This window comes from Gadus macrocephalus, chromosome 6, assembly GCF_031168955.1.
Source record: "Gadus macrocephalus chromosome 6, ASM3116895v1".
Classification (NCBI taxonomy): domain Eukaryota; kingdom Metazoa; phylum Chordata; class Actinopteri; order Gadiformes; family Gadidae; genus Gadus; species Gadus macrocephalus.
The window spans coordinates 26,981,607-27,033,625 of NC_082387.1; the positions used below are offsets into that span (position 1 = coordinate 26,981,607).

Below are 52,019 nucleotides of genomic sequence, written 5' to 3' on the forward strand. Positions count from 1 at the left end.
GCCGAGCTGGACCTGGCGGGCCAGCTCCGGGGTCTGCCCCACAGGGCCACCGAGGTCCTGGTGGACCTGCAGGAGCTCACCATGGTCCTGCTGCAGTTCCTCATCAACTCCAGCCCCCTGTACGCCATGGTGAGTCCATCCTCGCCCCCGTGTTACTGCCGCCTGAACACTGTTACAGACCCAAAGCCTTAACGCTGTTACAGTCCCAAAGCTTTAACACTGTCTGTTACCCTCTCAAAGCCTTAACACTGTTACAGTCTCAGCCTTAACACTGTTACAGTCCCAAAGCCTTAACGCTGTTACAGACCCAAAGCCTTAACGCTGTTACAGTCCAAAAGCCTTAACGCTGTTACAGTCCCAAAGCCTTAACACTGTTACAGTCTCAAAGCCTTAACACTGTTACCCTCTCAAAGCCTTAACGCTGTTACAGTCTCAAAGCCTTAACACTGTTACAGTCTCAAAGCCTGAACACTGTTACCCTCTCAAAGCCTTAACACTGTTACAGTCTCAAAGCCTTAACACTGTTACCCTCTCAAAGCCTTAACACTGTTACAGTCTCAAAGCCTTAACACTGTTACCCTCTCAAAGCCTTAACACTGTTACCCTCTCAAAGCCTTAACGCTGTTACAGTCCCAAAGCCCTTAATCACTGTTACACTCTCAAAGCCTTAACACTGTTACAGTACCAAAGCCTTAACACTGTTACACTCTCAAAGCCCTTAACACTGTTACCCTCTCAAAGCCTTAACACTGTTACAGTCCCAAAGCCTTAACACTGTTACAGTCCCAAAGCCTTAACGCTGTTACAGTCCCAAAGCCTTAACACTGTTATAGTCTCAAAGCCTTAACACTGTTACAGTCCCAAAGCCTTAACACTGTTGCCCTCTCAAAGCCTTAACACTGTTACAGTCCCAAAGCCTTAACACTGTTACCCTCTCAAAGCCTTAACACTGTTACCCTCTCAAAGCCTTGACACTGTTACCCTCTCAAAGCCTTAACACGGTCTCAAAGCCCTTAACACTGTTACAGTCTCAAAGCCCTTAACACTGTTACCCTCTCAAAGCCTTAACACTGTTACCCTCTCAAAGCCTTAACACGGTCTCAAAGCCCTTAACACTGTTACCCTCTCAAAGCCTTAACACTGTTACCCTCTCAAAGCCTTAACACGGTCTCAAAGCCCTTAACACTGTTACCCTCTCAAAGCCCTTCACACTGTTACAGTCTCAAAGCCCTTAACACTGTTACCCTCTCAAAGCCTTAACACGGTCTCAAAGCCCTTGAGTCCTGACCCCTGCTCTGTCTCTGTCTCAGCTGCAGCAGCCTAGCGACCAAGACGTGGACCTTTGAACCATCTTACACTCCTGAATATAGCTTTGCATATAAATGTACTATAGGGATGTTTTCAGTAAATACAGATATGATCCTTTCAGTTCATCAGGTCATGTGATGTTTCTAGCAGAAGCAGCCAGAGGATGTGTTAGTGAGGGGATAAGAATGGAGGCTTATTGACGGCAGTAGCTCACTGATGCCAACTGTGGCTTGTTTCAGAGTGTATGTATTTAAAAATAAAAGTGCAATAGTAACCCCATCCATGTTTTACTGACGTTATTTGAATAATGAACCACAGATGCAACAGCCTCAAAGCCCTTAACACAGTTTCCGTCTCAACGCCCTTAACAACGCAACAGTCTCAAAGCCTTACCAGTCCCAGTCTCAAAGCCTTAACAGTCCCAGTCTCAAAGCCTTAACAGTCCCAGTCTCAAAGCCTTAACAGTCCCAGTCTCAAAGCCTTACCAGTCCCAGTCTCAAAGCCTTAACCGTCCCAGTCTCAAAGCCTTAACCGTCCCAGTCTCAAAGCCTTAACAGTCCCAGTCTCAAAGCCTTAACCGTCCCAGTCTCAAAGCCTTAACCGTCCCAGTCTCAAAGCCTTACCAGTCCCAGTCTCAAAGCCTTACCAGTCCCAGTCTCAAAGCCTTACCAGTCCCAGTCTCAAAGCCTTACCAGTCCCAGTCTCAAAGCCTTAACCGTCCCAGTCTCAAAGCCTTACCAGTCCCAGTCTCAAAGCCTTAACCGTCCCAGTCTCAAAGCCTTAACAGTCCCAGTCTCAAAGCCTTACCAGTCCCAGTCTCAAAGCCTTAACCGTCCCAGTCTCAAAGCCTTAACAGTCCCAGTCTCAAAGCCTTACCAGTCCCAGTCTCAAAGCCTTACCAGTCCCAGTCTCAAAGCCTTAACCGTCCCAGTCTCAAAGCCTTAACCGTCCCAGTCTCAAAGCCTTACCAGTCCCAGTCTCAAAGCCTTAACCGTCCCAGTCTCAAAGCCTTAACCGTCCCAGTCTCAAAGCCTTACCAGTCCCAGTCTCAAAGCCTTAACAGTCCCAGTCTCGTAGCCTTAACAGTCCCAGTCTCAAAGCCTTAACCGTCCCAGTCTCAAAGCCTTACCAGTCCCAGTCTCAAAGCCTTAACCGTCCCAGTCTCAAAGCCTTACCAGTCCCAGTCTCAAAGCCTTACCAGTAACAGTCTCAAAGCCTTACCAGTCCCAGTCTCAAAGCCTTACCAGTCCCAGTATCAAAGCCTTACCAGTCCCAGTCTCAAAGCCTTAACAGTCCCAGTCTCAAAGCCTTACCAGTCCCAGTCTCAAAGCCTTAACCGTCCCAGTCTCAAAGCCTTACCAGTCCCAGTCTCAAAGCCTTAACAGTCCCAGTCTCAAAGCCTTACCAGTCCCAGTCTCAAAGCCTTACCAGTAACAGTCTCAGAGCCTTACCAGTAACAGTCTCGTAGCCTTACCAGGAACAGTCTCAGAGCCTTACCAGTAACAGTCTCGTAGCCTTACCAGTAACAGTCTCGTAGCCTTACCAGTAACAGTCTCGTAGCCTTACCAAGAACAGTCTCAGAGCCTTACCAGTAACAGTCTCGTAGCCTTACCAGTAACAGTCTCGTAGCCTTACCAGTAACAGTCTCGTAGCCTTACCAGGAACAGTCTCAGAGCCTTACCAGTAACAGTCTCGTAGCCTTACCAGGAACAGTCTCAGAGCCTTACCAGTAACCGTCTCGTAGCCTTACCAGCCCCAGTCTCAAAGCCTTACCAGGAACAGTCTCAGAGCCTTACCAGTAACCGTCTCGTAGCCTTACCAGTAACAGTCTCGTAGCCTTACCAGTAACAGTCTCAGAGCCTTACCAGTAACCGTCTCGTAGCCTTACCAGGAACAGTCTCAGAGCCTTACCAGTAACAGTCTCGTAGCCTTACCATTAACAGTCTCAGAGCCTTACCAGTAACAGTCTCGTAGCCTTACCAGGAACAGTCTCGTAGCCTTACCAGTAACCGTCTCGTAGCCTTACCAGTAACCGTCTCGTAGCCTTACCAGCCCCAGTCTCAAAGCCTTCCCTCCTCACGCCTCCCCAGCTGCAGCAGCCTAGCGACCAGGACGTGGAGGACTTCCTGAACCAGGAGCGCTTCACCACCCAGATCGCCCCGCGCCGCGACTCCACCAGCAGCCTGTTCCTCAAGGCCATGGACGGCCGGCCACGCCGCCGCAAGAGCCTGTACTCCCGGGCGCGGCTGGGCTCCGGCAGCGCCGCCAACCCCCAGGGGGCCGCCGCGGCCACGCCCGGCATGCCCAACGGTGGGGGCCCGGAGCCCGGGAAGTGCCCCCCCGTCACCCCTCAGCGCAGGCCCTCTGCCACCGAGCTGCTGCTCAGCCCCATCCTACAGTTCGTGTCCCAGGGCCAGAAGGCCTTCGACTACCTGAGCCCCACCGGCCCGGCGGACCAGGGCGGGGCCGGGGCCCTGGTCCCCGAGGCCGAGGGGGCCGGGGTGGCGGAGGAGAAGGAGGTGGAGGAGCTGAAGGAGGAGGCTGAGGAGGAGTGCCCTCCGGTTACCGCCCAGCGGAGACCGTCCGCCATCGAGGTGCTGCTCAGCCCCATCCTACAGTACCTGAGCCCCGCCCTGCCCGCAGAGCAGGACAAGGAGGAGGAGGAGGAGGAGGAGGAGCAGCTGGAGGAGGAGGAGGAGGAGGAGGAGGGGGCCAGGCTGGCCGAGGAGGAGGAGGTGGAGGAGGACCTGAAGGAGGAGGTGGAGGAGGAGGATGAGGAGGCTGAGGAGGATCGCCCTCCCGTTACTGCCCAGCGGAGGCCGTCCGCCATCGATGTGCTGCTCAGCCCCCTCCTACAGTACCTGAGCCCCGCCCTGCCCGCGGAGCAGGACAAGGAGGAGGAGGAGGAGGAGGAGGACGAAGACTGAGGAGGCCGGAGACTGAGGGGCCCACTGCGGTGGGGCCCCCCACCTCCACAGCAGGATGTGCAAGTGCTGGGAGGGGAGGAAGAGGATAAGGAAGAGGAGGAGGGAGAGGAGGTGGTGCCTTTGTCAACAGGCATATGGGTCGATTAGCTTAGAGCCTCAACCAGTCGTTGGGGCTCAGTGTCGTGTTGTCCGTGGTGACGGGGTAGGAACACAACACTGTGAGCCTCAACACGCATCCAGAGCTCCACCTTTGAACCACCTTAAACTCCTGAATACAACTATTTACTATAGGGATGTTTTCAGTAAATACAGATATGATACTTTCAGTTCATCAGGTCATGTGATGTTTCTAGCAGAAGCAGCCAGAGGATGTGTTAGTGAGGGGATAAGAATGGAGGCTTATTGACGGCAGTAGCTCACTGATGTCAACTGTGGCTTGTTTCAGAGTGTATGTATTTAAAAATAAAATTGCAATATTAACCGTTTCCATGTTTTACTGCCTTTAATTGAATAATGAACCGCAGAAAAAATGTTCTACTCACAGACAGCACTTTTAAAAGCCTGGTTAATGTCAAACGGACAAATTTTAGTCTTCACTTCTACCCAAGATGTACTTTTGTGACGTGCGCACACAATCTGTACACTTTGATTATGGAGATAAGAAGGTTAGGGTGGTTTTGCCTTCCGTCATTAATAATCCATCAAATGCCCAACATTACATGAAGACATTCACAATCTAACGGCGCTGAACTCGGACTCTTTCTGGAATCTCTGGAAGTCACAGAGAAAGAAAACGCTTGAAGAGACAACGATTCAAGATGAGGATGAATGGACCAACGAGCTCACAGCAGCAGAGACCAATAGAGTATCAGTAATGTTTGTTTGTTTATGTAAATGCATACATACTGCAAGAGTATATACATACGTGCATACATACATGCAGTCATACATTGATATGAAGTACATACATCTACAAATGAAACATTGGTGCCTAGTCCGTTCGACCTTCCTCTGATGTCGTATTTATGCATCATCAACATCTGACATCATATAAGTTCTTCTTCTTCGTTCGCGGCCATCAGCCAACGTCCATACAGTAGTGTTTCCCATAGCGCGCCTCATCCATAATTCATCCCCATCGTACGGAGGTCGCTGTAATCAGAGCCCAAGAGATGACCTTACATCATCAAGATAATCGTCACGGTTACAGCAGCTGTGGGTTAACAGTCAGGTACAGGACGATGGTTTAAGGACCAACAATACTTTACCTCCTCTCCACCCGAGGTCCAACGTACTTGACACAAGTCCCAGGTACTTCGCTTAGGTACAGAATTGAGATGTAATTCATTCAAAGTAATTAGCATGCCAGAAATCAATGACACCATATTCCATCGTAGCCTTAACCTATTAAAACACCACATATACTGTTTTTTTGTGAGGCGTAATTTCCTGTGTGATACCGCTAGCCATCAAGTGACCATTACAGCATCAAAGTAGTATTAGTTTTGATACATGAGAACCATTATAAAATACTTGTATTTTATCAATGAATCATCAGCATGGTTCCCACCCACGTCTATTGAACATTGTTCCAGACCTGAAGAGGATCTCATCCTGGAGATGATGGATGAGATGGTGATCAACGCGTCATCTCAAACTTCGAGGAAGGTCTGCGGTCTTTCGAAGAAGAGTTTTGAGAAGTGGCTCAGCCCTCAACCCGGAGGGGCGAGCACGCTCGTTAAAACACACTTCCTAGAACACATGAGCGTTCACAAGACCTCGTGTTTTAATTATGACACATTGCAAATATGAAGAGATTCTGAATTGAACAACAAGAGATAATGATACTCAACTGTTAGCCTACTGGTGCTCGGCTATAGAAAGGGAGACCAGTGTTTCCCAAGCTGTTGGTCCGATCCCTTCATCCCCACCAACACTTCCTCTGAACTAGTCTGATATTAGTGATCAAAGCCTAGTGGCCTTGGAGCTAGGGTTATACTATTATCACTGAGCATCATTATGTATATGGGGGTAGACTAGAATCTAATATTATACTATTATCATATAGTAGCATTATTACTATTGACGTAGACTAGAATCTAATATTATACTATTAATATTGAAATAGCCTAATATTGAGTGACCAGAGAAAGGAGAAACATAAGGACAGGGAGGGAAGCAATCAACGAAGGGGGTGAGATGAGACAGATGGTCTGTTGGTAGCAGCTCAGAGCTCCATAGGACGGCCCGTAGCAGAGCAGCTAGACATGGGGTCCCCCTGCCTCTGGCTATCTCCCACACTATCTGAAGACATCCACTGTATTATGTTTCAGAGGACTGTGGTGGAACCCAAATTGAAAAAATTAGATAACAAGCACAAAAAATGAAATGTCCACATTTCGTTTGGTAAAGAGTGTAAAGTCGTACAGACCACATTAAGGAGTACGTCAAACCTGAAACACTTCTACAGCACCAATAGAAGCTCTACGCTTCCTAGAACTAGGAAAAATCTACAGTACTGTAAGCCACTCAAACACTGCAAGAAGACCATCAAACCCGAGAAGAACAGACACATTCACATCCAGACTTTCTGGAATCTCTTAAGTCACAGAGAAAGAAAAAGCCTGAAGAGACAACGATTCAAGATGAGGACGAATGGACCAACAAGTTCACAGCAGCAGAGACAAATAGAGCAGTAGTAGAGACCCTTAGAGTATCAGTAATGTTTGTATGTGTATGTAAATACATACTGCAAGAGTACATACATACATGCATAAATACATACAGACAGATACACGTACATGCAGACATAGACATACATACATGTATACAAACAGGCCTGGTAATGTATTGCTTATTTGACTGCATACATGCTATGGTGGGTCCAGGGGTCAAAGGAACATCCACATGGGTCACGTCATGAAAGTACTGAGAACCCCATCTCTGCTCTTTAACCAGATGAACAGGAACTAAGGTCAGAACTTGAAATGAAAGACTCCTAACACCAAATATGAACGGGTATGTCTTTGCTGTCCTGAGTAGAAGGAAGAACTTTTTTGTAAGTGGATTTTAATATATTTATACATGAATGCAGTCGAGTCAGTCCTGTTGTCTCAGCTCACCAAACTGACGGTTACCCTGCTACTCTACTGCCCCCTGCTGGCCGTGGATAGCAACTGCCCTTTAGTCCACGGGTCAAAGTGTGGTACCCCGATGGTACTCTGATGGTACCTTGGTTGTACCTGGTCTCCGATGGTACCCTGAAGGAGTCTTCCTTGCTCCTTTAGGGGAGAGTTGTCATGTAGGCCACTGTGAATTAGTACAATACAAATAAAAGGGATGTCATCTGCAATGTAACCTGGTCACTGCGATAAACTACATGAATGTAGTAGATCTGTGAAACCATGTGCTTTAGTCTGCCGGAAGAGGGCACACTGTATTTTATATCAAAAGTTAAATAATGAGAAACATCAGATTTGGTCTGAAAATATATATTTATTTGTGTGAAAACAGTCGTCGATAACGGATCAGTTCCCTGAGCGTTTAGCCGGACGAACAAAACCAGGATCCACCGTTGACCCACTTCAGGACTTCGCCCAGATCTCTGGGCTCAGGTCTCGGGCCTCTGCCCATCGTAAACAATAGAATGCCGGCACAAATACAATCAGCCGAGGTGCCAGGAGGAGTGTGAACGGGTCCTTCACAGGGCAGACCAGCGCTCACACCCAGCACCAGGGTTCAAGTTCAGAGTCACAGGGACAAGGGATCGAAAGGATCGGTCCAATCGAGGTAGTACCGGCTGGTCCTCAGGCTCCTGCAGGGGCCCCATGTCCTCTAGGGGCCCCCAGACCCTCCTGGGGCCCCTGGTCCTCTAGAGGCCCCCAGGTCCTCCAGGGGCCCCTCTACCTCCTCCTCCTCTTGCTGGGCTTTGAGCCGTCGGCCCTCAGGTCCCTCCCCGTGACCCTCGACCTCTTCGTCGGGCGGCCCCCGCCATGCGCCGCCCTCTCCTCCCGGTCGGCGTCCCGGCCGGGCCCCGGGTCCCCGGGGGGGCTGGCTGGCTGCTGGGGGTCCCTCAGGGAGGGGTCGGGGTCGACGCCCAGCAGAGCAGTCAGCCGGAGCCCCTCCCACAGGCTGGGCTCTTCGTCCTAGAGGGGGAGACATGGCGGTGAGGGGGAGACACAGCCGGGAGCTGTGAGGGGGAGACACAGCAGGGAGGGAGGGGAGGACTGGAGGGAGGGAGGGGGGTTGGGGGGTACCTCTGTGGGGGAGTGGGGGGGGGGGAGGGAAGGGGGTACCTCTGGGGGGGAGGGAGGGAGGGAGGGAGGTACCTCTGTGGGGGAGGGAGGGAGGGAGGTACCTCTGTGGGGGAGGGAGGGGGTGAGGGGGTTACCTCTGTGGGGGAGGGAGGGAGGGAGGGAGGGGGGTACCTCTGTGGGGGAGGGAGGGGGTGAGGGGGTTACCTCTGTGGGGGAGGGAGGGAGGGGGTGAGGGGGTTACCTCTGAGGGGGAGGGAGGGGGTGAGGGGGTTACCTCTGTGGGGGAGGGAGGGGGTGAGGGGGTTACCTCTGAGGGGGAGGGAGGGGGTGAGGGGGTTACCTCTGAGGGGGAGGGAGGGGGTTACCTCTGTGGGGGAGGGAGGGGGGGTGAGGGGGTTACCTCTGTGGGGGAGGGAGGGGGGGTGAGGGGGTTACCTCTGAGGGGGAGGGAGGGGGGGTTACCTCTGAGGGGGAGGGAGGGGGGGTTACCTCTGTGGGGGAGGGAGGGAGGGGGTGAGGGGGTTACCTCTGTGGGGGAGGGAGGGAGGGGGTGAGGGGGTTACCTCTGAGGGGGAGGGAGGGGGTGAGGGGGGTTACCTCTGAGGGGGAGGGAGGGGGTGAGGGGGTTACCTCTGAGGGGGAGGGAGGGGGTGAGGGGTTACCTCTGAGGGGGAGGGAGGGGGTGAGGGGGTTACCTCTGAGGGGGAGGGAGGGGGTGAGGGGGTTACCTCTGAGGGGGAGGGAGGGGGTGAGGGGTTACCTCTGAGGGGGAGGGAGGGGGTGAGGGGGGTTACCTCTGAGGGGGAGGGAGGGGGTGAGGGGGTTACCTCTGAGGGGGAGGGAGGGGGTGAGGGGGTTACCTCTGAGGGGGAGGGAGGGGGTGAGGGGGGTTACCTCTGAGGGGGAGGGAGGGGGTGAGGGGGGTTACCTCTGAGGGGGAGGGAGGGGGTGAGGGGGGTTACCTCTGAGGGGGAGGGAGGGGGTGAGGGGGTTACCTCTGAGGGGGAGGGAGGGGGTGAGGGGGGTTACCTCTGAGGGGGAGGGAGGGGGTGAGGGGGTTACCTCTGAGGGGGAGGGAGGGGGTGAGGGGTTACCTCTGAGGGGGAGGGAGGGGGTGAGGGGTTACCTCTGAGGGGGAGGGAGGGGGTGAGGGGGTTACCTCTGAGGGGGAGGGAGGGGGTGAGGGGGTTACCTCTGAGGGGGAGGGAGGGGGTGAGGGGGGTTACCTCTGAGGGGGAGGGAGGGGGTGAGGGGGGTTACCTCTGAGGGGGAGGGAGGGGGTGAGGGGGGTTACCTCAGGGGGAGGGAGGGGGTGAGGGGGTTACCTCTGAGGGGGAGGGAGGGGGTGAGGGGTTACCTCTGAGGGGGAGGGAGGGGGTGAGGGGGTTACCTCTGAGGGGGAGTGGAGGTCCACAGCCAGCTGGAGGTCGGTGATGAGCTCTAAGGAGGTTCTGTAGGGGGGGTTCTTCAGGTGACAGAGCCGCTTCTGGACCAGAGCCAGAGCCTGAGGAACAGAACACCTTTACCCTCCGCCCCACCGCCCCGTGGTCACACACTACCGGCGCTCGGCAGCCATGGATCTCATCTAATTAGGGTGATCCATTAAGCACTTTATCAAGTACCAATAATCATTATTTTGCCTAGTGTTGCAGTTAACCGATCATTATAAAACGAAGGGTTTAAGTTTTCTTGGCTGCTGGTCAGATAAAGAAGGTCCATCAAAGAGCTGACTGTTGGAATACCTCTGTGGGGTCTCCCAGCTGGCACAGCAGGGACAGCAGCACGCACTCACACTTCTGTTGGGAGAGGAGCAACGTCAGCCTCACGTCTACACAACGTCGTCGACACAACGTCAGCATCACGTCAACACAACGTCGGTCTCACGTCTACACACCGCCGGCATCACGTCTACACACCGCCGGCCTCACGTCTACACAACGTCAGCCTCACGTCTACACAACGTCAGCCTCAACTCTACACAGCGTCAGCCTCACGTCTACATCAGAGGACCAGAGCTGGTGTGTGTTCTAGGTTCTGGTGTGTGTTCTAGGTCCAGGGTGCGTGTTCTAGGTTCTGGTGTGTGTTCTAGGTCCAGAGTGTGTGTTCTAGGAGCAGAGTGTGTGGTTCTAGGTTCTGGTGTGTGTTCTAGGTTCTGGTGTGTGGTTCTAGGTCCAGGTGTGTGGTTCTAGGTCCAGAGTGTGTGTTCTAGGTCCAGAGTGTGTGTTCTAGGTTCTGGTGTGTGTACTAGGTCCAGAGTGTGGTTCGAGGTTCTGGTGTGTGGTTCTAGGTTCTGGTGTGTGTTCTAGGTCCAGAGTGTGTGGTTCTAGGTCCAGAGTGTGTGGTTCTAGGTTCTGGTTCTAGGTTCTGGTGTGTGTTCTAGGTCCAGAGTGTGTGGTTCTAGGTCCAGAGTGTGGTTCTAGGTTCTGGTGCGTGTTCTAGGTCCACAGTGTGTGTTCTAGGTACTGGTGTGTGGTTCTAGGTTCTGGTGTGTGGTTCTAGGTCCAGAGTGTGTGTTCTAGGTTCTGATGTGTGGTTCTAGGCTCTGGTGTGTGGTTCTAGGTTCTGGTGTGTGTTCTAGGTTCTGGTGTGTGGTTCTAGATTCTGGTGTGTGTTCTAGGTCCAGAGTGTGTGTTCTAGGTCCAGAGTGTGTGGTTCTAGGTTCTGGTGTGTGGTTCTAGGTTCTGGTGTGTGGTTCTAGGTTATGGTGTGTGGTTCTAGGTTCTGGTGTGTGTTCTAGGTTCTGGTGTGTGTTCTAGGTTCTGGTGTGTGGTTCTAGGTTCTGGTGTGTGGTTCTAGGTTCTGGTGTGTGTTCTAGGTTCTGGTGTGTGTTCTAGGTCCAGAGTGTGTGTTATAGGTTCTGGTGTGTGGTTCTAGGTTCTGGTGTGTGTTCTAGGTTCTGATGTGTGTTCTAGGTTCTGGTGTGTGTTCTAGGTCCAGAGCAGGGATGGGCAACTTTCATGATAAAGAGGGCCACATTTTTCATCATAACCATCGGAGGGCCACATGACTGCACACTTCAACTAAACGTGACCTGAGAGAAGCTACACAATTTTGAATTTGGTAGATATGATTTCCTGTATTCTGGTGCATTTTGGGGATGGCCACTACCTAAAAAATCATCCAGAATCATAACCTATGTACGGTATGTTAATTGAACCAACATACATTCATTTCATGTTTTCCACGCTCAAACAGCCACATGAATGGTCAGTATTTTTATCAGTGCAAAGGGCTCACATACATCATCATTCAATGAAGTAAAAAAACTGAAAAACAGTGGCCCAACATTAAGTGAACAACTCAATGAACTCAAACCCAACAAGCAGTTGTAGTAGTTGTAGTGGCGACTTAAGTGGATATCTTTAATGACTGATATCGCTTCTAAGCAAACTAGACGCATGAGTTTGCCTTCGAATTCTATGAATTCGAAGGCAGTGTGCGGTTCTAGGTTCTGGTTCTAGGTCCAGAGTGTGTGTGTTCTAGGTTCTGGTGTGTGGTTCTAGGTTCTGGTGTGTGGTTCTAGGTTCTGGTGTGTGGTTCTAGGTTCTGGTGTGTGGTTCTAGGTTCTGGTGTGTGGTTCTAGGTTCTGGTGTGAGGTTCTAGGTCCAGAGTGTGTGGTTCTAGGTCCAGAGTGTGTGGTTCTAGGTTCTGGTGTGTGGTTCTAGGTTCCGGTGTGTGTTCTAGGTTCTGGTGTGTGGTTCTAGGTTCTGGTGTGTGTTCTAGGTTCTGGTGTGTGTTCTAGGTTCTGGTGTGTGGTTCTAGGTTCTGGTGTGTGGTTCTAGGTTCTGGTGTGTGGTTCTAGGTTCCGGTGTGTGTTCTAGGTTCTGGTGTGTGGTTCTAGGTTCTGGTGTGTGTTCTAGGTTCTGGTGTGTGTTCTAGGTTCTGGTGTGTGGTTCTAGGTTCTGGTGTGTGGTTCTAGGTTCTGGTGTGTGGTTCTAGGTTCTGGTGTGGGGCGGTGCCTCGTACCCGCTGCTCCAGCAGGCTCAGGCAGGGCGTGTAGCGCCTCTCTGAGGCGTAGGGGTCTCTGGGGTCCGACAGGTCCTGGCACAGCGAGCAAACCCACTCCGGCCTACAGTCAGAACCAGCGGAGGAGACGGTGAGGAGGGGGCGGGAACACGGACTACACCTTTAGGATCCAACAAACCAACTCAGAAAATACTGAAACATGGGACTGAGACCCCCACAGGGGGTCCGAGTGTCTGAGGCCCCTCCACCACGGGGGTCCTAGTGTCAGGGGCCCCGCCCACCACGGGGGTCCTGGTGTCAGGGGCCCCTCCACCACGGGGGTCCTAGTGTCAGGGGCCCCGCCCACCACGGGAGTCCTGGTGTCAGGGGCCCCAACACCACGGGGGTCCTGGTGTCAGGGGCCCCCCCACCACGGGGGTCCTGGTGTCAGGGGCCCCCCCACCACGGGGGTCCTAGTGTCAGGGGCCCCTCCACCACGGGCGTCCTAGTGTCAGGGGCCCCTCCACCACGGGGGTCCTAGTGTCAGGGGCCCCCCCACCACGGGGGTCCTGGTGTCAGGGGCCCCACCCACCACGGGAGTCCTGGTGTCAGGGGCCCCACCCACCACGGGAGTCCTGGTGTCAGGGGCCCCCCCACCACGGGGGTCCTGGTGTCAGGGGCCCCGCCCACCACGGGGGTCCTGGTGTCAGGGGCCCCGCCCACCACGGGGGTCCTGGTGTCTGAGGCCCCCCCCACCACGGGTTCCTGGTGTCAGGGGCCCCGACACCACGGGGTACATGCCGGTGCATTCAGGTTCTCCCTCAGATAACCCCGCCCACCAGTGTTGTTTTCGTCAGGCAAGACGAAAACGAAAATGACGTCGTCAGACCCCTTTTTTCCATGACGAAAATGAGACTAAGACGAACGTCACCAAAGCCATATAAAGACTAAAATGTGACGAAAAATGTAGACATTTTCGTCAGACGAGAACTAGACGAGACTAAATTGTAAGTGAGTGGACGAACAAAGTTTCAAAACATGCTTTTTTCCCGCCAACTATAATATGCGGAAAGGAAATGGAGAAATGGAGCCAGCTGCTTGTCCTAACAGTCACGCCCCCATCACACACTAAAAGCCTCGCTCGCGCGCAGCTGCGCCTGCACGCACACGGCACACACGAGTGTGCCGTGTGCGACGAGTGCGACAGTCCGACGAGTTTTCGTCGGACTAAAACTAGACTAAAACCTTTTGAGTTTTCGTCAGACTAAAACTAGACTAAAACTTTCAAAGATAGAAATGACTAAAATGGGACTAAAACTAAGAAGCATTTCGTCAAAAAGACTAAGACTAAAACTAAATCTAAAATGCCTGCCAAAAACAACACTGCCGCCCACTCAACCCGCCACCCCCCAGGAGGGGGGAGCGGGGACTGGCCCCAGACCGCGGCGGACCCCTCTGACCTCCAGACAGAGCGCTCTTACCCGGAGAGGGCCCCGGGGGGGACGTGGCAGGCGCCGTGGAAGCTGCGCTCACACCGGCTACAGGCGGCGTCGCAGGACAGGGCGTGGCAGCACGCGCAGGGCGCCAGGGACCCGGGGGCCGGGGGGCCCTCAGGGGACCCGGGCGACGACAGAGGCTGGAGGTAGGAGTCCTGCTCCTCGTCACGGGGCTGCAACACAGAAGGGACTGGGTTCAGCTCCTCGGTACCGTGGGTCGTACCATACTGGGCCACAGCGGGGGACGAGTGGGTCGTACCATACTGGGCCACAGCGGGGGACGAGTGGGTCGTACCATACTGGGCCACAGCGGGGGACGAGTGGGTCGTACCATACTGGGCCACAGCGGGGGACGAGTGGGTCGTACCATACTGGGCCACAGCGGGGGACGAGTGGGTCGTACCATACTGGGCCACAGCGGGGGACGAGTGGGTCGTACCATACTGGGCCACAGCGGGGGACGAGTGGGTCGTACCATACTGGGCCACAGCGGGGGACGAGTGGGTCGTACCATACTGGGCCCCAGCGGGGGACGAGTGGGTCGTACCATACTGGGCCACAGCGGGGGGCTAGTGGGTCGTGGGACCCCCAAACCCCCTCCAGGGATGGATCAGAACATTCCCTACCAGGTCGTCGTCCATCAACTCCTCCAGGAACATCTCCTGCTCCGTGTCTCCGGCGTGGAGTCGGTAGCGGGGAGTCGGGCGGCCGGGAGCGCCCGCCGACAGGGGCAGCCGGTACAGAGACACCACCGGCCACAGGCTGCAGGGGCCCGGCGCCGCCCGGCTGCAGGGGCCCGGCGCCGCCCGGCTGCAGGGGCCCGGCGCCGCCCGGCTGCAGGGGCCCGGCGCCGCCCGCCCGGTGCCCTCCCCCGGCCCTCCCATCAGCTCCCCTCCTGGGGTCTCAGGACCGGCCGGGTCCTCGGCTGAAGCTCCGGCCGTCTGCGCCCAGCCTGCTCCGTGAGGATCGGCGGGGGGCGCTTCCTGCACGCCGGGGTACGCTGGCAGATTGTGGCCCCGGGTGTCCGAGGGGCCCTGGGCCCCGGGGGACGGAGGGGAGCGTTCGGACACCCGGGGCCACAATCCTCTGGGAACACCGGAGACGTCCTCCGGGGGCGCGGGGTCGGACACGGTGGAGGTCAGCTCGTTCTCCTGGATGTTGGGGGCCCGCGGACGCTCCTCCGGGCCCCGGCTGGAGGAGTCTGCCAGGGCCTTCACCGTCCTGGTGGTCGGGGGCGGAGCCTCTGGGGAGGGCGGGGCCCCCCTGGGGTCCGGGCCGGGCTGTTCACGCTCGGGGTCAGAGGTTAAGGAGTCTCCGGCGTTACTGCTACTGCTAGAGAAACTATCCAGGATGATCTGGTACAGAAGGGGGTTCTGGTCCCTGACCTGGTTAACCCTCGAGGAGTGGCGACCCCACCAGTAGGGGGGTGGGGTCTGCCGCTCTGATGGCGGCCTGGGCTCCTCAGTGACCGGTTGTATCTGGTTCTCAGTCAAGGGTTGATCTGATGGAGGGGGGGGTGGCGGCCTGGCCTCCTCAGTGACCGGTTGGATCTGGTTCTCAGTCAAGGGTTGATCTGATGGAGGGGGGGGTGGCGGCCTGGCCTCCTCAGTGACCGGTTGGATCTGGTTCTCAGTCAAGGGTTGATCTGATGGGGGGTGGGGGGGTGGCGGCCTGGCCTCCTCAGTGACCGGTTGGATCTGGTTCTGAGTCGGGTGCCCGGCGGGTACCTCTGCATCACGGCCGGCGCCCCTGGAGGGGGAGCCGCCCGAGGGGAAGGCCAGCGGCGTGGCGGGATCCACCGCCGACGGCGCTGTGGTCTGAGTGACTTGTTTACAGAGAGAGTGGTAGGAAGAGTTCTTGGGCCTCCCCGGTTTTCTTTTCTCCGGGGGGTCAGAGTCCAACACCACCGTGGGGGTCGTGGACGTGATGGGCGCCCCCAACATGATGACCTTCTGGCCCGGCCCGCCCACCGGGCCGCCCGTCTTGTCCTTGAGGAAGCCGCTCAATGCAGAAGACAGGATGGGGTAGAAGGTGGTCCCGACGGGGAGCACGCAGTAGGGGGGCTGGTTGGACGGGTTGGCCACGGTGGGCTGTACTGCGCCCGGGGGGAGATCTGCTGAAGGCGTAGGAGGTAGAGGCGGGGCGTTTGGTACCACCAAGGACCCATCAGAGTTCACTAGTGAGAGACCGGACGGGGCCTGGATGTGGACCTGAAGGAGGCCTGCAGGGTTCCACACCGGGGTGGTGGGGGCTCGACCTGTCTGCGATTGGCTTTGATGGCCTGACCCAAAATAATAATGGCTGGAGCTCTGAAGGCTCGATCCAACAATGCTGGACTGCTGTTGGCCGGTCTGCGGTTGGCCGGTCTGCGGTTGGCCGGTCTGCGGTTGGCCGGTCTGCGGTTGGCCGGTCTGCGGTTGGCCGGTCTGCGGTTGGCCGGTCTGCGGTTGGCCGGTCTGCGGTTGGCCGCTGTACGGTTGGCCGCTGTACGGTTGGCCGCTGTACGGTTGGCCGGTCTGCGGTTGGCCGGTCTGCGGTTGGCCGGTCTGCGGTTGGCCGGTCTGCGGTTGGCCGGTGTACGGTTGGCCGCTGTACGGTTGGCCGCTGTACGGTTGGACGCTGTACGGTTGGCCGCTGTACGGTTGGCCGGTGTGCGGTTGGCCGGTGTGCGGTTGGCCGCTGTACGGTTGGCCGCTGTGCGGTTGGCCGGTGTGCGGTTGGCCGGTGTGCGGTTGGCCGGTGTGCGGTTGGCCGGTCTGCGGTTGGCCGGTCTGCGGTTGGCCGGTCTGCGGTTGGCCGGTCTGCGGTTGGCCGGTCTGCGGTTGGCCGGTCTGCGGTTGGCCGGTGTGCGGTTGGCCGGTGTGCGGTTGGCCGGTGTGCGGTTGGCCGGTCTGCGGTTGGCCGGTCTGCGGTTGGCCGTTCTGCGGTTGGCCGGTCTGCGGTTGGCCGGTCTGCGGTTGGCCGGTCTGCTGATGTACTGGTCTCCAACCAGGCTCACATGAGGACAGCGTGGGGGGGGCAGCATATCTTACATTTGATTGGTCTGGGCAAAAGAAAGGCACATGAGACCTGGCTGATCCCAGAACAGAGGGGTGACTGGCTGAGCGCTGGGGCGGGGCGGGGCGTGGGGGGCGTCTGGTTATGGGGAGGGCCGTTGCTGGCCGAGGAGGGGGATGGAGGGAGGCTGTGGCCGTCGACGCGGCGGGGGTCGTAGGGGTCGTAGCCACACCGCCCAGGGGCTGTGAGGGCCATTCTTGAGGGTTGGTTTCCTTGCAGGCGAAAGGAACCTGAGACACTCGAAGCTCACCTGCAAAAGAACAAGCAACACATGAACAGGTGAGAGACTGCCCCGCCAGACGATACCAGGGTCTGCAGCCACTGGACTGCATTTGTAGCCTACTCCTAGACCATTCTAGTCCCACTATGCCCTAACCTAAGCCAGATGTTAACGTTTTTCAAGTTGACCCACATGTAGGGCTCGGCGATTAATCAAAGTTTGTCGTGATTTCAATTTTAGTGTCCAACGATTACAAAAATAATATAATCTAATTTTCGATTATTATTATAAATAATTTTTTTTATTCAATGTTTTATAGAAAGTGAACAGCTGGATACATATCTGTAGATTCTTTTGGATTTGAACATTTTCTTTCGCACCATTTTGTGTACTTTTTAAAGGCAACATTTCTAAAAACAGTTCTGTTACAAAGTGTTTTTTGGGAGAGAGCTGCTGAATAAATACATCATGTATTCAAACTCAATAATAATCGTATGCATAATCGTGATTTCAGTATTGACCAAAATAATCGTGATTATTGATGATTTTGGTCAAGGGGAAAAGCCAGCGGACGCGCTATTGGCTAGTTTAACACAATGACGACACGGAAGCGACGGCAAGCAGCCAATCGCGTACAGAGTCAGTTGAACTCGGCCCGTTGATCACGCCTCTTGTGCTGAAGAAAGTGACGGCAGCATCAGACCAACGTACAACCTACGATTGGCTTGGTCTGGTAATAGCCCGGCTAGGTCACTACCACAACTGACCCCTGACCTCTCCAGACAAGCCTGTACTCACCGAGGGAGAGGATGGCCTTCACGACGGCAGTGTTGATGGTGAGGCTGGGCTTGGTCATGGTCTTAGGAGGACCGACTTCCTGGCTCAGAATCCACTCTGACCAAGCGCTGATCTGGAAGGCAGAGCAGCGTGTTCAGCTCATGACATGCAGGGCAGCCGAGTGTGGTGGCTGCACTTTAAACCCAAGGTGAATCCAATAGGTCTGGTAGAAGATTAGATAGTAAAATAGTAAAAAATATACTTTACGCACACACTACCGTTCCAAAGGTTGGGGTCACCCCGACAATTTCCTGTTTTCCATGACAATTCTATCTTTCATTCAACAGCTTTCAGCTGAGGTAAGATAATTGCACGAGGGTTTTCTAATCATCAATCCGCCTTTTAACACGAGTATCTAAACAACGTACCATTAGACCACAGGAGGGATGGTGATGGCAATGGGCCTGTGTACACCTACTGTCTGTAGATCAATCAATTAAAAATCAGCCGTTTCCAGCACGAACAGTCATCTACTTCATTAACATTGTCTAGACTGTATTTCTGATTAATTTAAATTGAAAAAAAACGGTGCTTTTCTTTAAAAATGAAGGCCATTCTAAGTGAGCCCAGCCTTTGGAGCGGTCGTGGCTCTAGCGTGCGTCTCATTGTACGCTACCTCCGTTTTGCGTGCCAGCAGAGTCGTGATGTCCGACGCGTCGTCCTCGAGCTTCTTGATCCGTACGGTGTAGTCCTCCACCTTCTCCATCAGCCCCTTCATCCGGGTCTTCAGGACCTCCTCCTCTGAGGTGTAGATGGCCTGCAACAGACGCAACGAGGCCGCTGTAACACCGGCGCTCACCGGGTTAATGAGGTGCATCGTATCCCACCAAGATGGTTCTCTTACCGCCACTTGAGCATAGTGATTGGATAGTCTCTCTTTGAAGTGGAGGCAGAAGCTTTTTACTAGCGTTAGAAAGGTGACCTTCATTTCAACTTTTTGGGAATGTATCTCCTTCAACCTGCAGGTGGAGAAATCTTCACTTCAAAACCGTCCCAGCTGCACGCCACACACACACAACACAACTCAACCATTTCAACCCCGGATCAATACACGCGTGTATTCATTGAAAATGAATACACGCGTGTATTCATTTTCCTATAGCTTGTCCTATAGCTTGTTCTTGTATTGTAGGACTATGGCCCTGTCAGCAATATTAATATTAATTATAAAAATAAATATCTTGCTCGACATTTACATTTCTATGATTCTGCAGTTGCTTTCATCCAAAGCGACTTACAACTATCACGCACAGATTCACACCCCGACGGCGGAGTCAACCACGCAGGGCGACAGCCAGATCTTCAGGAGCCGTCACAGCTCGACACTCAACTAGGAGGAGCTGGGGATCGAACTAGCGACCTTCTGGTTACCAGCCAACCCGCTCTACCTAACCCCGGCCGACATCCTCTTAGCGATTCCACCACATCTCATCAACATGATCCCACCCCGTAGTCCACTACAGTGCTCCACAGAGACCGCGTCTCACCTGGAGCTCATGAGCATGATGCTCTGCATGGCCTTCTCCGTGTGCTTGTCTACAGGAACCAACAGACCGTACATCTGCTTCCTGATGCTCTGGTAAGCCTCGTGGACATACTGGAAGCTGCAGGGGCGCGTGGGGGAGGAGGAAGCAAAGGGTCAGAGCTCGGAGACGCCGGCGGGCCTGCCCACCTTCTGCCTCGTACTGTTAGTGAACCGGTACTCACGAGTGAGCGCGGTGGTCCATGAGCTGGCAGTCGCGACAGGTGCGGACGTCACAGGTGTAGCAGTAGAGCTGGAGAACCTCCTCGCGGTGGAGGGGACAGTAGATGCCCGTGGGCGCCGAGTCCGACCTGGGGACGTCCGCTGTGAGGACAAACGGCGCTCTTAAACCAGGACCCGTGTCAACCAGGCCTACGGTCCTTAGTCAGGGAGACGTGTTGAGAGGCTCAGGTGAGGCCGTCAATCAGCAAAACTCAATGACCAAACTAATTCCACTCGGTGAAGAACAGGAAGAACTCTGACTGAGTGCAGTGCATCTTTAGGAACTGGAACGCGGAGACCACACGGCTGCAAGACTTTTAGTAGTACATAGTGGTAGACGAGGGTCAAACGATGGAATGTAGACAGTTGAGGTTTGCCTCGGATACTTCGGCACAGGGGGGCTGGTCCCTGGGGGGTCATGCAGTCGGGGAAGAGGAACTGACCTGGGAGCTGGTCCAGGATGTGGTGGGAGCGGGTCACCTTCACCCTCTTGTGGGCTTCCACGCAGCCCCGGCACAGGGCCTCCCCACAGTCCACACACCAGGACGTGGCCTCGGCCTCGCCGCCACAGCTGGTACACTACAGCGACACCCGGAGACAGAGCAGCACATATAACAGAGGCCACAGGCGTCACTCACCACCATACAGCAGACTCCAGCTTAAAGAGACCTTTTCTGGTCTTAATTTCTCATTAATGACTCCCAAAGCGCAACCTGACACGAATCACAGCACAAAAAAACGATGTCGATTTTCGGGAAACTCTTCCTCGGTTTTGTCCTTCTCCGCCCCCTCGCCCCCCTCCTGCCCCCACTCCGTTGTGATTGGTTACCTTCCGGAAGACCTGCGAAGCAGGTCCGCGGGCAGATTTGACCAGGCATATGGGGGCGTGGCAGGAGTGCCTCTACGTAGATGATTTCCTGGAAATGTGAACAAGTGAATCGCAAACGTTGTTCCGAGCGCTCTGCACAGCCACCCCAGACTGTCAGCAGGGAATACGTTGAAATGCATTCATCATTTGACACTTTGGTAGGGTTAAGCATGACTATCAATCATTATAACAACGTTTATAGGTCATAAAAGTCGAAAAAGCAAAATAGGTCCCCTTTAAGGATTGTAGAAGGTTGGTGTACTCTAGAGTCTCTGTGTTCACGTTTCTTAGTATGGGGCCAGGCCAGTGCCTCTGCCACTGATACAAGGTGTTATGGTGCACTCAAGTTGCCTCGTACACCACCCGCACAAGTTGCAAAGTGGGAAATCTCCCAGCTTTCTTGCGGCATTTCACAGAGGCACGAATCCTTTTGGTCGTAATATCTCGGGGTTCTGAGATGGCTGCGCCCATAATGAGATGTACTTTCTTTGTTTTTGTACCACTTTGGTCCTTTTAATTTCAATTTGAAATGTTCTTACACACTTGATTATTTTATTCCCGTCACTAATTTATGCATTGCACGGTCTTGCTGTGCATGGCATGCAATACAATGTAAAGTTTTGTTTGTTAAAGTTGGTTTGCTAAAGAGGCTAATGTAGCTAACAATAACAATGACTAGCCAATGACTGTTCTGCCGCAACTCGTCGTGTAGCTATGCCAACCAAGACAGACGGGAACGCTATAAGTGCTACAACTAGGGCTGGGGGTAAACGATTATTTATTAAACGATTAATCGGGCGATTATTTCATCGATTAGTCGACTAATCTAATGACTAATTGGATGGTTATCTATTTCTGTTGCTCGATTAATAAAAACCATAATGTATCTCAAATAAATACCAAAAAATTCTTAATATACTTTATTTAACAACAGTTTTGCACAGCAAAATACCTTCTGCTTTACACAAAATAAAATATATAAAATAGTTTCACTGTTATACAAAATAAAAGGCCAGCCGTGCTCAAATCTGCCAGTGTGAGTGTGGCCAGTCTGGCCAGGCCGGGCCAACTTGGCCACTTGGGAGAGGTGTGCTGCTACGGTACGGGCCGCTACGGTACATATGCTAATGAGCCGACACGCGCAGTCGCGCACACGCACGGCTACGCAACCTGAGCTGGATGACGTATAGTCCATGCGACGACCACGGACATAATAAAGGCGACGAGCCTTCTTTCCCATTAAACGGTAAACATATATCCAAATAAGCAACAGACTCAGCAAAGTGAGAACTGTGTTCTGTGTTGTTGTCCATTGTCCATCGTCGACGGAGAAATTTTACGTCGACGACGCGTCGCTACAGCTCTAGCTACAACCCAGGAAATTACACCACAAGAGTGTGTCTTGTGCGGCTGGCGGTGGAAGGCCTGTTGGGTCATAGACAGACAGGGCCGTATACCTTATCAAGGGAGACACTGCTTCGGTTCTTTGATCGACAGCCAAGGAGTAGGTCTGGAGACTGCTCCTCACCCGCCTACTCTAGAGATTATTCAACCTCGAGTCTGTACCTTGACATACTGGAATAAGCCATTTATTCAACCCTCTGATCCAACCTGTCAAGCTGCCTTGATTTCCACTTCAAGAATACTACCACAATGAAAGTACAAGGCGCAGAGTCTATACAAATAGCTTAGGAATACGCTGAAATCAAAACAGGGTAAACTGGAAATATAATCCTTTTCTGTTGGTTTCAAATGGAACGAGCAGTATACTTAGCATTTTACTAACCCTAACCCTAACCTTTCCCCCCCAATTCCGTCCAGACACAGAGCGACATTGGCTCCAAGTCCCGACCTCTTGGGCCGTGAGGGCCTTCTTTTGAGCTCTGGTACGAGAATGCAGCAATGGAAACTGGGCTTCAGTGATCCAGAGGTTAGCCCATGCCCTCGCGCCCAAACCAGCCTCATCACTCAGTGGAACCGAGGTTACCAGGGTTAACTGGTGTCCTACCTTGACCCACCTGTGCAAGAACTTGTCAAAAATAATTGAGCGGAGGGAAATTAGCAATATGCTTACATAACGATGTCAAGCCAAAGCAAAAGACTTTGTTTTAAAAAGGTACTTAGCCATTTGTGTTTATCTTAATTTGTATATCACAGTAAAATTATGTAATCGTTTAAGCTGCACTAAAAGGAGGAGCTTGTTTACCCCGTTACCACACACGAGAACCCCCTAAAGATTGGTAGAACCAGACCTAAGGGCCAGGTCTACTGCTACAGACAGAACCCCCATGAGTAGAGGAACCCCTAAAGATAAGTAGAACGAAGGGCCAGGTCAAATGCTACAGACAGAACCCCCATGAGTAGAGGAACCCCCTAAACATGGGTAGAACCATCTAATGCAGACAGAACCCCCATGAGTAGAGGAACCCCCTAAAGATGGGTAGAACCATCTAATGCTATGCTACAGACAGAACCCCCATGAGTAGAGGAACCCCCTAAAGATAAGTAGAACGAAGGGCCAGGTCAAATGCTACAGACAGAACCCCCATGAGTAGAGGAACCCCCTAAAGATGGGTAGAACCATCTAATACAGACAGAACCCCCATGAGTAGAGGAACCCCCTAAAGATGGGTAGAACCAGGCCTAAGGGCCAGGTCTACTGCTACAGACAAGAGTTTGACAATATACTCCTGTCCTTATCTTACCAGTGTCCCCGGTTTCTCTTTAAGCCAACATAAACATGATAATAGGTTTGACTTTGTACCCTCCACACACTTAATGTATTTACTCTTCGCGATACTTTTGGAAATGCATTTGATATTCATCTGAATTCTGTAGGCTTTTTACTTATTATTTGTTTAAGTTGCTGAACCCAACCAAGTGGGACCCACAATGGAGCCTCTTCCCTGAGGAAGTGCAGACCCAGCAAGGCAGCTACCAAATGGTATATCCTGGAGAGTTTAGGATAGGATCAAAGACCGGGTGGTCTTGCTCTACTTTAGGTGATCCATGGACCATCTTGGTATATTGTCATTTGTTGAATCTTCGGTAAAACATACTTCATTGAATTCTCTTCTTTGTGCTTATTTTGTTAATATTGTCTTCCTTAAAGTTAAAGTTAGAGTTGATTCCTTATAAAAGCAAGGAATCACTTAATATAAGAAGTGTGGATGTTGGAGATCTTACGACAGAGATCTGGACACCTTTAGATGGGTAAGATCTTCAACACGTCCTGTTCCCATCGTAAAATACCTGCTCCCATGTGGTCCAGCTTGGTCAACCACAATGCTACCCAAATCCCCCCCCCCCCCCCTGGGTTGAATGGGAGTCAGTCAACCATGGGTCCAGATCCTGGGTACCACTGACCATTGGTACCCACCATGGGTACAGATCCTGGGTACCACTGAACATGGTACAGACAGACCATGGGTACTACCACTGACCCTGGGTACCACTGACCATGGGTACCCACCATGGGTCCAGATCCTGGGTACCACTGACCATGGGTATACTACCCACCATGGGTCCAGATCCTGGGTACCACTGACCATGGGTATACTACCCACCATGGGTCCAGATCCTGGGTACCACTGACCATGGGTATACCCACCATGGGTCCAGATCCTGGGTACCACTGACCCTGGGTACCACTGACCATGGGTACCCAACATGGGTACAGATCCTGGGTACCACTGACCATGGGTACAAATCCTGGGTACTGACCAAGGGTACAGACAGACCAAGGGTACCCACATTGGATACTAGGGGTGCCCAGAGGAACATACCGGGGAGGGTCAGCTGCCAGCATTACCCCTGATGCTACAGAACGCATACTGCCAGTTCAGGTAGGAGGCAGAGAAACACCAATGATGGTTGATACCGGGGCAACAAAACATGCGAGTCCAGACTACGCCGCCTCCCTCAAACATCCCCATGTCCGGACAACATCCCCATTCTCGGGACAAGCACAGATATTTCCCATTAAGAGCTCTGGTTCAACAGTATCCCAAGCCAAATAGGAAAGCAAGGGGCGTGGTTAAGCATTGACCCCAACAAGTTCATTTCAGAATGGTACAAAACCCCTAAATCTGCCGAACACACAATCGTATTGGTAGGTTTTATTTGTGTCCGCATTTATAAAATACATTGCAAGGGCACAAATATTTTCAGTTGCTTTTGATGCCCTACATCCTCGAAACAACATGTTGCAGTACTTGTCGTCAAACATTCACAGAATAGACAATACGTACACATGAGCTTATTCAAACAGTCGGTTAACAGACAGAGAAAATCTATGGGTACAGAAAACACCTCCTCCTCCAAATAGCTCGGCTGCCTATAATGGAGGAGATTGAGCAATATGTTGCAAGCTGCTTTGCTTTACATTTGGACAACCTCATAATTCTCAAGCCTCTGACCACCAGCCTGTGGACATGACCTAGGCTGCCGAAAATAAAAACGATGAGCTGGCAGTTATAGCCTAAACGAATAATAGCTTGCATTGCACTAAGGTTTAGTTTGGAAAGCTTCCTCTAAACTTGAGTCGAAAGTGCAACCAACTTCCCATAGGAAAACCTCTCTGCTATTCTCATCAATCACAATGACATCTGGTGTATTTGCTGTTATACCTTGAAATACATGGGGTCATTGCATTGAAACATTTCTGGTTTCACACATGAATGTTTGTAGAATAAAACAGAGGAATCAAACATGGGTGACACATCTTTGGTGATAACGTTGACAATTCTGTCATGCCTGGCTATTAGGGATGGGCGTGAGGAATCGATTACTCGAGTACTCCGCGTTACAAATGAACTCGGTTGGTGGACAGGCAAACTCGAGTTTGCATATACACACACACAAAGTTTTCTGAAGCAAATGTATAAATTTTCTGTCTGCGCCACTAACGCAAGCCGTGGGCACAAAGCAAATGAAATGTATCCATTTCTGTGTGCCGCGTTCCGTGCCGTGTGCAGGCACGCCAGAATTCAAAAAGTTAAGAGATGCCGGTTAAAGCAAAGCGCAGCGAAGAATTGAAATACTTTAAAGAAATAGCAGATCATAAGGTGAAATGTAAAATATGCCAAGCGAAATCGAGCTACCAGAAAGTACTATGCGGCAACATATGCTCCTGAAACGGTGAACGGTGAGTTCGGGAAAGCAGACCCGCAGCAACCAAGTGTGTCGGCTATTTTCACCGCCGCAAGACGTAGCTTTAATCCCGGCCGTGTAGAGAACATTACTACGCTGAGTATTTCCATAGTCCATTTGCTGCCGTTTTATTTGCAGCTTTAAATTATTTGCAATGGTTAGGCTACTTGTTTCGTTTTTGTTTTTTTTAAACCGTTACAGGCCTTGGTTCGACGTGATTTAAATTGTGAGACGCATATTTATTTTTGTAAGGAAAATGTGTTTTGAACGTTTGCAAAAATAAATAATGAATACTCTGATAACTCTGACTGTTTTGATGGAGAATAAGCATTACATGTTTGGTTGGTAATATTGCCGTTCATCAGGCCTATTCCTGCTGCAGATGTGTTGCATTCTGAAAATAGATTTGATTAAACGAGTACTCGATTGATCCTCGAGGAATTCCTTCGATCACTCGAGTTTGGAATTTACTACTCGTGCCCATCCCTACTGTTGGGAAAAATAACCTGCTGAGTACATCACATGTACATTACAAATATAGCTAACTCCTACCCTAGCCAGATGAGCACATCACATGGCAGTCACATTACAATATAGTCAACTTTTAACACATAACACAAACATGATAATATAGTCAGGTCAAGGCCAGAGCCGAAGGCCCCATTTCCCAGGCAAATGGTAGACACTCAGACAATGCAACAGTCATCCTCAAGAACGGGAGAGCCACATTCATTTATCACACAGGAGACATTTTGAGAGCTCTCCCCCGTTAGGAGGAACCAAGAGATACGCCTGCCCATACCAGGGCCTGAGAGCCACATTAAATCATCACACAGGAGACACTTCGGGGGGGCACTCCCCCGTTTTAATTTATCACACAGGAGACATTTTTGACTCTCCCCGTTAGGAGGAACACAAGAAGATACACATGCGTGTACCAGGGCCTGGGAGCCAAACACACACAGAACCACGCACACCTCAAACGCACACACCTCATCGAGAGGAGGATACAGCTTAAGACTGTATCACACAGGGACTCATCATCTTCTTCTGAAGCAGACCTTCCACGGAGGCGAAGCTCTGGACGAACCATCAGCGCTGATTAGGGACTTAGACATATTCGATCTCTCACGCTTTATGACTCTGTATAACCGTTGCCACTTTACTTATTAAATCCAAGGTCCTCGTGCCGACAGACTTTATTACCTCTCTGTCTCATTTCATCTGGTCCAGTAACTAGACAGACCGTTTTCCCCCTCACTACTGGCTATGTATAGTCCTTGGTAAACATTACAGCCGTTTAAAATGTGGGACATAGACTCTATGGTCTGACGCTGTCCATGGTGTAGACAGTGAGAGTCATGATTATTGGGATACCAGATGGACAGATTCAGTTTAGTTGGCAGCACCTGGAGGAGTGCCTTTACCGTAAAAATTAGGATATCCTCATCGATAGCTGCATTTTTTTAGAATCGAGTGGGACACAGAGTGATCAGCTGACTGGAGGCAGGCAAGCTTCCCTTGCAGCCTCAGTCTTGTCCAGCGCTCCTTTCTCTCTTGCTCTCTGAGCGTTAGAAGGTGCGCGCGCGCGTGTGCGCGCCGATGGTGGGGAGCGCGCTTGATGTTCCGTCGCGGCTCATTGTTGCGCGCACATTTATTGACAGGTCCGTGATCACAGACTTGGAGACGCTCACCGTCTCGTTGTCCGCTCTTTTCCACTCCAGGGAAACACCAGTCCAGTCACACAGGTCGTTCAGATCGGGCCAGTCAGAGTTTACGCCAAACCCTGGTGCATTGGTGTCCAGTTTACCACTGGGTTTCTTTTTAAACCCAAGGAAGCTGGGGAGGTTGTCGTTTTCGGGACCTTGCGCTGCTCCAGGTCGAGAATGAGCGAGGCTCTGGCGATCTCTCCGACTGCCTGATCGTCACTGTTAAGCATGTTTAATAAATGGGCAAGGCGTGTGGAAATATATGTCCATTCAATGTCTGTTATCCCCAGCCCTCCCTCCCGCTACTGCGGTCAAGTGAGCCGCCATTCGTTCATCCGCGGTTAAGCCAGCCGTCAGACAAAATCTTCGAGCGCCTTTACTCTAAACAGCCTTTGGGTGGTATCTCGCAACGTTTTCAAAATAAAACCCTTCACCTACGTGTGTAGATATATAGAACACTAGCTGTCTTACGGCAGCGTCTAGAACGTCTGCACTTGCGGCCATCTTGCCAGTCAGCTGCTCACCCATAACATTGTGTTGGTAGTGGTACATGTACTTTTTAAATAACCATAACTTGCTACATTTTCAAACGGTTTACCAACGGTTTGGTTTCTTACAAACGTTATTAACGTGGTTAGAATATTGTACATATTTTAGAACATTATTCAATTTTTTTAGAATCTAACAATTATTCATCAGTATCAAGTATGCAGTGCCGTAATGGAGTCGAAGGTCCGCACTGGCGGCCAACTTGCCAGTCAGCTGCTCACCCATAACACTGTGTTGACTTGGTAGTGGTACATGTACTTATTAAATAACCATAACCACCTTGCTACATTTTCAAACGGTTTGTTTTGTTCTAAACGTCAGAGATGTAGTTACGGCACTGCATACTTGATACTGATGAATAATTGTTAGATTCTAAAAAAAAATTGAATAATGTTCTAAAATAGGTACAATATTATAACCACGTTAATAACGTTTGTAAGAAACCAAACCGTTGGTAAACCGTTTGAAAATGTAGCAAGTTATGGTTATTTAAAAAGTACATGTACCACTACCAACACAATGTTATGGGTGAGCACTACGCAGCTGAGTGGCAAGATGGCCGCAAGTGCAGACGTTCTAGACGCCGCCGTAAGGCAGCTAGTGTTCTATATATCTACACACGTAGGTGAAGGGTTTTATTTTGAAAACGTTGCGAGATACCACCCAAAGGCGCACAAATATTTTGTGTGACGGCTGGCTTAACCGCGGATGAACGAATGGCGGCTCACTTGACCGCAGTCTCCCGCTTATTGTGAAAAATGAAGTCACGGGTTGTGTGTGTGCTCATGCCAAACCACTCTCACTCGTACAGTTTTGTTGTTGAGTTCGTACAGTACCTTCTTTGGTACAACTGATGACACAAACACACACACACACACACACACACTTTTGTATTTGTTCAAGAGTAAAACAAACTATCGGACTGATATCGATAGATAGCCAAAGCTCCGGTATCTGTATTATGGGGGAAATGTACTCTTACATTTAATGATACTATGTAATCATTACCTTGCCTACGCTATATGTATCTAATAAGCGTGGAGAAACATTGAACAATGAGTACCACTCTCCCCAAGCAAAGCTGCAGGATTCTACCAATATGGCTGCCGGGGTGAACGAGTGTACACAGTGACCTATGGAGCGACCCCGAGCTTGACATGTTTAATTTATGTAGCTAGCATGTTCCAACTATGGTGGAGGCCCCGGTTGCGGGACAAGAGTAGGTTGAGGAGAACGGGGGAGAGCGGGTTAGGGGTAGAGTATATCCCCATATAAGGCACGAATGAATGGGGTGAGAAGATGCTGTATGGGTAACACACACACACACACACACACACACACACACACACACACACACACACACACACACACACACACACACACACACACACACACACACACACACACACACACACACACACACACACACACACACAGTCTGTTGGAGACCCTCTCCGTAGCTTACGTGCGCATCCAATATTTTTTAACTATCCGTCAAAAGGCATGGACCTACTGGTCGACACAACGGAGACGCCAAGGGCCGTGATTGGTCCTCTAACAAAATCTTTTCCGGAATCACTTCTCCGGTTTGCACCTTAACGAACAATAACACACCAAATAAGATTTGAAAAGATTTACTGCTTACATGGTTTGAGGTAAACATATAAGATCGATCGGGCGCCGAATTGCATTGTGTATCCGACATCCCGACGGAGAGCTGCTGAGGGGTCTCCATAGTTACGGAGTCGGAATACAGAGTCTGAGTAGTATACTTTGGCTCAACGTTCCGGGGGGAACTCTGACTTCAAGTTTTAAATTCTGCATCGCATAACAAGCATTTACCTTCGCCGTATTAACGCTATGTACGCCACGTTTACGCACCGCGGTCCACCTGTAACCGCACCGAAGTGCCTGCACCGTGAAGGTTCGGTAGAAATACGTATCGTTACACCCTAGTGGGTACCATTAACACTAACAGTGCAAATTTTCAGATATGTACTCTTTTAAGAAAGCCCTTAATTCTCTTGTGAAATGTGTGCTTTGAGTTTTCTTGATGTGTGCTTATCAATCGACATTTTCTCGATGTGAATAAGGCCCAGTTTACACAAAGGGAAAACGCAGATATTTCCACGCGGTTTGGCCTCTCATTTACACGAAAACGCAGTTTTTGTCACAGAAAACGATAATTTCTAAAAACTCAGGCCAAAGTGGAGATTTCTGAAAACGCCGGTTATGTGTTGTCGTGTCAACGGGGGGAAACGGGGTTTTATGTTCTGAAGCGTCACATTATGCGCCAGGAAATGCTTAACGTCATATGAGCGCCCTAAGTTTACAGTTTGTTTGTTACAGGAAGACGCTTGTGTTATTCGTTGTTCTGCGGATTCTGATTGGCTTGCATGGCTTTAATTGCACTCTGCAGTGTATTTATGCGTTTTGATGTAAACGACAACTTTTTTGAAAACGGTATTGTGTGCACAATGTTATTTTTGAAAACGGAGGGGGGAAATATTAGTTTCTATAAATACCCTGCTACGTATAAACGTGGCATAAGGCTTCATGCATTTCAGGAATGTAATTGGCTCAACGGGATAATGCCGTCTACTGGTGATCCTTTGGTTGAGAGTTTGAATCCTGATTAGAGCATTATGAACAACATTGAACAGCACCTGAAATTCATCAGCCAATCAACATTAGTTTCCAAGAATCGGTCTGCCAAGACACAGTATGGCATTAAGGGGAACTTCTTTGTTGACCAATTTTCCTTCATACTGTACTCTGCAATATTAAGATTTCTTGACAACAAATGTTTAATTTCCCCAGAATTTCAAAGATTTTTCAGGCATTTGCTTTTAAGAAAGCCCTTAATTCATTTGAGAAGTGTTTGCTTGGAGTCTTCTGGATGTGTGCTTATCAATAGACATTTTCACCATGTGAATGAGGCTACATTTCAGGTTTGTCAGTGGTCTTGCGGTTATATTTTTACTTGAGTCTGTAGCTGTTTGAGGTTATTTGGTTATTCAGCCACTAAGAGGCGCCATTGAATGCAAGGATGATAAATCCCTCAATAGAAGTTGGCTTACTCCTGAACAATCTGTGCCCCTCACTTCTGAAATGATAGCTACGCCCCTGATAGTGATGATGGTAAAACATGAGGAAATGGTGGGTCAATCTTATAACACGTTTTAAACCGAAGCCGAATGGATGGACCATGTGTTTAGCTCAGACAGTGAATATTAACCACCGCAAGACTAACAACATAGAGAAGTCCACAAGGCATTGACCAGCTGTGGTCCCGACATTTAACACAGCGGACCTTTAAATTACAACCAGAACTACAACCCCAACTCCCGCAGCCTCACTGAACTCACTGAACACGTTGTTTAAACTCACCGTGGTCAGCATGAGGACGAGGTTATTCTCCTACTCCGATATGGTACTTCTCCAACTCCGAGACGGTTCTTAACCTACTCCGAGATGGTTCGTCACCTACTCCGAGATGTTTTTTCTCCGACTCTGAGACGGTTCTTCTTCTACTCCGTCTTCTCCTACTTCTTAACGTATTCATCTACTAAGAGATAACCGGAGTAACCAAGCGCTGCGAGCCCCCATTGGGTAGCCTACTGCCTGCTCCGCCGAGATCAACCCTTCCTCCTCTTCTCTGCGCACCCTCCCCTTAACTTCAACCAATCACAGCGTCCTATTGTCGTGTATCGAAACCGTCATCCAAGCATATCCAAGGAGAGGCTTTTACCTATCAGCAGTATCTCTGTAGCCTGGTCCTACCAGACTCTCGTACTTCATTAGGGGTCCAAGCCAACAGGTTGGATCCCTATTGTTTTTGTAAGGATTTTTTTTATTATTCCCAGCTAGAAGTGGTACCACAGCCCAAACCGTAAATGGTGCACACACGCCAATTACATGACTAGATCCAGGTACGTGAACACTACGCAGATGACAAAATCCAGACATGCCGGCCACTAGGTGGCGCTATAACTAGAAAATCGCGTTTGGGGCTATAACTCCCACACCGAACCTCCCAGAGTCCAAAAACTTGTACACACAGATGCACTGGAGTCTGCTGCATCTTTTGGCCTAGGCCACGCCCATTTGCGTCTATGAATATTTTTCGCTAAATCGCGAAAACCGCAAAACTGTATTTTCGCTACTCCTCCCACATTTCTTGACCAATCAACACCAAACTTTGCACACGGCATCTTCAGACGCACACGCAAAGAAATCATAGACAGTTTTTTGATCCGACCTTCGATGACGAAACGGTAGAGTTTTGAATATTTGTTTATTAGCTAAATTAGACGTTGAAAATTAAAAATCCAAAAAAATCCAAAATTAGACATCAGATCCAGTCCAAATTCTACACACATGTTGGTGCTAACCTTAATGAAGTTCGATAAAAAATTCGGAAAATTTCGCCATTAGGGGGCGCAATAAACGAGGAAATTGTATATCTTCTACAAAATTTCGCTGCGAAAACGCTACACTGACTTCTCGTTACTCCTACCACAGTCAAATCCTTTGTATCCACAGGTGCAGGGTAGCGTTTTGAACACATGCTTCGCGTTGTGCCGGCGAAATGCACATTTCTTGTCGCGTTGTGCCGGCGAAATGCACACTTCTTGGACCCCTGCATAACTGCTTGCAGTTCTAGTTTCATTTGCACAGAGAGTCTGGACCTACTCAATAGAGTGGCGGACTCACGCCCCTTCCAGTAGAGCCCATGGGACCTATGGGCTATGGAAGTAATTATTTTCTGGTACCAGTCTTTATAGGCACTGGATGCATAGAAAACGCGAAGAAGTTTGATAGTGTTAGGTTTTGTGTGAGGCCGCTTTGTGAACTACAGCCCCTTGCTGCTCTCGCCGAGAATGATATACGTCACCACCACTCTGGTACAGGCATGGCGATCTCTCTGCTCCACTTTTTTCCAAGGGGAGGATAACAGCATCGAAAGAGGTGAAAACCATTATAAGTCGGAGCATGTTGAGAGTTTCAAATGCCGATGGGGAGATTGTCGGTCTTGTCCACGCCAGTATGGGAGAAAAAAACATGACTTTTTATGTTAACGTATGAGTATTATCAGGCCTATATATCATATCGATACATTAATAGTGGAAAGTAGCTAATCATCTGTTTTTCTATAAGTGTAACTTGACACGACGCCAGAGAGTCTGCCCCAAAACTATTCCTGGTGATGTCAAAGCTTATCGACGTAAACCTAATGTTTAAATTAGTTACAGTTGCTGACCACAGGAATGTATGGCTGACCGACCATAAAAGGAGATATTGTATGCATGCCGTGGGCGGTCATACCGGAGGATAGCTTGATGTGTGACTAATAAGAGGCCGGGATCTTATGATCGGCAGTGCTTTGCAAACTATTTGGCTTTGTTGTTGCTTGTTCAAAAGTAAAGTCTTATGTCGTACTTGTTCCGGACTCCTCGATTCCTTATGCTCGCTTAGTTAGTTGAAGTGATAGAATTCGGTTATTTTCTACCACGCCAGTCGCTAGGGAGCGTGACGTCAAATACGAGACGTGTAGTCTTTCTCATTGCGTTTTCTCTACAGCCTTTCACTGAACAATTGCACAATAAACCACAAACAACATATGTGTAATCCGGGGCATATAAAGACTGGGGCCAGAAGATAATTGCTTTCTCTTCATTGAAACCCATTCATACTTTTCGATCTCATAGGTCCCATGGGCTCTACCGGAAAGGGCGTGTCTTCGCCACTCTATTGACAAACGTTAACTCACTTGAAGGCGGGTTCCTGTTGAATTTTAAAACTATTGGATTTGCCATAATCAATCGCTAACGTTTGAGCTGACCCCGAGCTGACCCTAACGTCATCGTTCTCAGCCACTCCCTCTGTTCGCTGATTGGACGCACACAATTTGGAAGGAGAAAACCAACATACCGCAGACCCATGCTGTGTTCCAATATCCATACTATCCGTACCTACTTTACTTAGTCTGAGATCGGGCGAAAATAAGTGTACTGAAAGGACCCGGACGGTGTACACAAAACGGTCAAACCGCGAAGTGTGGATCGATGAACACTTTTCGTACTCAACGGCTGCCATCTTAGTTACGTAGCAGAAGAGGGCGGAGCCTATGAAGGTATTGTAGCAAAAGTCTTTAGCACCTGTAACTGCAGAATTTGAATGCGTACACTAAAGTCACAGTAAATTTGAAGTCGTATATATTTATTTTGCATGTGTACTCTAAAGTCACAAATGTGTAACAGTACATTTGTAGTCGTAAAAAAAATATAAATATTTTTTATACCATTGTAAACACAAAATAGGGTCTACGAGTACTATTGAAGATTAACTGAGATTTAAAACACTTAGACTAATTCAAGAGAGAGAGTGCAAAAGAAATCGAGGGGTCCGGAGCAAGAATTGACAAAAGACTTTATCGTGCAGAAAAACAACATCGACAACAGCCTGAGTAGGTTTGCAAAGTCACTGGCTGGACTTCGGTCCCAGCCCTCCTTTATACACATACAGGAACTTCTTTAATACAATGGAGGTTCCCTTTGTCCCTAATGAGGTTTTCCGCCTTGTCTCTTCGTCTCAGCATGTTATCAACCGTGCCCTGGTCTGAGGTACGCAGGGATTAGCCTTGTCAGTCAAAATGACCCACGCCTGAAAGGTGGAGGTCAACATGACTTGACCCCGCAGTTCCCAGGGCATTTCTGCGTACCTACCATCTGGTGTGAACCCAGACTCAGGTGTCATGTGCTTTCCACTATTTAAAATATTAAGCCTATTAATAATCATGGTTTACTATAGAATATACTCACTAATTTCTACCACAGTACGCTAATCTGTGTTACAGGTGCACAAATCCTTTTGCTACAATTATTGCAGCGCAGTTGGTGCAAAACACATTCGCACACCCGTGTTTCATAATCTGAGAACATGCCCAAAAGGTGTGCATTCCTAAACCCAAATTTGAACAAATGCATCAGAAGTTGCACATCTGTGAACGCTATGTTAATTCAGCATTTTAATGAGCGAGCACAAAACCATTTTACAACTGCTCGAATCTGCTCCTGCAAGTCTCAGCTGTGGGTTTTTTTGCAGGTTGTTTTGCAACACCCCTAGGTGGTAAATGTGTAGCAAAAGTATTCGTATCCGTAGATGACAGAGCGTCCGTGAGCGGGACAAAATAGTCCCGCCCATAATTTCCTAATCCAATGAAAATCGCCGGCAGGGATGCATTTCTCAAATTACACTGTCTGGGACCCACCCCGTGCCAGCCATGGAGCTATAAAGATCGCAGCATACTCAGCACAGGATACGTTTATTTCTGGAGAAGTGAAGAGGGCGTCCTACTGAACGGAGATGGGTATCCTACATTATGTTAAATGAAATGACTTAGTTCAAGTGAATTCCCCCCAAAGTATTTCATTTGTTCATTTGTTCACACAGCAGCGGCGCGCCGCCGCTGCTGAATTTTCTCCGCCGCTGCAATAAAAAACCTTCTCCTAATTTTTTATATATTTTTTTTTTACGTAGCTCCTTTTAGAAAATGTACAGCGCGTAACGTAAATTGCGCAGCACGCGGCACATCGTCACGTAACCAACATCAAAGAAGAAAAATACACAGCGAGTGTGGCAGTTGTTAGCAGTAGGCTACACGATTGCAAAGTTACATTGATTCTAGCAGTAGCGAGTGAAGCGGAAGATCGAAGAAAGAAGGAGAGAGAGAGAGAGAGAGAGAGAGAGAGAGAGAGAGAGAGAGAGAGAGAGAGAGAGAGAGAGAGAGAGAGAGAGAGAGAGAGAGAGAGAGGGGGAGGGAGGGAGGGAGGGAGGGAGGGAGGGAGGGAGGGAGGGAGGGAGGGAGGGAGGGAGGGAGGGACGGACGGACGGACGGACGGACGGACGGACGGACGGACGGACGGACGGACGGACGGACGGACGGACGGACGGACGCAACCTCCGTGCCGTTTTTCCTCTAGTATTGTGTGTGTGTGTGTGTGTGCGTAGGCCTTTGTGTGTGTGTGCGTGTTGTCGCTCTTTTTGGGATCACTCATAGCCTTTACAGGAGCTTATATCCAGTCAGGAATTTATAGCCTAGGTATTTTCGGGAACTTTGAAAAATGAATCCATACTGTTGGATCAGATGTTGTTCTTTATTGCCTTATAAAATCCGTTTTCATCGCGTATTTTATTTAGGGATTTATGCTAATCGCCTGTAAGCATGTGGTCATTCGCATAAATGCAGGGAAAAAACCTAAGGACTTCTTAAAAGATCATGAATAGTTTCTATTATGTATAACTTATATTTATTTTATAATTTTCTCATCACTTTTTGACTCCCAAGACTAAGAAGAAGTGTTTTAAGCAATAACAAGCTTATCATCGCTCTCTTGTCCTCTTCCCCTGACTCTCACTGTCTCACAAAGGAGCTGAGCTCACCTGAGGTCTATTTGTAGTGCTAAGGCTCACACTGATTGGTATTCAATTAGCTTTATTAGGGGTCCAAGCCAACAGGTTGGATCCCTATTGTTTTTGTAAGGATTGTTTTTATACTACCTCCCCCTGAAAGTGGAACCACAGCCCAAACCGTAAATGGTGCACACGCGCCAATTGCATGACTAGATCCAGAATCGGCACCGCTACTCAGACGACAAAATCCAGACACGCCGGTCCCTAGGTGGCGCTATACCAAGGAATACGCGTTTGGGGCTATAACTCCCACACCGAACCTCCCAGAGTCCTAAGACTTGTACACACAGATGCACTGGAGTCTTCTGCATCTTTTGGCCTAGGCCACGCCCATTTGCGTCTATGAATATTTTTCGCTAAATCGCGAAAAACGCAAAACTGTTTTTTCCCTACTCCTCCCACATTTCTTGACCAATCAACACCAAACTTTGCACACGACATCGTCAGACGCACACAAAAAATAAAATTCGAACACTTTTTTGATCCGACCTTCGACGACGAAACGGTAGCGTTTGGAATATTGGTATATTAGCTAAATTAGACGTGGAAAATCCAAAATCCCAAAAAATAAAAATCTGACATCGGATCGAGTCCAAATTGTACACACATGTTGGTGCTAACCTTAATGTCGTTCGATAAAAAAATCGGAAAATTTCGCCATTAGGGGGTGCAATAAACGAGAAAATCTTATATCTTCTACAAAATTTTGCCGCGAAAACGCTACACTGACTTCTCGCTACTCCTACCACAGTCAAATCCTTTGTATCCACAGGTTCAGGGTAGCGTTTTCAACACATGCTTCGCGTTGTGCCGGCGAAATGCACATTTCTTGTCGCGTTGTGCCGGCGAAATGCACACTTCTTGGACCCCTGCATAACTGCTTGCAGTTCTAGTTTTTATTATTTTTCATGTGTGTGAGTCTGTGTTCTTTTCAAATTTTAGTTAGGTTTATAATTTAAAAAGATGTGTTTTGCCCATTGTTCAATTCATTTTTGAACAAAGTGTCTTATGCAAAAAACAGTTATGCTTTGGGCATAGCAACCATGTTTAGTGTTTAAGCATTAGGCAAAAATCTGTAAATAAATTGTGCAAATTATATTTTCGTTGTGGCATTTTTTGTTTAAATATTACTATACAAAAATATAAAAATCTGTAAATGAAGACACAAAAGGCAAAGTTACAACACCAATAATCCCATCTACAGTAATACACACGACTGTTTGAATAGGATTTAAGTGCATATTCTCCTCTCAAAGTGCACCAGATTCATGCATTCCAATGTAAAGGGTACAAAAAAAAATCTACCGGGGGGGCATGCCCCCGGACCCCCCTAGAGGGATTGGGGACCACACCACCGCTGCTGAAAGAAATCCTGCGGGAAACACTGTACTATACTATTGTAATAGATATTTTGCTCTTTGAACCTAAATAAATCTACCTGACTACATTTGTAGTAGGTTAACTTATCCTTGAGTCCTTTACCTGTCGACTCATAGACCAACCCGCTCTCCCAGCGGGTCCCTCACGGTATGTGGTGCATAATGAGTGGTGGATTGTGACTGACGTGTACAGAGGGTAAAACGTCAACGTAAAGAGATTTGAAAAGATACATCCGGGCTTCGTGGTGACCAGGGACCTTGACCCGCTCATAAACCAAAGGGCCAAGTCTAAATTCATAAAAACTGTGAGGGACTTAACCGAGTGACCTGAGTTGGACCGGTTTAGAGCCGAGCCGAGCACCTCGGAGAATGACGAACAACGGTTACAAGAAGTGTTCGACCAAGGTTAGTCCCAAGGGGCGTCGGACACCCTGACACCGCTACGTTGTGTCGCACGTGGCTCTATATAACCACTCGTGCGGTAAAAACCCTCAACAATCCGCTCCCACGTATGGAGATCTTCGGCCAACATAATGGCTCTTGCCTGCTAACTAGATCGTATTCAGTTATCCCTACTACTCATCCAATTATCCCTACTTCCCCTCTTGGCCCATATCCTGTCTCCAACTGCATTCTGGACCTTTCAGCAACCTGTTTAAAGACATACATAAAACATGGTCGTATTTAGAGAAGAGTGTATACTCAATGTAGGCATAATAATAATGATATATTGTCCTTACGTGTAAGAGTAAATTTCTCCCATAATATCTTAACTCTACAGACAGCGATATATTGTTGTTTCTCTTTCTTCTGACGAGTCCAAGTCGCTTTGGACAAAAGCATCTGCTTTCCCCCCGCTTTGAGGAAGTCTTGCTCACGCAACTGGACGTAGACCCGCCACTGATAATAAGTCTTTATCTTTCAAACTTCTGCTTTCTTGACCTCTCTTAGTTTGTTCAAGTGTTGTTTATCCACAACGCTAAACCGAACAATAGACTCATACACAGACACATCGCACACACGGTGACAGGAATACATCGCTGACACATCGGTGTATTATACAGGAAGAATAACACATCTGTGCATTATACAGTAAGAATAAAAACATCTATGTATGTTTCAGTTTGTCTAAAACATCGCTGACACATCTGTGTATTATACAGTAGGAATAACACATCTGTGTATTATATAAAATAAAACATGGTGGACCCATCTGTGTATTATACAGTAAGACTGATACATGCTCCTCCAAGTAAAGAACCCAGGGGGGGGAAGTTGATTGTCTGGTTTCCGTAAAGTTTTGCATATCCACACCGGGCCCCACAGTGACCCCCGCCCCGCCCCACAGTGACCCCCACAGTGACCCCCACAGTGACCCCAGCCCGCCCCACAGTGACCCCCACAGTGACCCCCACAGTGACCCCCACAGTGACCCCCACAGTGACCCCAGCCCGCCCCACAGTGACCCCCACAGTGACCCCAGCCCGCCCCACAGTGACCCCCACAGTGACCCCCGCCCCACCCCACAGTGACCCCCACAGTGACCCCCGCCCCGCCCCACAGTGACCCCCACAGTGACCCCCGCCCCGCCCCACAGTGACCCCCACAGTGACCCCCACAGTGACCCCAGCCCGCCCCACAGTGACCCCCACAGTGACCCCCGCCCCGCCCCACAGTGACCCCCACAGTGACCCCCACAGTGACCCCCGCCCCGCCCCACAGTGACCCCCACAGTGACCCCCGCCCCACAGTGACCCCCGCCCCACAGTGACCCCCACAGTGACCCCCGCCCCACAGTGACCCCCGCCCTGCCCCACAGTGACCCCCACAGTGACCCCCACAGTGACCCCCGCCCCGCCCCACAGTGACCCCCGCCCCACAGTGACCCCCGCCCCACAGTGACCCCCGCCCCGCCCCACAGTGACCCCCACAGTGACCCCCGCCCCACAGTGACCCCCACAGTGACCCCCACAGTGACCCCAGCCCGCCCCACAGTGACCCCCACAGTGACCCCAGCCCGCCCCACAGTGACCCCCACAGTGACCCCAGCCCGCCCCACAGTGACCCCCACAGTGACCCCCGCCCCACAGTGACCCCCACAGTGACCCCCACAGTGACCCCAGCCCGCCCCACAGTGACCCCCACAGTGACCCCCGCCCCACAGTGACCCCCGCCCCGCCCCACAGTGACCCCCGCCCCACAGTGACCCCAGCCCCGCCCCACAGTGACCCCCACAGTGACCCCCACAGTGACCCCAGCCCCACAGTGACCCCCACAGTGACCCCAGCCCCGCCCCACAGTGACCCCCACAGTGACCCCCGCCCCACAGTGACCCCCACAGTGACCCCCGCCCCGCCCCACAGTGACCCCCACAGTGACCCCCGCCCCACAGTGACCCCCACAGTGACCCCCACCCCACAGTGATCCCCACAGTGACCCCCACCCCACAGTGACCCCCGCCCCACAGTGACCCCCGCCCTGCCCCACAGTGACCCCCGCCCCACAGTGACCCCCACAGTGACCCCCGCCCCACAGTGACCCCCGCCCCACAGTGACCCCCGCCCTGCCCCACAGTGACCCCCGCCCCACAGTGACCCCCGCCCCACAGTGACCCCCGCCCCACAGTGACCCCCGCCCCACAGTGACCCCCGCCCCACAGTGACCCCCGCCCCACAGTGACCCCCACAGTGACCCCCGCCCCACAGTGACCCCCGCCCCACAGTGACCCCAGCCCCACAGTGACCCCCGCCCCGCCCCACAGTGACCCCCGCCCCACAGTGACCCCCGCCCTGCCCCACAGTGACCCCCGCCCCACAGTGACCCCCGCCCCACAGTGACCCCCGCCCCACAGTGACCCCCGCCCCACAGTGACCCCCGCCCCACAGTGACCCCCGCCCCACAGTGACCCCCACAGTGACCCCCGCCCCACAGTGACCCCCGCCCCACAGTGACCCCAGCCCCACAGTGACCCCCGCAGTGACCCCCGCCCCACAGTGACCCCCGCCCCACAGTGACCCCAGCCCCACAGTGACCCCCGCCCCGCCCCACAGTGACCCCCGCCCCGCCCCACAGTGACCCCCGCCCCGCCCCACAGTGACCCCCGCCCCACAGTGACCCCCGCCCCACAGTGACCCCCACAGTGACCCCCGCCCCACAGTGACCCCCGCCCCACAGTGACCCCAGCCCCACAGTGACCCCCGCCCCGCCCCACAGTGACCCCCGCCCCGCCCCACAGTGACCCCCGCCCCGCCCCACAGTGACCCCCGCCCCGCCCCACAGTGACCCCCGCCCCACAGTGACCCCCGCCCCACAGTGACCCCCGCCCCACAGTGACCCCCGCCCCACAGTGACCCCCGCCCCACAGTGACCCCCGCCCCACAGTGACCCCCACAGTGACCCCCACAGTGACCCCCGCCCCACAGTGACCCCCGCCCCACAGTGACCCCCGCCCCACAGTGACCCCCGCCCCGCCCCACAGTGACCCCCGCCCCGCCCCACAGTGACCCCAGCCCCGCCCCACAGTGACCCCCGCCCCACAGTGACCCCCGCCGGGCGCCGTGGTAACAAAGGTCCACGCTCCGCTCCACCTCTGTGTCTTCTACCGGCCGCCTCCAGACAAAAGGACGCAGCTGTTGAAAACCCGCTTTATTGAAAGAGTTTTGCATACGAAGCTGGCCGGGCGCTTCATGCTGCCGTCTCCGGGGGGTCCCTGACCCGTCACTGCGCGTGTGCAGTGACGGGTCAGGGACCCCCCGGAGACGGCAGCATGAAGCTGGCCGGGCGCTTCATGCTGCCGTCTCCGGGGGGTCCCTGAGCGCGTGTGCAGTGACGGTCGCTTTAGCCGCAAATCCATTACTCAATGTGCAGCACGGTGCGGCCCCACCCTGGCCCAACCGGCCCCAAGGGCCAATCAGACTCGGCCAGGTGTGGCTGCTGGGCCCAGCCCCCATCCACACACTCCCACAAATGTATTACTAGTACAGACTACCACTAACTACCACTAACTATTTGCAAGAAATTGAAAAGTGGATTCGCCTCGGCCCGGCCTTGGAGTGCCCTGCTATTGCAACATTGAAAACACATTTCATGGATTATAATAATCATCAACTTGAAATGCCATATAGAGGTGAATTCAAAACAAACTAATTCAAATGACCTTGTTTTGAAAGTATACCATTGTAATGCGATGAATTCAAGGTTGTTAACATTTACATATACAATGTTCACTGCCTTTTAAAATTCAAAACATCAGTGTCAGGGATTTGCATCCTTGACATTCCACCACAACCGAGAATCCTCCAGTCCAGATACGGTCAGACCAGCCCTCCCTACAGTGCTGCACCAGGGCAAGCAGCCAATGGTGAGAGATAACGAACTCCCACTAAAACCAGTTCAGTATGATGAAGTGCAAGAGTCACATCTTCTATGGCCTGTACAACTCATCAGGGATCCGCTGGGAGTAGCAGCACCCATTGATTTGACAATTTGTCCACGACTTTGGGTCAAAGTTGTTATAATAATAATAACAACAAATTTGTCCCAACCTTTCTGCCGTATTAAGTTTCCGTCCTATTCACTACTTTGATATTGAAATTAATAATGAATAATAATAATATATTTTATGGGTTCTGAGGCACTTGCCCCTGTTGCCCCCTCCCTTGCCCCCAGTAAGTACATTGTGTGTTTGTTTGTGTGTGTGTTTGTGTGTATTTCCATCAATTCTATTCAACTTAATTTAATTATGCAGAGTACATTAACAATGAATGCAGTAAAGCTGCTCTAGATACACAGGAAACGTACGAGCTACAGCAGTGTTACAGCAAAGCAATGCCATGTGTCGTACAAGACGGACACTGTTGTGACCCCCCGGGCCTGGTAACCAGGGAGACCACGGCCCCTCTGAGGGACCCCCTCCAGCGCGGGGACTGGTAGAGGATGCCGTGTCAGAGGCAGGAGGCTTCGCGGCCCAGCCCTGGGGCCAGTGACTCAGTGTGGTTTCCTGTACACGCCAACATCACGCTGGAGGCTTCCGGTTCAATGAACGCCTTCGTGTGGTAGTCCCTGCTTTAGTTTCTGTCAAGTTCATGCACCCTCAAGGAAGCCCAGGTCAGATCTATAGTTAGAGCTGTGCCCATGTCAGATCTATAGTTAGAGCTGTGCCCAGGTCAGATCTATAGTTAGAGCTGTGCCCAGGTCAGATCTATAGTTAGAGCTGTGCCCAGGTCAGATCTATAGTTAGAGCTGTGCCCAGGTCAGATCTATAGTTAGAGCTGTGCCCAGGTCAGATCTATAGTTAGAGCTGTGCCCAGGTCAGATCTATAGTTAGAGCTGTGCCCAGGTCAGATCTATAGTTAGAGCTGTGCCCAGGTCAGATCTATAGTTAGAGCTGTGCCCAGGTCAGATCTATAGTTAGAGCTGTGCCCAGGTCAGATCTATAGTTAGAGCTGTGCCCAGGTCAGATCTATAGTTAGAGCTGTGCCCAGGTCAGATCTATAGTTAGAGCTGTGCCCCGGTCAGATCTATAGTTAGAGCTGTGCCCAGGTCAGATCTATAGTTAGAGCTGTGCCCAGGTCAGATCTATAGTTAGAGCTGTGCCCAGGTCAGATCTATAGTTAGAGCTGTGCCCAGGTCAGATCAATAGTTAGAGCCGGTATTTTATAGACCACAGGTCTTGGAGTCACAGGTCTTTGGGGTCACAGGTCGTCTGGGAGGCGGGAGGGGGTGTCGCTTTGTCAGGGGGAGGATGGAAGGGGGGACATGTGGAGGTCATCGACAATGGGGGAGGGTGTGTCAATGGGGCAGGGAGGGTCTTGATGGGGGAGGGAGGGTCTTGATGGGGCAGGGAGGGTCTTGATGGGGCAGGGAGGGTCTTGATGGGGCAGGGAGGGTCTTGATGGGGGAGGGAGGGTCTTGATGGGGGAGGGAGGGTCTTGGTGGGGGAGGGAGGGTCTTGATGGGGGAGGGTGTGTCAATGGGGCAGGGAGGGTCTTGATGGGGCAGGGAGGGTCTTGATGGGGGAGGGAGGGTCTTGATGGGGGAGGGTGTCTTGATGGGGGAGGGTGTCTTGATGGGGGAGGGAGGTTCTTGAAGGGGGAGGGTGTGTGAATGGGGCAGTGTGTGTTAATGGGGAGGGAGGTTCTTGAAGGGGGAGGGTGTGTCAATGGGGGAGGGTGTCTTGAAGGGGGAGGGAGGTTCTTGAAGGGGGAGGGTGTGTGAATGGGGGAGGGGTAGGTTGGAAGGGTGGAGAGGTTACTGTTGTTTTGACGTTACAGACATACAGATACATAAATACACACACACATACATACACACACACACACACACGTACATACACACATAAATACACACATACATACACACACACGTACACACACACGTACATACACACACACGTACACACATACATACATACACACACACGTACATACACACATACGTACATACACACACACATACATACATACATACATACACACACACACACACACACACACAGATACATACATACTGTCAGGTAAGATTGATTCATCTGTGTCCTGAACTTCGACGCAGATAGGTGAGGCCCGGCCATGGAGGCCTTAGAAAGCATGTAGACGGCGATCATTGGTGCCTTCTTTTTAGACTTAGTACCAAGGGGGTTTGTGCATAGAAAAAGAGAAGCTTTAAATGTGTTTTTCATGCTTTCATTGTAACACTAACAAATGTCCAGTCTTAGCAACTGCATGGACTAATGAATGAAATATTATGCTTAACCAAATGTATGTACCAAATATATGAAATGGTATCATAACTAATGATTGACACTTGTATAGTGCATGTTTTAAGACATCATTCATATAAACCTGTTGTAGTCATATGAGCAGTACACGTAGGACATCATGGGAAGCCTCTTGTTGCCTCCTAAGGAAATGAGGAGTCACGTAGGCTTAACCAGATTGTCATGTAGGCGTTCATCCTAAAGTTATCCTGTGCAATGACGGATTACCGCATGGGCAAAGTGGGCACATGTCCAGGGCCCTGGCCAATGGGGGGGCCCTTGATATATATATATATTTATTTATTTATTTATTTTCTTAAAAAAAATTCAAATGACCAAGACTTTGGTCATGAAAGGATTTGAATGTTTTTGATTTGCAAAATAAAGACATCACATCTAAAAAATAAAATAACGTGACGTGACGTCAATGTCGTAGTGCTTGGTCAACGGTCAATTTCACAGTGAAAATGGAGAAACGTGTGCTAAGCGGGTCTGCATAGCGTAAACGAAAGAAAGAAAAATAGACCAAAGATACTACCCTGGTACAACAAATACCGTCGATTTTTTAGGTGTTTTTTTTTTTTTCATGATATTAACCTGACAGATTAGTTAAAGTTCTGCCGTTAAGACGAGCGGAAGGCACTATGCATGCCCGCAGCCGCAGGGTTAGATAATCTCTCTCTCTCTCTCTCTCTCTCTCTCTCTCTCTCTCTCTCTCTCTCTCTCTCTCTCTCTCTCTCTCTCTCTCTCTCTCTCTCTCTCTCTCTCTCTCTCTCTCTCTCTCTCTCTCTCTCCTCTCTCTCTCTCTCTCTCTCTCTCTCCTCTCCTGGCTGCGCGCTGCATCATAATGTGTGTGATTGTTGATTGCATGAGTCATAATATGCGACCCAGTTCGGTGTGCTAGTGCGTGTATCTGCCTGTTGGCAGGGTATCCATGGCTGTTTGTGTCCAGGCCCGTGGTCATGTTGATCCGTCCTTGATCCCGTGAGACGTGCTGGCCGTGTGGGCATGAGTCCTGAGGCATAGGCCTGCGTTAAGGTCAGCCAGGTTGAAGGTGCGGATGGAGTTCAATGCAGAACAATGGAAGTGAAGGTTAGTGCGAGGGGTTCGGGGGCTGCTTCAGTCAAACAAGCAGTAACTATTGGAGAAATTAAACATTAGGCCTATTTTTTATGTTAACTATGAGTATTATCAGGCCTATATATCATATAGATACATTAATAGTGGAAAGCAGCTAAATCACCTCTGAATTCATGGGAAAGTCTTGACACGGCGCCAGATAGTCTGGGGTCAAGGCGTACTGATGTCAACCTAATGTTTACATTAGATTAGCTGCGGATGTTGAAGTAATGAATGGCTGACCGGGGAATAGCTTGGTGTGTGAGAATAAAAAGGCCAGGATCTTATGATCTTATGATCGGCAGTGCTTTGCAAACTGTTCGGCCTTGTTGTTGCTTGTTCAACAATAAAGTATTATGTCATACTTGCTCCGGACTCCTCGATTCCTCACGCTCTCTTTGTTAGTTGAAGCGGTTATTTTCTGCCACATAACTCGTCAGTGTTATCTGTGTTCATAATAGGCATGCATGAACCAGCTGTGTATGCCAAGGTCAACAACGCATCGAGAGGGGAGGTAGCTTAGAAATAAGGCTGAACGAAGACAAATGCAGAAGAATTGAGGAATCCTAGCCACGGGTACTCCATGAAGCACGTCCACTCCTGCTCAGTGAATAGAGGAAACTGAACTTAGAGAAATCAGACTCCGAAAACGTAGAAAGAACTTCTTTCTGAAACACTCTACAAAAACTCAGCCCATCGGAAGCAAGCCTCGTTGAGCCACCCGCAAGGAAGGGTTCCTCCCGCAGCCTCTCGGGGCAGCACAGGCCACCCGCCATTGGAACAAAGGGAATAGACCATTCCGACCGCAAGGAAAGATTGGGACACTCTCTCCTTCTGCCCAATCCCAAGGACCATCCACCATTGGAGAGAGGTAGAATTTGAGAGCAAAATTACTTAGATAATGCCAAACTAGATATTCTGTGCACGGATCCCAGGGGAGAACCGTCACACAGACGCGGTCGGCAGCCGCGGCCCTGCTCAGGGAGAGGCTCAGGGGTGGGGCGCTGGAGCCAGCAGGGTGGGGGTCTGGAGCCAGCAGGGTGGGGGTCTGGAGCCAGCAGGGTGGGGGTCTGGAGCCAGCAGGGTGGGGGTCTGGAGCCAGCAGGGTGGGGGTCTGGAGCCAGCAGGGTGGGGGTCTGGAGCCAGCAGGGTGGGGGTCTGGGGAACCCCATAGTGAGGGGCAGGGCGAGGCTCCCCACCGACCTGTTGACCACCGACCTGTTGACCACCGGTACTGGATGCAGGGTTCACTGAATCCTCCTCCCTGAGGCGGTAGAGTCGACGGATCTACAAACACACATGCACACGTACACACGTACACACGTACACACATACACACACACACACGTATGAACATACACACATCCACACGTATACACGTACACACATACACACATACACACATACACACGTACACACATGCACACATACACACATACACACGTACACACATACACACACACACGTATGAACATACACACATCCACACGTATACACGTACACACATACACACATACACACATACACACATACACACGTACACACGTACACACGTACACACGTACACACGTACACACATACACACATACACACATACACACATACACACGTACACACATACACACATACACACATACACACGTACACACGTACACACGTACACACGTACACACATACACACATACACACGTACATGCTGCAGGCGATCATGGACAATCCCTCTCACCCTCTCTGCACCGAGCTGGGGCGACTCAGGAGCCCCTTCAGCCACAGACTCTCTCAGCCACGTGCCTCAAAGCGCTTGGGGGGCTCTTTCATCCCATCAGCTACCAGACTTTATAACACCTCAACCCCCGCTCCCAACGCCCCAAAGCCCCAACAGCTCCTTAACCCCACACCTCAGGACTGACTGTTGTTAACCTTGTTACTTGTTATTATGGAAGAAAATAACCCTACATTTGATGGTAAACTATGATTATTATTAGGCCTATAAAACATATAGATACTTTAATGGTGGAAGGTAGCAAACCTAAGTTAGGTTTGACATGGCGCCAGGGAGCAAGTTCACTCTGTTCCTATCTTGGGTGTTTTTTCAAGGGTAAAGCTCACATGTACACCCTCGTTCCTTATGCATAATGGTTAATGAGTGGTCAAGGGTAAAGCTGTGAGATGGAAAATGTGCTATGCAGATCAACATTTTATGCAAGTCTGACCTCATAATATGTAAGGATTGGGTATATAAGGAGCAGGACGAGAATCATTCTGGAGTGTCTTTGCAAACTCACTTGGCTTTGTTGTTGCTTGCTTACGGGTAACAATAAAGTCTCTGTCGATACTTGATCCGGACTCTCCGATTCCTCATGTTTTTAGTTAATTGAAGTGAAGTTAATTCGGTCATAAATTCCACGACATTATTTATTTTTACACACAAACACACACACACACACAAACACACACACACACACACACACACACACACACACACATACACACATACACACACACATACATACACACATGCATACATACATACATACATACATACATACATACATACATACACACATACATACAAATATACACACATACATACACACATACATACAAACATACAAACATGCATAGGTTCTGCTCTCTGCTATCACTTGGTCAGAATAAACTCCGTTCCCTCTAAAGATGTTTCCTCATAGCTTCTAACAGTCTGCTGTGCAGCCTGCTTTCTTCTTATCAACCTGTTGAATGTTGTCCTTGAAGTCCAGATGGCCTCCTTCTGAACTCTGTTTCACATCTCTACTCCCGTGGGGGGGGGGTCTCTGAGTCAGCAGTCTGTTTAACCCCTGGCTCTTCTCAGGATAATTTAGATCAGGGGTCTCAAACTCAATTGACCTGGGGGCCGCTGGAGGTAGAGTCTGGGTGAGGCTGGGCCGCATCCAGTATTCCACAAAAAAGTACAAATATCCAGTCTTCTCAAGCTTTACAATTAACAGTTCTGCAACATGAATGTTTTTTTGAACATGAATGGCTCTTTTGAACATGAAAGGCTCTTTAAAACATGAACCTTCTTCAGAACATGAACTGTCCTTCTGAACATATGGCTTTTCTTGCCTACTCCTCCTGATCACTGCTGCTCTTCATCTGTTCATCATTTTAACACGGGAAGAAAAAAAAAGAAAAAAGCCCTAGACGCACAGATGATTGCGGCAGAGAAACTGAGCAGTTCAAACTTCCAGGGTCGAATATTTTTGAGAAGACATGCATGTAATCATTTCCTAAATGTATTACATGATTTTATCTCATGATATATAAATTTCAATGAATATGCGTCGACCTCAACTTGATACAAAACACTCTTTCACACCGTCGAAATTTCCCTCCCCACTGGACACACAGGAAGACACACACACACACACACACACACACACACACACACAAACACACCTACCGACGTATCCAGGCCCATGCAGTTATAAAATGCAATCAAACATGTCAAAACATAGACATTTTCTATAAATAGCCTACCAACGTTTGCAGGCATATGAAGCTCCACAACTTGAGGTTGCTAATCGGTTAGTTTCAGATGCTTCAGTAAGCTCGAAATACATCAGAGGAGTCACACAGGAGAGAAGGGCGTATCTCCAGCGCACACACACTTGGGAGAAGCCATACCATTGGCCTACGTACATTTCATCTCCGTCTTATGCAAGGTTTTTGTGCGCAGCAAGCTTTATAAATGAGGCCTTGGGCAAGCGCAGCGACTCAGCAAAAAATAAGAAAAAAAAAAAAGTGACTAAACTTTGATGTCAAGCAGGGGGCCACAAAATATCGTCCGGCGGGCCGCGAGTTTGAGACCCCTGGGATAGATAGAGGATAGTTATAACACTATGGATATAGGATAGTTATAACACTGGATAGAGGATAGTTATGACACTATGGATATAGGATAGTTATAACACTGGATAGATAGAGGATTGTTATAACACTGGATAGATAGAGGATAGTTATAACACTATGGATATAGGATAGTTTTAACACTGGATAGAGGATAGTTATAACACTATGGATATAGGATAGTTATAACACTGGATAAATAAGTCTTAAGTCCAAGGCCCATCATCATGTATGAATGTAAGTTTATGTTAAGTGATACTGTTCGTATCAAAGAGGGGAGTGTGGAATATACCATCACTAGACGCCATATAAGGGCGTAGAGTGAAGGCGCTAGGCTCGTACCCGGTACCTAGCTGCTAATGAAAGACTATGTATGGGCGTTTGTGTACCCAGACGAAAGAGGATATAGATAAGATGATATAGATAGACTGAGCTTTCTGCTGTGTGGTTCACATGGCCTACTTAGAGGAAGACTATATATTCTAACATACGGACTGCCATTATAATAATCTCATATTTATTTATATGTTATCTATTTTTATTATTTAAACTTTATTCCTTGCCCTGAAAGAGTTCCTTCTCTGAGTGACAGACGTCATGAGGGTTTGTGCGGTGAACATACAGACACTTTTTCTCAGTATACATGAGGCTGCATTAAGAGGACGACTAGGGGAATTCTGTATTCTGTTTAGTTTGATGAGCCGTCACTCTGTCCCAACGGTCCTCATTAGTCATGGCCATAAGAGATCACTCTCTCAGATTCAGCTATCGATACGACTTGGGTAGAATAGCACCGTGTGCAGTCCTTCTCTGCACTCTCGGGGGTCTGCCTGAACCAGATCGTATTAAACCACTGCTGTAGCAAGCTGGTCAGAGACAAGACGATTGGGAGAAATTAAAATAGCTTAGTGAGCTTAGTGAGCTAACTCCAGGTAGAGCCCTGGGGCGTTAAAACGCTCTGTGCCGGTCTCCCCCCGTCCTGAGAGGAGGAGATGGGCGCTTTATGATGGCCACAATAAAGGAAGGAGACCCTGACAGGGCTCTCTGTTGTTTAGCTCCGCTGTCCCCAGACTTTGATCACAATCACACAGCCCTCTCTCTACAGCAGTCAGCCGGCCCCCTGTGGATTCCTCGTCTGAGCCAGAGGCGTCTGCCTCTTGGAGCTGGAGTGGCCAATCCTCTCCTTGAAGGTTCTCAGGGTCGATAGTCTGAGACAGGTGGGAGGAAACACCTCTGAAGTGAACTGACGCCCCGGCCACACGGGCGAAAAACTATCGTTCCCCCTCTGCTTTCCTTTGATGCGTTTCAGGAATATCTCCGTAAAGACGGACTCATTGCGAAAACGCATCGAGCTGTAGAAACGCTGTAGTGCATATTCAAGCTGGAGATTTACACCTTACGAGTCATACAGGTGGGCACACCAAACAAATGGATAGCACCATCGGTGTGTGTAGGAGACACGAACCTCAGTCTGCTGTGTGTCCACCTGGTAGGTGACGTGGTTTCATCAAAACATCTCCATACATGGTGGAACAATATTAACTTTGGGATTAGCCCTACTGAGTTCTCAGACTCATAGCAGGAGATGGCCTTAAAAATTGTAATTAGCATTGTGTTGCATTTTACCCTGGCTATCTTTGTTGGGAATGGGTTATCCGGGTGATTGTTAGTGCTTGGCTCTTGGTTCTATGAACATCCTTACTTTACCGACAGAGATATATTCTTGTCTGCTAACCACCCTGAATGTAAATGTGAATATATGGCCCTCTAGTGGTGGCAAGCAGCACAACCTGCTCACCATCAGATTCTGCACGTCTATACATTAGGGATCCGTCATTTATTTTGAAATAAACAAAGTTTTGACACTAGTCTTTTTCAATTCCAGATTATCATATGACCATTTCCACCTTCCAAGGAGGTGTAGTGTGCGTGTGTGTGTGTGTGTGTGTGTGTGTGTGTGTGTGTGTGTGTGTGTGTGTGTGTGTGTGTGTGTGTGTGTGTGTGTGTGTGTGTGTGTGTGTGTGTGTGTGACAGGCACGGCGCCAGGATTCCAGTTGTGGATGGACCAGACCAATGTGGGTGGTCCTTAAATTAAAAACGTTATTAAATCCTTGTTTAACCTAATACAAATGACTGACTAATATACTGTTATATTATCTGTGCATAATAGCTTGATGCTTTTTAAATATTTTGTTGCATTGTAAAAAGTTTTGGTGCATAGGACGGACCTGTCCGCGATCGGTCCTCAGGCCTTTTTACACTGCCTAGCCGGTTCGGCCGCGGCTTGGCACGAAGGAACGTTCTCTGCGTCTTTCTCGTAGATCGCACCATCTT

The 52,019-nt window shown here is 50.3% G+C and overlaps 2 protein-coding genes across 2 annotated transcripts in view; one reads left to right on the plus strand and one right to left on the minus strand.

The window, feature by feature from the left end:
* Positions 1–4,720, plus strand: part of LOC132459612 (DC-STAMP domain-containing protein 2-like) — a 10,022-nt gene extending 5,302 nt beyond the window's left edge. Inside the window, exons 9-10 of the mRNA XM_060054258.1 lie at positions 7–129; positions 3,399–4,720. Coding sequence (XP_059910241.1) covers positions 7–129; positions 3,399–4,235 — 960 coding nt within the window. The 3' untranslated portion in view covers positions 4,236–4,720. The remainder of the gene's footprint in view (positions 1–6; positions 130–3,398) is intronic.
* A 2,990-nt stretch (positions 4,721–7,710) lies between these two features.
* LOC132459613 (protein piccolo-like) lies at positions 7,711–31,863 on the minus strand. Its single transcript, XM_060054259.1, has 13 exons — positions 31,458–31,863; positions 20,234–20,369; positions 19,754–19,892; positions 19,534–19,650; positions 18,891–19,005; positions 18,663–18,803; positions 18,008–18,119; positions 14,559–17,239; positions 13,918–14,105; positions 12,458–12,560; positions 10,234–10,287; positions 9,882–9,995; positions 7,711–8,380 (listed from the first exon to the last, which is right to left on the minus strand). Exons 1-13 carry the CDS (start codon positions 31,467–31,469, stop codon positions 8,138–8,140), a joined length of 4,155 nt encoding a protein of 1,384 aa, XP_059910242.1. The 5' UTR covers positions 31,470–31,863; the 3' UTR covers positions 7,711–8,137.
* Positions 31,864–52,019: the final 20,156 nt, after the last annotated feature.

Coding starts and splice junctions, on each gene's coding strand:
- LOC132459613 (XM_060054259.1), bottom strand. Junction 12,561..13,917: donor CCCCCCGGGGCCCTCTCCGG/GTAAGAGCGCTC, acceptor TTCTGACTGTAG/GCCGGAGTGGGTTTGCTCGC. Junction 9,996..10,233: donor AGCTGGGAGACCCCACAGAG/GTATTCCAACAG, acceptor TCTGTTCCTCAG/GCTCTGGCTCTGGTCCAGAA.